At 32.8% G+C, this 72089-nt stretch overlaps 1 protein-coding gene across 1 annotated transcript; it reads right to left on the bottom strand.

Moving 5' to 3' along the window:
* Positions 1–16442: 16442 nt before the first annotated feature.
* Positions 16443–34200, bottom strand: LOC139857910 (THO complex subunit 2). The gene is made up of 30 exons (XM_071846762.1): positions 33836–34200; positions 33614–33739; positions 33218–33259; positions 31733–31792; positions 31569–31631; positions 31361–31441; positions 30221–30292; positions 30050–30097; positions 29883–29951; positions 29596–29729; positions 29443–29518; positions 29050–29243; positions 28659–28739; positions 28344–28542; positions 27631–27861; positions 26851–27051; positions 26669–26728; positions 26403–26530; positions 23517–23613; positions 23290–23415; positions 22798–22901; positions 22003–22183; positions 21692–21867; positions 20672–21278; positions 20129–20233; positions 19879–20034; positions 19710–19790; positions 18180–19409; positions 17118–17419; positions 16443–16859 (listed from the first exon to the last, which is right to left on the bottom strand). Exons 1-30 carry the CDS (start codon positions 33968–33970, stop codon positions 16790–16792), a joined length of 5235 nt encoding a protein of 1744 aa, XP_071702863.1. The 5' UTR covers positions 33971–34200; the 3' UTR covers positions 16443–16789.
* Positions 34201–72089: the final 37889 nt, after the last annotated feature.

The following is a 72089-nucleotide window of genomic DNA, read 5'->3' on the forward strand; positions in this document are numbered from 1 at the left end:
AACAAAACAGGAGCTCCCCACGGTGATATGCTTGGTCGAATGAAACCATGCTCTAAAAGTTCTTGTAATTGGCTTTGCAGTTCTTTCATCTCGCTGGGTGCGAGTCTGTAAGGAGCACGAGCTATTGGTGCAGCTCCTGGTACAAGATCTATTTGAAATTCAACGGATCGCTGTGGGGGTAATCCCGGTAATTCTTTCGGAAATACGTCGGGAAATTCTTTTGCAATGGGAACATCATTGATGCTCTTTTCTTCAGTTTGTACTTTCTCGACGTGTGCTAGAACAGCATAGCAACCTTTTCTTATTAGTTTTTGTGCCTTTAAATTACTAATAATATATAGCTTCGTGTTGCCCTTTTTTCCGTACACCATTAAGGGTTTTTCTTTTTCTCGTATAATGCGAATTACATTTTTGTAACAAACGATCTCTGCTTTCACTTCTTTCAACCAGTCCATACCGATTATCACATCAAAACTCCCTAACTCTACTGGTATCAAATCAATCTTAAATGTTTCGCTAACCAGTTTAATTTCTTGATTCCGACATATATTATCTGCTGAAATTAATTTACCATTTGCTAATTCGAGTAAAAATTTACTATCCAAAGGCGTCAATGGACAACTTAATTTAGCACAAAAATCTCTACTCATATAGCTTCTATCCGCACCCGAATCAAATAAAACGTAAGCAGATTTATTGTCAATAAGAAACGTACCCGTAACAAGCTCCGGGTCTTCCTGTGCCTCTGCTGCATTAATATTGAAAACTCTTCCGCTGCCTTGTCCATTCGTGTTCTCCTGGTTCGGGAAATTTCTAATAATGTGGCCAGGTTTTCCACATTTATAACAAACTACATTGGCATAACTTGCTCCGACACTACTTGCTCCGCCATTACTCATTCCGACACCATTTGTTCCTTTTGTTCTATTAACCCCTGGTCCGTAGACCTCACACTTCGCCACGCTATGACCATTTCTTTTACACTTTTTGAAAAATTTGGTGCAGAACCCCGAGTGATACTTTTCACACCTTTGGCATAGCTGCTTCTGATTGTTGTTGTTGTTGCGGTTATTATTGTTGTTGGGATGATTGTTGTAGTTGCTGTTGTTGTTGTTGTTGTTGTTGTTGTTGTTGTTGTTGGGCTGTTTGTTGTAGTTGCGATTGATGTTGCGATTGTTGGGATAATTGTTGCGATTATTGTTGTAATTGCTGTTGTTGTTGTATTGGTGATTCTTATCACCGTTTTCCTCCCACTTTCTTTTGACTTGCTTCACATTGGCCTCTTCAGCAGTATGTTCTTTAATTCTTTCTTCAATCTGGTTTACTAGTTTGTGAGCCATTCTACATGCCTGTTGTATGGAGGCGGGCTCGTGTGAACTTATATCTTCTTGGATTCTTTCCGGTAATCCTTTCACAAACGCGTCGATCTTCTCTTCCTCGTCTTCGAATGCTCCCGGACACAATAGGCACAATTCTGTGAATCGTCTTTCGTACGTAGTAATATCAAATCCTTGGGTTCGTAACCCTCTAAGTTCTGTCTTGAGCTTATTGACCTCGATTCTGGGACGGTACTTCTCGTTCATCAAGTGCTTGAATGCTGACCACGGTAGTGCGTACGCATCATCTTGTCCCACTTGCTCTAGATAGGTATTCCACCATGTTAATGCAGAACCTGTGAAGGTATGCGTAGCGTACTTTACTTTGTCCTCTTCAGTACACTTACTTATGGCAAACACCGATTCGACCTTCTCGGTCCACCGTTTCAATCCGATCGGTCCTTCGGTTCCATCAAATTCCAAAGGTTTGCAGGCAGTGAATTCTTTGTAGGTGCATCCAACACGATTTCCTGTACTGCCATATCCAAGGTTATTGTTGGTATGTAGCGCAGCCTGTACTGCGGCTATGTTTGAAGCTAGAAAAGTACGGAATTCCTCTTCATTCATATTCACAGTGTGTCAAGTAGTTGGTGCCATTTCCTTCAAAATAGTCAAATGGAACAAGTTAATCATACAGAATATTAAGAGTAGTTAATAGTATTTCGTAGCATAATATGAACTCATTTTTAAAAGCTTTTTCTTCATATTAGCATTTTATAAGTTTAAATTCGGGTAGTACCTACCCGTTAAGTTCATACTTAGTAGCTAATATACAATTCAACTACTACAATTCTATATGAAAAACTGATTGTAATAATATTTCGCGTTCAAACTTTTATACAATATTTTACAAACTTACAATATCGCTTATTTTACATAAAGCATGAAATATAGCACACAATAACTTTGATACAAGATAGTTGTGAAGATAATTCTAGCTAGTACACAAGTCGTTCAGCAAAGGCAATAAAGACACGTAATTCATACGTCCAGAAACAAGTCATGCATTCTGGTTTTACTAGGACTACTTCCCATCCTTGGTCTTGTATAACATAACCGTTATGGCCGTTGATAAGACAGCGTGTTGTAACGTCATCAAAGGGACGAGGGTTACGTAATGACCAACAGTCTCGTAATAACCTAAAAACCTCATTTCTTACCCCAATTACCGACTCCGTCACTTGTGGGAACGTTTTGTTTAATAGTTGTAGCCCGATGTTCTTGTTCTCACTTTGGTGAGAAGCAAACATTACTAACCAGTAAGCATAACATGCTTCTTTATGTTGCATGTTAACCGCTTTTTCTAAATCACGAAGTCCTATATTCGGATATACTGAGTCAAAATAATTTCTTAACCCGTTGCGTAAAATAGCATTTGGGTTCCCCGCAATATATGCATCAAAGTAAACACATCGTAACTTATGGATTTCCCAATGTGATATCCCCCATCTTTCGAACGAAAGCCTTTTATAAACCAAGGCATTCTTGGAACGTTCTTCGAATGTCTTACAAACTGATCTCGCCTTAAATAGTTGTGTCGAGGAATTCTGACCGACTCTAGACAAGATTTCATCAATCATGTCTCCGGGTAGGTCTCTTAAAATATTGGGTTGTCTATCCATTTTGTGTTTTTATACTGTAAAAAGACAAGAGTTAGATTCATAAAAAAAATACTTATTAATACAAGCAATTTTTACATATATCATAAAGCATAAGCACACTATATTACATATATTACACCACACGAATACAACTATCTTATTCCGACTCGCTCGTTTCTTCTTGTTCAGTTTTGGTTCGTTTTGCCAAGTTTCTAGGGATATATGATGTTCCCCTAATACGAGCCGTCGTTGTCCACATTGGTTTAGAAAAACCTGGTGGTTTAGAGGTTCCCGGGTCATTGTTACAACTTAAGGACTTCGGGGGTTGACGATACATATAAAGTTCATCGGGGTTGGAATTAGATTTCTCTATTTTTATGCCCTTTCCCTTATTATTTTCTTTTGCCTTTTTAAATTCAGTTGGGGTAATTTCTATAACATCATCGGAATTCTCGTCGGAATCCGATTCATCGGAGAATTGGTAATCCTCCCAATATTTTGCTTCCTTGGCGGAAACACCATTGACCATAATTAACCTTGGTCGGTTGGTTGAGGATTCTCTTTTACTTAACCATTTTATTATTTCCCCCACCGGTTCTATTTCTTCTTCCGGTTCCGATTCTTCTTCCGGTTCCGACTCTTCTTCCGGTTCCGACTCTTCTTCCGGTTCCTCTTCGGGAACTTGTGAATCAGTCCATGAATCATTCCAATTTACATTTGACTCTTCATTATTATTAGGTGAGTCAATGGGACTTGTTCTAGAGGTAGACATCTATCACATAATATCAAACACGTTAAGAGATTAATATATCACATAATATTCATATGTTAAAAATATATAGTTTCCAACAAAAATGTTAAGCAATCATTTTTAAAGAAAACACGGTCAAAGTCCAGACTCACTAATGCATCCTAACAAACTCGATAAGACACACTAATGCAAATTTTCTGGTTCTCTAAGACCAACGCTCGGATACCAACTGAAATGTCCCGTTCTTATTGATTAAAAACGTTCTATATTAATTGATTTCGTTGCGAGGTTTTGACCTCTATATGAGACGTTTTTCAAAGACTGCATTCATTTTTAAAACAAACCATAACCTTTATTTCATAAATAAAGGTTTAAAAAGCTTTACGTAGATTATCAAATAATGATAATCTAAAATATCCTGTTTACACACGACCATTACATAATGGTTTACAATACAAATATGTTACATCGAAATCAGTTTCTTGAATGCAGGTTTTACACAATATCATACAAACATGGACTTCAAATCTTGTCCTTATTTTAGTATGCAACAGCGGAAGCTCTTAGTATTCACCTGAGAATAAACATGCTTTAAACGTCAACAAAAATGTTAGTGAGTTATAGGTTTAACCTATATATATCAAATCGTAACAATAGACCACAAGATTTCATATTTCAATACACATCTCATACATAGAGATAAAAATCATTCATATGGTGAACACCTGGTAACCGACATTAACAAGATGCATATATATAAGAATATCCCCATCATTCCGGGACACCCTTCGGATATGATATAAATTTTGAAGTACTAAAGCATCCGGTACTTTAGATGGGGTTTGTTAGGCCCAATAGATCTATCTTTAGGATTCGCGTCAATTAGGGTGCCTGTTCCCTAATTCGTAGATTACCAGACTTAATAAAAAGGGGCATATTCGATTTCGATAATTCAACCATAGAATGTAGTTTCACGTACTTGTGTCTATTTTGTAAATCATTTATAAAACCTGCATGTATTCTCATCCCAAAAATATTAGATTTTAAAAGTGGGACTATAACTCACTTTCACAGATTTTTACTTCGTCGGGAAGTAAGACTTGGCCACTGGTTGATTCACGAACCTATAACAATATATACATATATATCAAAGTATGTTCAAAATATATTTACAACACTTTTAATATATTTTGATGTTTTAAGTTTATTAAGTCAGCTGTCCTCGTTAGTAACCTACAACTAGTTGTCCACAGTTAGATGTACAGAAATAAATCGATAAATATTATCTTGAATCAATCCACGACCCAGTGTATACGTATCTCAGTATTGATCACAACTCAAACTATATATATTTTGGAATCAACCTCAACCCTGTATAGCTAACTCCAACATTCACATATAGAGTGTCTATGGTTGTTCCGAAATATATATAGATGTGTCGACATGATAGGTCGAAACATTGTATACGTGTCTATGGTATCTCAAGATTACATAATATACAATACAAGTTGATTAAGTTATGGTTGGAATAGATTTGTTACCAATTTTCACGTAGCTAAAATGAGAAAAATTATCCAATCTTGTTTTACCCATAACTTCTTCATTTTAAATCCGTTTTGAGTGAATCAAATTGCTATGGTTTCATATTGAACTCTATTTTATGAATCTAAATAGAAAAAGTATAGGTTTATAGTCGGAAAAATAAGTTACAAGTCATTTTTGTAAAGGTAGTCATTTCAGTCGAAAGAACGACGTCTAGATGAACATTTTAGAAAACATACTTCCACTTTGAGTTTAACCATAATTTTTGGATATAGTTTCATGTTCATAATAAAAATCATTTTCTCAGAATAACAACTTTTAAATCAAAGTTTATCATAGTTTTTAATTAACTAACCCAAAACAGCCCGCGGTGTTACTACGACGGCGTAAATCCGGTTTTACGGTGTTTTTCGTGTTTCCAGGTTTTAAATCATTAAGTTAACATATCATATAGATATAGAACATGTGTGTAGTTAATTTTAAAAGTCAAGTTAGAAGGATTAACTTTTGTTTGCGAACAAGTTTAGAATTAACTAAACTATGTTCTAGTGATTACGAGTTTAAACCTTCGAATAAGATAGTTTTATATATATGAATCGAATGATGTTATGAACATCATTAATACCTCAAGTTTAGTAGGTAAACCTACTGGAAGTGACAAGAAATGATCTAGCTTCAAAGGATCTTGGATGGCTTGAAAGTTCTTGAAGTAGGATCATGACACAAAAACAAGTTCAAGTAAGATTTTTACTCGAATTAAGATAGTTTATAGTTATAGAAATTGAATCAAAGTTTGAATATGAATATTACCTTTAATAAGAAAGATAACCTACTGTATATAACAAAGGTTTCTTGATCTTAGATGATTACTTGGAATGGATTAGAAAGCTTGGAAGTAAATTAGTAAACTTGAAGGGATTTTTGAAGTGTTCTTCCTATGATGATTATAGCTTGATTCTTGAAGTGATTTTTGATGAAGATGATGATTAACTACTGGAAAAATACGTTCATAATAGTGTGTGTGTGTGTGTGTTGAGAGAGAATTCGAAAGAGAATTGGAAGTGAAATGGAGTGAATGATGAGTGGTAATTGGTGAGTGGTGAGTGGGGTTAAAAGGAGTTCTAGTTAGTTGACTAGCTCATGGTAGAAGTTAAAATTGATTAGTCATACATGACATAATCAAGAGTGGAATCCCATGCTAGTTCCTATTGGTATATACTCATAGTAAGTACGTTTTGAAGCTGTGTATAATACGGGTAAGAATACGACTAGAATTCTTGATGAAAGAAAAGAATGGAAAAGTAACTGTAACCATTTTCGTTAAGTATGAGTGTTTTGATATATGTCTTGAAGTCTTCCAAAAGTATTTTAATACATCTAAATACACTACATGTATATACATTTTAACTGAGTCGTTAAGTCATCGTTAGTCGTTACATGTAAGTGTTGTTTTGAAACCTTTAAGTTAACGATCTCAATTAATGTTGTTAACCCATTGTTTATTATATCTAATGAGATGTTAAATTATTATATTATCATGATATTATGATATATTAATATATCTTAATATGATATATATACATTTAAATGTCGTTACAACGATAATCGTTACATATATGTCTCGTTTCGAAATCCTTAAGTTAGTAGTCTTGTTTATATGTATATAACTCATTGTTAATATACTTATGGAGATACTTACTTATCATAATCTCATGTTAACCATATGTATATCCATATATATATCGTCATGTCATTTTTACAAGTTTTAACGTTCGTGAATCGCCGGTCAACTTGGGTGGTCAATTGTCTATATGAAACATATTTCAATTAATCAAGTCTTAACAAGTTTGATTGCTTAACATGTTGGAAACATTTAATCATGTAAATATCAATCTCAATTAATATATATAAACATGGAAAAGTTCGGGTCACTACACAATGTCTCCAAAACGGCTGGTAAACTTTCGCGTCTTCGTCGGAGCTATCATCACTAGTTGAGCTTGAGTTCGCTATCGGGTAGGGAAAGTAGTTGGAAGACATCGAGCTTTGTGAGGTGGCCATCTTAAGTCATCACACAAAAACATACAAGTTAACATATAGAAGTTTCGATAAGCAAAATGACAACAAATGACCAAAATACGTGAAAGACGGAAAATGACTCCGTTATAGACCCGACTCACTAATGCATCCTAGAATCTTAGACACACTAATGCAGTCCTGGTTCCCTATAACGTGGGCTCTGATACCATGTCTGTCACGACCCCATTTCGATCCCGAAATGTGACGTGATAGGTGTCCCAGTTATAGTTAACGATTTCTAAAGACGACAGCGGAAACGTTTTTATTTCAACATACAAGTACAAGTTTTGAGTTACATGTCGGGACTTAAAAGTAAAGTACAACAATTACAACCAAAGTATAACAAAGTACAACACTTAAACATAGTGCATGATGATTTATTTTTAAAAGACATCCCGACATCTTGACGACATCCCAAAAGCCAACCTGAAAGTATGCGGACTCCTGCTTATGAACCTGAGAAAACACATGCTTAAAAAGGTCAACAATAATGTTGGTGAGATCATAGGTTTAATTATATAATTGTATGGACCATAAGATTTTCAAGTACAAACAGTTGTAAATATATTCTAAATAAACATGAGCTCCCGATATCGAACTTAACAATCAAGAACCCGAAATCATGTAGTCTTACTTAGCTAGAGCTACAAAGTCGAAGGTTATACATCCGCTAGCCTGAAGACTATGCCGGATGTGAGGAGTCACCCTCAAATAGATCTATCCACATTATTCGCGTTTACTATAAACAAGTAATTAACGATATCAGAATCGGGGTTTAAGCTAAGTCATAAACTAAACACAATAGAATATAGTTTTATGCACTTATGTCCATAATGTAAAACATAAAAGAAGCATTTTTCCCATCCCAAAATAATAAATTTGCTAAAAGCAAGTAAAATGGGACTATGATACTCGCAGGTGATGTTATGCGGTATAAAGCTTGGATTTGTGGTTTAAGTACTTTGATGTACTTCGAGCTCGGGACCTAAATACATAAGTTAAGGTCAGAGGTGTGTTATTACTATCATTAGTAATACTAATGATTTGATTTATGTTCAAATGTAACATAGTGTACTCGGCTTTTTAAAAGGCGGTTTCTCGGTTTACAAGTTAAAGTTTTTATGTGGACTGATTTTATAAGTAGTTTTAGAAGTTAATTTTCTTATTTAAAAGTAGTGATATAAGGTAATTCTTATTTTATATGTTAAGGTATATGTGTTAGGCTTCTAAGAATATAGACTTGTAATTTATATCATAAAAATTAATTTTATAGAATTATTTTACTACAAGTGGACTGTTTTGACTAGTTTAAAGTTTAATATCACTAAAAATAGTAAATCAACTTATTTGGACTTATCCTTTTGAAGTCTTACTCCAATCTAGTTATCTATTAGTTCAAAAATTCGTTTTGCTCAGAAAACATAAGTTGTATACGTTTTTTTTATACAATCTAAGTGCCAACAGTTTTCAGTAAGTCTAAACCCATTGTCTAAATGTACAAGGCCATATCTTAATCATTTCTTAAGATTTTTACATGATTCCAAAGCCTAACATATTCTATTTTTAGTCTTCTTAACAATGAATATTTCATAAGTTTTCATATCTAGTCGTTGGTACCTCATTTTTGGTGAAACATATGTCTTGGACAGATTCTGTCCAAATCAGTACCCATTAAAAGTAAAAATACAAAATAAATACTTAGACTACTTTATAAATCATAGGATTTTTACAGAAAGTCTAGAACTCATAAAAGTTTAAGAATCTCAAAAATTCCAGTAGCAAAAGTGAGTGTAAGTATTTTCTAAAAATTTCACCAAATGAAGACTGACTTTGTTCTTATGAAGGTTAAGGACTATCTAGTAAACTTAATACATTTTAGCTATATCCCTCTTCACTTTAAGTTTATTTTAGGTTGTCAAACATGTGTAAAACATATTTTTAGTTACTTATGATCAAGATTAGAGTTAGCCATGTAATCATCATTGAGTGTTTTTAACACTCTAGATTGAGCTTTTACACCCATTTCTCTTGAAAGAGACCTTGTAATACTTAAGAGAAATGTTTATGGAAGTAATACCTCAATGAATGATGGTGAAAACTATAAGAGAAAGTGGCTGTAATTTTAAGAGAATTTTTGTGAATTAACCAAGTGTTGTACATAAATGAGTTTAAGTGAAAACAAAAGATCTTATAATGATGATGATGAATTCGTGGCAAGGGGAGGAGAAAAGAGAGATGACAAGGCTAGGTTGCTAATTAGTTTAGGAAATTCCATAAACTTCCATGCTTAAATGTCTCATATTATGGAAACAAAATGATATGTTTAAGTATATTATAAAAGATTTTAAGAGACAAAAAGGTAATCTCATGTTGATGGGGAAGAATGGCGTGGCTAGAGGGAAAAAAATTAGATGGTGACTAACTTCAAGTCATGCAGGGATTAGACAAGTGTTGGTTGTAATTGCATGCAATTAAGATTTAATATTATATATGATTGATTAGTATTATCTTAGTATTATCTTAATGGTTAATCCTAAATTAGTTTTAGTAATTATAAGCTAGTGATTTAATGATGAGTTTATGAGTTAATTGTTGCTAGTTGGCTTTAATAATGCAAGTATCATTTTAATGTACATGTTTATGGATCATTTTGATATTAAAAGATGTATTTTACATGTTACTTGTTAATAAGGTATTTTATATACTATAGTAAGTACTTAGAAAACTTATTTACATATACTTATGAAATGGGCATATGTAAAATGTTATGAGACAATGTTTAGACAAGTAAGACCTAAACGCGACCTTAGAGTTATACAACTCTAAAAATAAACCAAGACATAGATCATCAAATTTACTCGTCAAGTCAGAAATTGAAATTTTAAGAAGTCAAACTAGACAACTTAAGTTGAAAAGCTAGGGTTATGACAAACCCGATTCTTGGTCCTACATGTTAAATAACGATGGTCGCTACACGGTTAAGGATGCGCGAGTGTTTATTGACCGGCTGGCTAATCATTCGTCTGATATTCAAACTATATGGTTCAAATTCATTCCATGAAAAGTTAATATTTTCCTTTGGCGCTTTCGTCTTGATTGTCTTCCAGTTCGTTGGAACCTATCCGCGAAAGGTATAGACAACAATAGTGTCGTTTGCGCATGTTGCAATAATGGGGTGGAGATGTGTGTTCATTTGTTTTTCGAGTGAGACTTGGCTCGGGAATTATGGCAAAAGATTCGCATTTGGTTGAATTGTGGAATGCCTTTCTTCAATTCATGGGAGTCGTTTATTTCTTGGTTAGAAGGAATTCTGTTACAAGCTTCTTCAAAGAATCGGATTGTAGCGGTGATGGTGACTGCCTTATGGGCTTTATGGCGATTTTGAAACGGCGTTGTTTTTAATGTTTTGTTTTGTAGTAAAAGTAATTTATTTGATGTAATTAGATTAGTTACTTTTCGTTGGATTAAAAATAGAGGTCATGTTGTTTCTAACTGGAACACATGGATTTCTATTCCTTTGTAATCATCCCTTAGCGCTTTGCTAGAGATCGTTTTTCTAATATAATCATTATTTGGCCGTTATAAAAAATGTTACAAAGTCGATTAAAGGTTAGAATTCTCATCAACATACTAGGTGAAGGTCTTTTTGATCAAAATCAATGTGAAAACTAAGACTAAACTAAAATATTCTTAAAAGGAAAAAACAAATAAAATCATAGTCCCACATCGGGTGAAAGTAAAAGTGGTGGAAAATATTTAAATGCTATTTGGATTTATTATCATGCTGGTCTAGTAACGTGGGCCTATGATCCAAGTGGAGGCATCATATCGTTTAATAAATGATGACTTTCCGGAACTACAAATTTCGGATAAAGCCCAAACTAGCTGGGCTCAGCATTTGAATCAAACAATGCGTATTCAAAAACCCGAAATACAAAGTATTCGGGCTAAAGCCCAAATCATGTGGGCTCATCATTTAAATCAAATGATTCGTGTTGAAAAACACGAACTATTCGGGATAAAGCCCAAATCATGTGGGCTTAGATTTTTTACTATAGCTTTTTAAAACACTCATGTAAGTTGGATAGGCCGAATTCATATGCCCAAAAGTAGTAAAATCACATTATATTCCATACGTGAATAAGACGAGCAAAGTTTTTTCGTATAACTCAGTTTCACATTTCTTTTAGATAGATGTAGGTAAGAAAGGCTTTATAATGTTACAAAGTAGATTAAAGGTTAGAAATTCTCATCAACGTGTACTAGAAGAAGGTCCTTATTATCTAAATCAATGAAATTTTACTTGGCCAAAAAAAATAAAAGATATCAGCACAGATGTGTCTTTTTGATCTTTTTGTAAAGTAATTTTGTTAGTTACATACATCATATTACATCCAAGTCCTTGCAGTGGAACAAATGAGTAGCTACCAACACATAAAAAGAATTTAAAGTACACAAAAAGGATTGTGTCATATTTTTTGGGCTACTTCTCGAATGCTGAAAAGGTTTGTTTTTATCTCTTTTGAAATCCGGCCTTCAACAAGTTGAACAGACAACCATATTTTCTGCACCACTTTAACCATGTATGAAAGAGTGGTGATATATTCTTGGTCAACTAAAGAACCACTCTGCTCATGTAAACCGGCAGTGGACTGCACCATTCACGCTTTTTTAACGACAATTAGTGATAAGGATGACCCCGTGAACTTTTAAGTGAGTTAGGGACTATCCATATAATGTGTAGAAACTAGGGACTAGTGATTAAAAGAAAGGCTTAACATGCACAATAGACCAATTTCCTTCAAAGAGTTCAAAATCACCTTCAATCATCTTAAACTCTATCACACGTCTTTCACCATACGGTAGAAATTCAAAATCTTTTTCATAACAATAAACAACTCCTTTAGCATTGAAATTTCAATCCAAATGCTAGTTTTTGCTGCCCAATCTGTGAACACATATAAAGGTACAAACGAATGTAAAACCAATTCGTAAAACCTTATAGATTCAAATAAAGTAAAAAAGTACTTGTAAGAGCTTAACGGATACAAATTAATCACTCATACCAATCTTATTGACATACATCCACCTATTTGTCTAGAAAACTAGACAGATTGTTGTTGGGTCAATCTAACCTGACCTGACTTACTGAACCATACAAAAAATAACCTATTTCAACCGAGCCTGTTTTGACCATTACATAACCCGTCCCCCTCAATACAGTATAATCAGAATCATCATTTTACTTGTGATCCAGGTTCATCCCCTGCTTTTCCCTCCTTTAGTGCAATTTTAGATGTATAAATATTGTACTTAGACCAAATTATCAACGAACATGAACACGTCCTACAAAACACGAAACTCTTGTTACTTCTCATATCTCAAAATCAGGAAATTAAGAAGTTACATATGAAATCTTGCAAAAGCATACAATATTACAATCTCATAGACTCGAAACCGGCGCAAAAAAAAGGTGGACTTGTTTTCTGAATTTGGAATGAATTTGTTGAAATGGCCATAAGCAAAACCAAGGGCCCCAAACTTTTGATATCACGCTATCAATCAACATATAATCTTTAGTGTTTTATCTTTAACCCAACAAATGCATTTTATCTTTACCTATTATGAAATTAGTCTCCTAGCTATCATTCAATAATATGTTTTTGGCTAATTATTCGCATATGCACATTGTCATTGAAATCTGAAATACCATAAAACATTGAACAGAGTCATGTCATTGTTATAACAAAACACACTTTTTAAAAATATTGTAAAAATACACCAGGCGTTCCCGAGTTTGAACTCGTTACCGAGGTTTTCAAAAGTGGTCAATATTTTTTTCGTAAACCTGTACTGAACTGAGGTAGTACGAGTTGAAAACATTTTGTTTGATCCTAAGCGATTCGAGAGTTTTTATTTCGTACACATGTACTGAGTTTGAGTTCAACCAAATATTGATAGAACTTGTTCAGACCCTATACATTAGTTGGCACAAAATTTCATCGAACACGTTCAAACTCATGACAAAGAAGTTAGAATCATACATTCATACACTGCCACAATGAAAGAGGGACCCTTTTCCATTGACATACATGTATAATTTTCAATAACAAAATTACAATAAACTTGGCGCTAATCAGGAACTAGATAGTGCATGTGTAGAAACTATAACTGTCTTTATTCTGTCTTAATCAAATATTCATTAACCCAACCAACAAATTTGAATCACGAATCCTACATCTAAGATCACATCTTTGGAATAAAATTCAGTTGAAAAAGGAAATCCAAAGATACGCTGATATGTTCCCAGGGTAAAAACAAGTGGAAACTAAGACTAAACTAAAATATTGTTAAGAGGAAAAACAAAAGAAATCACTAGTCCCACATGGGGTGAAAGTAAAAGTGGAGGAAAATATTTAAATGCTATTTGGACTTATTTTCTTGTCAGTCTACTAACGTGCGCCTATGATCCAAGTGGAAACATCACATCGTATAATGAACGATAACTCTTCGGAACTACAAATTCTGGAAAAAGCCCAAATTATGTGGGCTTGGCATTTAAGTCAAACGGTCTGTATTCAAAAACCCGAGCTAGGGAATAAAGCCCAAATCATATGGGCTCAGCATTTAAATCAAAGGGGGAGCAAAGTGGTTGACCGATCAGGGCCCACGATTTTCAGAATTTTTTAATATATACTGATATAATCGAAGATTTGAGAAATCGTGGAACTAGGAAAACACAACTGAAGCAGCGAAGACAAAGCACAATATGTCCAAAAACAACAATAAAAGGTCTCAGAAAAAAGAGAAATCAAAGTCCACTAGCATTTATCAAAGGGGAAGGCCCGGAGGGGGAGCAAAGTGGTTGACCGATCAGGGCCCACGATTTTCAGAATTTTTTAATATATACTGATATAATCGAAGATTTGAGAAATCGTGGAACTAGGAAAACACAACTGAAGCAGCGAAGACAAAGCACAATATGTCCAAAAACAACAATAAAAGGTCTCAGAAAAAAGAGAAATCAAAGTCCACTAGCATTTACTGAAGCATCGAAGACAAAGCACAATAGGTCCAAAAACAACAATAAAAGGTCTGAGAAAAAAGAGAAATCAAAGTCCACTAGCATTTAGCAAGGCCGAAATGACATTTTTTAAATAATTTATATTATTCGTTAGGGCTCAAGGGCCTTATTCTCCACTTTGTTCTAGGCCCATAAATTCTCGGGACCGGCGCTGGACCCATGTGCATTTTTTATCCCCCAAATCCACATTGACAAGGTCGTGAATATGCTTTACCTTGCTCGACTTAACGAAGGCGAAAAAAGACCCAATACTCTCTAAGTTCGAAGAAGATGAAGCAACTTCAATAACATCACCAAAAAGTTCGGCAATCTCTAAAATGCTATCATTAGAGGCAAACTTAACTGAGATTCTAATAATTTCAAGCCACACAAAACGGGAAAACGAGTCGGCTAGATCACCGAAAGGGATGATCAAAGCAAAGTCATTGGAACCCGAGTTAAGAATGTTGTCAAAACTCGTTTGATCACTACACAAGCACAAACAACCAAACGGTCCAAACATTCTAACATTAGAAACACGGACATGATGAGCAACTAAAAGTCCGGTAGCCGATATCATTGCTATTGCTACTTGTTAATATAACTGATCTTTAATTCTGTGTATCTATGTAACTTTTAAACAAATGCCTTTAGCCACACATCACTTAACGTCTGTTAAACGTCATACATTAGAACAAGTGTAGTAGACAGTGGGGTGAGTGGCAAGTTTAGCTTAGGACCCATGGGATTACGGGACACTACCAGGTTGCCTAGGGATTTATCAGTTCACAAAGCAGATCAAACACCACAATTAATAATAAAAAAACTGATCATAAGCATTAGGGATGAGCAAAAATCCCTAAAAATGGATTCGGTTTCGGTTCTAGATTTTGGGTAAATTCGGTTTCGGTACAATCGTGATCGTTATTGGTTCAGTACGGGAAATCGATTTTGAATACCGATTTTTTTTTTTTTTTTACAAGCAAAGCAATAGCTTTTATTATTTATTATATTCATCGTATAAAATTTTATATACAACATGTAGATGGATGTTCTACATACATATATACTTTGAATATCAAACCATATATTACAATTACAATTACAATTACAATTACAATTACAATTACAATTACAATTAAATACATATGTAATATTTAATAAAGAAAAATCGAATACGTCCTAACAGTTTTTAATTTATAAAAAATAGCATATCTTTTTTTTTTTAAGAATAATATTAGCAACGAAAGATACCTTTTTGTAATCGTATTTTCGACCAACGAGTTTCGACTTAATCCAAACTAACCCATATAAATTAACGGGTTTTGACCCAAACCCAATTGGACCACTTCTGGTTATTAAAAATTTTGGACCAGAAGAGGTACCTCCATAATATACAGCAGCCTGACCACTACTGTAATGAGTGTGCACCGAAAAGATTTGTGTTGTATGCCTTAAGCCTTAAGGCAGAAAGGCCACCATGGACCTTAGTCGTTAGATGCATTGAAAGACATGCAGAATATAAAACACCATCATGAGCTGTTTGACTTGCGAATAGATAATGAACGAAGAAATAAACGACTGGAAAAGATTTAAGAAATTTGGCTACACATTCAGACAACCATATTTGGATTACATGTACATGGATGGTCTGCATAGATACTTTGAATATGCAAACCATATATTATTATCATATATACTATTGACAGAAGTAAATTAAAACCAAATACATATGCGATATGTAATATATAGAAGAATCAAATGATATAGTTTCAGTTCCATTTGGTACTATACCGAAAATACCCGTACCGGTACCCATTTCTAAGTTCGGTTCGGTATTCGGTTCTTGATTATGAGCAACTTCGGTTTTGGTACGATTCGGTACCCGTATCAATCTCATCCCTAATAAACATTTATTTGTCAAATCCAGTGTTTATTACACATTAACCAAACATATAACAAATCAAGTACTCTAATCTAAACAAGCCAATAATAAGAGTGATAAAATTATGTTGGTGGTATATATCTCTAAGTTGATACGTCGGGGAAGATATTTACAAGTAATGAGTTCAAGCTAGAATCATATATGAGATCCATCTGGTTCTCTTGAAAGATAACAATTACTCCGTATAAAATATTTAAGATGCAACGAATATTTCTTTCATGTAGGAATTGTAATCTAATTCGAAAGATTGATGCTTGAGATCTAACCTCTTTCATCAAAAACATGTCTAAATGAAAAGGCTCACAAACAAAATATTATACAGTAAGATAAAATGCAAGTATAACATCTAATAGTTTTCACCAGAAACCATAACGATAATAGATTTGGAGGCATATTGTAAATCCTCGAAACAGCCTGCAGCGCATTCAAACTCTACTTCCGATGCCTCCTCTTTGGTTCGACCCTCGGCCGTTTTTCGTCTTCCCATTCTCTGTCGTACATTCTAAGGCATAGAAGTTAAGAATATTACAAGTGAACATAATCTTATTTGTTGTAATCATGTTTAACACTATATATAAGATACATTACTCCTATACTATTTAGGCATGATGTATACTTACCAAATTACCCCTGTGAACTGTAAAATTCACTGTAATTTTCACGGGTATTTTGGTAATTTTCCATATTTTAAAATTTTTTATGACTTTATCTGCCTCTGATTTGAACTTATAATAAGAGTAAAAACCTATATAAAGGATACGGATCAGCATCACGTCGGTTCATCTTTGTGGGTACATCTTTTCCATGCATACGGTTAGGTTCTTCCAAGTAAACAGGTCGTGGAAGAACAGCTGGTTTTCGGTCTCCTCGATCTCTAACGTCATACGATGGTGCCATATTTATATTTAGGGGCGGAGGTGGTGCAGTTACAGGTGAGTACTCACCAGACTCGAGAGGCAGATGCTCTCTTTTAAGTTTACGCCTTTTGGAGGCATTCACATCGAGCTCGTCTTTTAGAACATTACCCTTTTCCCTCTCCACATCTCGGTCCCTGTCATCCATCTAAATCCAACAAGTTTCAAAACATCAGTGAAACTTCATATAGCATATGTAAATATCTGTTACAAAAACCACAGATTGGATAGATATGAAGAAGCTTAAGGACGTGAAGAAAGACAAAAGAATGCTAAAATGATGAAAAATGCCGTTCATCATTTTAGCCTTCTTTTGACCCCAGCCCCTCGGCCAAGTCGGCCGACTGGGGCCTAGCCCGACCCGAGTCGCCCAAAAAAGACTTAAACGTCGGTCAACGCTAGAAAGTCGGTTCAAAGTCGGTCTGAGTCGATATGAGTCAATCAAAGTCAATGTTAGGTCAACAAATTTATAGAGTATTTTTTAAAATTAGATTTTGAGCTATATACCTATGTTTGAAATTACTATGTTTTATGTTTGATATACTTATGTTTAATACATATATATGTTTGATTGGATCAATTACTTAATGTCAAAGTTGGTCAACGCCCGACTCGTCCCCAACCCGAATCGACCGCCTCGTCCCTCGAAGGTGGTCAACACCCGACTCATCCATGACTTGACCGACTCGTCCCTCGAAGGTCCCGACTCGCGACTTTTACAACCTTGCCCCTGCCAGATTAATTTAGACTCTGGAAGGACCAAAAAGCATGTAAAAGGACCATTTTCAGGAAGTGCTTAAAGGTTCAGTATGTTCAGAGACGAGATGTGTCTGTATGCACAAGTGTTTAGGAGCGAGAAGTTTAATTTACTTTAAAAACAATATCAAATTAATGCATAAAGGAATTACCTTTGTGACATATCCTTCGCGTTCATCTCTTTTTCTGTCTCGAATTTCTTCTTCTCTTCTTCGTTTAACATCTTCTTGAGAAACCAACATATTCTCCTCAGAGCGTCTACGTTCTCTGTCATCGTGTTTCGGAGACAATCGTTGTGAATGTCTACCTGTTCCAACTCTTCTATCACCATCTTCATCTCTTCTATTCGCATTCAACGATTGGGGAACGACATGCGGCGGCAGAGGTGGCGGGGGTGGTAAACTTTGCCCGCGAAACCGATCATCGTTGTGAGACTTCTCCATTGGAGTCTCATTGTATCGCCCTTTATTTCTATCATCTTTACCTTTTTCAGAAGCCTTATCAACTGATCTTTCTCTGCTGTACCTTTCCATTGACCTATCTCTTGACTTTTCGATGACATCATCACTACCATGAAATCTTTCTCGGTACTCTCTATCGTACCTTTCGTTTTTCTGTTTATGTAATAACTTATCACTACTGATTTGTTCTTCCTCAACCGGGTAATGTTTCTCAATTGCTCTATCTGAAAATCGAACTTCGGTTTCAATTTCTCTTGAATCGTGTTCACCTTTACGTCTTTTAATAAAACGGTCTTGTTCTTCAGCTGGGCTTGTTCTCTTTGTTGGTTTATCATTAGATTTCGAGACAGAAGTATTATCGTGTGAGGGTCGAGACGACACACGTCTTTGCACATCCATAGCTTCTGTTGAATCCTCTTTTATATTGTTTCTAGAAGATTCAGCAATTTTTGAAACTCCAGACTCTGTGGGTCCCTTTATAGAAGGCTCATGAACGGCCCCACCCAGTTCACCAGCAGTAGACGATGATGTTCTCCCAATAGTTTTCACTTTATTTTCATTTTTAACCGAATCCTGTTTCGGTTGTTTTGAAACAGATGCAGCGGGACCCGACCTTTTCGGTACAGCACCTTTTGGATTATTCTCATCGGAAACTCGGTTTCCGGAATCATCTATCTGCTTTTGACTATCTGATGATCTGGATGGTCCAGGTTGTAATGAAGAAGAATCTGTACCGTTACTTAGTGAACCACCTTTGGCTTTATCGTGTTTAGTTTCTGAAAGTTTTGGTCTTGATGTAGGCTCTTTAATGTTTGGTTCACTAGTGTTTGGTTGAGTAACGTTGACAGATTTTGGTGGGGCCGTCTTTTGATTCTGTTCAAGATAACCCATTCCGAATTCTTCATCTGTAACCCATGAAGACTGCATAGCACGAAACTATATCAGTACGGATGCACATCAAATCAGATAATGAATCTAACCTGTATCATATAAATCACAGTGTGCTTCATCATCTCCTTTGAATATTATATATATACCGGGCATATATTACATCTATAAGCTGGGCCATTTGTGGTATTGTCAAATGGGACAGATCAAGTTTGGTTGACCCAAATAAACCGTCATGTCCATTTTTATTTTTTTTATTTATTAATAGAATATAATTGAAAATGTGTTGGTTATAATGTAACAGAGAAAGATAAATTGGTGTAATATTATCACCTTTCGGGCAGCCAAGGCTGCAGCAACACCAGTAGCTAACACCTTTAAATCTTCTCTTTCATCACTCTTAAGCTTAGCAACCTGAAAATATAAACATCAGTAAGGGCATTTGAAAACTTGACCATATGAAAATATTAATCTAAGATGAAACAAGACAACTAAATTTTACCCTTTTCTCAAGGTTGATCCCACTTTTTCTAGTAACGGGAAAAACGTTCGAAACTTTTGTAAGCAAAATAAGAGCGTTTCGAATTTCCATGTACTCCGTAGATTCCAAGCACTGGATGAGCAATCTTGTGATCCTTTGACTCCATTTCCAGTGTACCTTCCAGAAGTAAATCGATACATTAGTCTCCAAACCCTAATCATCATATTTTTTATAACCTAATTTGAAATAATATTTTTAATTTCCGGCTCACCTTAATGAATTGGCTATAGGTGACTCGTTGGCTATTTGGGAATCTGTAATAGACAGCAAATCCAGGCATGTTTCCACATTCACGTTCATATACAGATTCGTCACTCTGTACATAAGAGTAAAATCGTAAATGTAGTTAGGCAAATGTGTATATTAGAGGTGGCAGTTTTGGCCCATTCATCTATAAATGGGTCAACTTGGTTCTATATATTAGAATGAATTTGCAATATTACAATAGGCATAGCTGCCTAACTTAGTTATGCACTAATATGCATACTTCCTGATTCGGGTTTTTACAATTGTAAGTCTGTTTTAAACCATTCATCAATATATATTTCAACTAAGAAACACACTTTGAGAAAATAAATCATGTCAGACCAGATTTTCTTGCTCTTGAAATAGTTTATGAGTTCATTCTTTCACAATTGAAATTTTGAAAACTTGTGGTGTTGTCCTATTATTAACTACTCAACTCAATCCTTTTTAACTTCTTGTACCCATTTTGCCCATGTTTTAACCAACTTGCAGATATATTCACAATTACCTTCCAATAATAGGCCATCTTAAGCGTCTCAAACAGAAATCTACCGAGTCGACCCACCTCATACTCAGTACAACAGCATATCATCGGTTGTAATGTTTTACATATCAGACCATCAATATGGTTGACCGTGTTAAAAAACGGTGTGCCCAGTGAGTGAAGAGTGTGAACAAACATCGCACAATACACCGCATCGGGCATACTAAACGTGCATCTTGGAAATATACAACGCTGAAGAAACTCCATATTAATCTTCAATGTATCAGGGCAAGAACTTAACCATTTATCTTTTTCACGAGCCAATCGTCTACGTACAGATGCCACGTTTTGTTCATGTTTTTTGAGTTCACTAGTTAACCTATCTAAAGATTCCTGTATTCTTTCTTTGTCTTTTTTACGTTTAGTGATTGCTGAATTGGAATTATCAGAAAGCTCTTCTAAAGCTTTAAGAGCTGCGTGTTGTTTTGAGATTTCGGACTCGTAACGATTTCTAGGAACGTAAAGATCATAGAGTGTTAGACCCCAAAAGGTAGTGTACAGATCAGGAGAAAGGCTGTTCCAAGCTTTTGATGGCAACACTGTTCTAACAGTATCAAGAAGATCTGACCACCTGCCAAAAATTTTTGAAATGTTAATCAGATTGGACTTGTTATAGACCAAGTAAATAAATTTTTAAAATTATATTTATGCATGTAAATATAGAAGAAAACCATAAACATAAATACGAACTTTATATAATTGTCTAAAAACACAAACATAACCGTTCATGTTTTAACAAACTTTAAATTCTAGTTTAATTTCATATTACAATTACAATGTTTGACCAATTTTGACTTTGACCAACAAATCTGATTTTGACCCATTACCCACGTTGAACAAATGATCAAACGAATTTGGAAAATCAGATCGGTCTATTCTTAGAAAGGAGTAACCGGGGATTAATCGGGAGTAATTGGGGTTTATTAAAACCGCGAAGATAGATATACTAAAAATCTAAGAAAACGAAAGTATCAGGAATATTACATCAAAGGTTTGCGTTGAGGACCAAGATCAAGTATAAGTTTTCCAGATATATCTGTCTGGTCACTCTCCTTTCCTGATGTTTCATCACAATCCAACGGCCAACAAACATCAGATGTACTTGATGTAGTCTGACATCTGAATAGCCTCATCACTGGGCGATAAATCAAGAATGCAACCTACATAACAAATTATGAACATTGTATAGTTAACAAGAATTCAGACATTAAGGGGATACAAGTGATTTTGGCAACTGCGTAACAAACTAACAATTAATGCACAGTATATAACTATCGAGAAAGGAAAAGTAGGACCTCGGGTTCAAGGTGGTATAAGTGTATAAGATCATGAAGATCGGGAACCAGTTGAGCATATGAGGTTAATGATGTCATTGCACCGGATAAAAATTCAACGTATTGCAGAAGGGATCCGTGACATCTATCCAGCTGTTCACACACCATCTTAATGTGAGGAGAGTCGGCCTCGATCACAACCCTGAAAAATAGAGACTTATATGATTACCTGACTGAATATTTCTGTTCTTAAAAAAATCATATCTAGAATAGAGTAAGATATTACGTGGCTGTGAGTTATATTTGATCTCCAATGGTTAAAAAATAACTAGCTTAACCAAAAAGAGATTGGAAGTCTCTGTAAGTGTTTTTTTTATGCATAAAGCCTCAATTCATAATATTTTAATACACTAGATCATTGTGGAAAACATATATATACAAAAACAACATATGAAGAACTTTTGAATCAACTGGATTCGGTCCATACTTGAACCTCACTGTTTTGCCACCTTTAGTGTAAACGTAAGAGTATAAGACTCTAGAAAATAGCCGAATACAAATCAAACATGAACTCCATAACTTGCCCTCTTTCGTTCGCTTTTGTTGAACAAAAGATAAAGCAAGTAGACCAGGGAAACATGATAAATGAACAAATTTAAGAGAAAACGAAAATGTTTTCAGTGATGTCTTAAACTCCAGAAGAAATGGTTTGAAAAACTAACAAAGCAAGCAAAAGACATCGTTGGTCCACTTGTCATACTCTGACTGGTAATTTCCAACTCAGGTGAACAGTTGCGTATAACAATATAGACTTACACAGAACGATGTTGAGCAATAAGTAGCAGAAGTGGAATTGCCAATTTCGGTTCATCCTTTGGAAGCAATGAATCTCGTAGTCTGTTAGTGGATTTGATTAATGCCTGCAAAAAATTCTATCTTCAATTTTTCAAACCAAACAACAATGTAAAAGAATCAAATTAGACATGTGAGTGGTACAAAACTGTTCTTCACAATCTTAAATGAAAAAAAAATATATATATTAATTATCATGGTCACAAAACATATATCATGTGTTTATTTATTGGCTGACACTGATTTCAAAAGCTTCACAAACACTCGTCCATTTTCAAAGTTATATACGTATGACCAAACCAAGCAAACCAAAGTATTGCCAACTGATAAATAGGTTTCCAAAGTATAACATATCACAAACAAACAATAAAGAAAGGGGCAAGTGCAGAAAAATACATAGTATCATCATTCACATAACAGATAGTGTTAACAACTACTTGGTGATCAAGGGTGTACCTTATTGTTTCTGGCACCAAAAGAAGTAGCATGATAGCGTAAAGTCTCACTTCCTGCCATAGCATCCAACTGCTCTTCAGTCATGTTCTCTGTGTACTGAACATTAGCCATTTGCTGGATAAGTTCCTGCACCAGTTGTGATTAAAACATCATGACATCAGCATTGGTCATATATGTCAACAGAGCTCATAAACCAATAAAAAGCATCGTTTTGGATTTGATTGTACCTGCAGAAGAACAAGCTCGATCCCACTCCCTTTCTTCAACTGATTTACCAGATACTGGAATAGGCCCCTAAGTTCCATTGAAGGGTATTTCTTACACCTGCAAAGTAAAACAAAACAGCCACATCAAATTAAGTGCAAGAAGAAGTATAAGTCTGAAGTTTGTATATCTAGTCTGAATTGTACCAATATGAATACAGTAAGACAAAAAGTAAACAGACATAAACAAAGCAAAAAATCTTCATCATATTGGCCTCATTCTTATTCTCAATGAAACTTCTATGAAATGATTTCATGGGATCCGTGGAGTTAGCCAACCACTTAGCCGCCAAAATGAGAAAGACCAAACTATCTTTGGAACCAGATGAGTTTTGGTCAGTGAGATCTGTTATTATCAAAGATAGACGAGTGTAATTACATTAAAAACAGTTCTGTTTTGCCATTCGAGGAGAAACACAGTGCATGTAAATTATTGTGAGCATATTAATGGAGGATTTCACGCTACATCAACAATAAATGTCTCCTTTAATGCACACCACCAGAACTAACAGTACGAAATGTAAAGGGAACTAATAAAAAAGGTGCATGCATCAGAGACTCAGAGCTGATCATTCCGAACAACTACAAGCCACAAAAAGTTCTTGTGATAGCTTATGAGATTACATTTTCATTTAGTAGGAATTAAACTCTAAGAAAATGCTTGCAGAAATTCATAATAAAATAAATATTGTCCCAAACAGTCGAGAAAATGCAACATAAAAGATTGAATAAGCACATAGTGTAGGTTGATAGCTCACTTGATTTAAACAGGAAATGAGTAATGGTCATGTAAGATATTTCATATCCAAGGCATAATATTTGCAGGGATCAATCACAATGAAGTCTCCACACATAGATACTTTTCACTCAAAAGTCATTATAACACTAGATATATCAATACCTATTAAACCAAGCCCAAAGATAGCTTCAAGAATAACTTTCAATAATGTTGACTTGTATCTTTACACAGCAATAAAAAAGAAACATTTTGCAACAATCTACACGATAGTGCAACATCGCAATCTACTTAAGGAGAAAAAGAACATAAATATAACTACAACACCTTCTAGAAGTAAAGTAAGACTCTCATGATAGTAGAGTGAGGATCAATACCACCAAGTACCTGAGGTGTGACTACCGGATTATGACATGTAAGAATTACATGCACGTGAACAATCTACAGATACACGCCAAGATTCTCACAAGATACCCCATTTATTGTATAATTGTGCAGCATCAAATCGTCAAGAGATTCAATATATGAATATTAAAAAAATAGTTTTAACATTCAAAATCATCTAGCCTCTTCTGCAGAAGGAATGCTTTTGGAATATCAATGTCATGCGTTGCTAAGTAACATATTCACCGTAATTGAATTATTTTAAAGGCCCCCATAAACCAAACTCTGGAAAAAGCTAACCAAAAAACCACCATTCTGAATTTCTCATATTAGTACAAGTAGACTGCATATAACCACAAAAACAGCATAATGCTCATCGTTGGATTTTTTCAGAATTGGAATTTATCTTAATATTGAAACTCCAAACAAGAAGAGAACAATGAAGAATCAACTTAGACCCAGCTAGTGAACATTTGCAAACAGATTGGAGACCCATTTAACGATACTATCGGTCTTCACAATGAGCCTAAGCTTCTAGAAATTGACCAGTTAGCATGAAAGTCAAACCCCAAGTGTCTTCATACTCGGTGAAGACTACCACTCAAATGTAGCTTTTCTGACCCCTCAAACATACCATCCAAGATAATGCAAGATAGAGAAACAAGACGTTCATGTCATCAAGACAACATATACGTCTCATCTGTCCTGACTCGATAAAACATTCTTCGCCTATATCCAAAAATACAATCCCCTACACCAGTACTACCATAAGCTACAAACTTGAATTAGATTGCTTCCTACAGCTCATTCTAGTAACCTCTTCGTGTGACATGGCAAGGAAACAACTCCCAGAAGGGGCGTTGTGGGACAACATTCTTGGGGCATTGGGCGTATAACCACGGTTACAACAACAGAAATTGGTAGTTTTTGATTGGTCCTTGTTTTTTAAATTAATATTATCTTCTTTTCACTCAACTACCAATCATATTTTGTCACATCACCCGCAACCTTCCACAACTCTTTTATGTCACACTAAAATCCCACAACACCCTACACCGCTAGAAATGGTCTTAGTATTCCCAGCTATAGCCAATAGAGTAGCATACCCATAACAACGAATTTATCCAATCTTTCCAACAATAATATCCAATCTTTGCAAATATTTATGTCCATAGCATCAACCAAGACAGATTTATGGTTCCGTCTTTTGAAAAGAAGACTATGAACAGATACGCAACAAGGTTTTAGCGTTATTTAGAATCGCCAATAAAAATAAACCCCACGAAATGTTGACTTATAAGCTCATATCCCAAATGCCATCACCAAGAGACTTGAAGTGTGTAGCGTTTTAACTAGGCTCCTGAGTAAATCCACAATCCCGTCCGGTAAAGATTGCCATGAACTCTAAACACATGGACACTTTATAAAGGTAAATAATTTACACCACAACTAAAGGACTTCTAAATGTAAAAAAATGACTACTATTAAGCTAAGCAGGAAAACCTATTCAAAAGGCAGCTGTCAATCACTTAGTCACAAAGTACAAACAAAGAAACACAATATACTACAACAATCTATTTTGCAGTCTTGATGATAAAGAGTTAAGATCATGCATGCTAGACTACAAGATGGTAGCACATAAAGATCTAAGGATGTTTGTCTTATGTCAATAGGCAAAATTAGAAAAAAAGGGCAGTGAGACAAAGGATTAAAGAGAGCAGGTTACGTACAAATGGCCCCAAAATGATGCCAAGGATTGAAGCCAATCTGATAAGTTGAGCCCATCATCTTTTAGCTTCTCACGACCACTTTGAACCAGCCGTTCAATCACAACATACTCCAAAATATCATATTCGAGCTGTAGAGAAAAACACAAAAATTCAAGTCCATATCAGATAGCACAAGAAATAGAAATATCATAAAGACCTGCGTATACACAACAGATCTGCCAAAAGAAGATATTTAATGCAAAAAAAGAACAAAAAACAATACACACCTGTGTTAAATATTTAAATGCATCAACAACTGGAGCAATCATATCCCTGTATGCCTCTATCTGTAAATTTAAGTTACAAATAAAATGTTACCAACTATATGTCTACAAAATCAAATTAAGATAATATACGACCAAAAGACAATCAAAGTGAACGATGATGATACAAAGAAATTACAACGTACCTGGTGGACAATTGTACGAAGAACAGTCATTGGATTTGCATGAGCTAATTTTGCAACCATCCTTCCCAGCTGCTTTAGGTTTTCTTTAGCAAGCCGTTTTAAGATCCTTCTGGTGTCCAACTTTGCGGTCTGCTTTGCAGATAGAACCATGGGGCTGCAATCATCATCCCTTTCCCATTCACCGTATAAACGATATCTTGCCTAATTGCGTGACAATTATCAAATCAAGTATCCCATCAGATATAAGATTCACAAGTATCTATATAGAATTAGAGTAAATTTTGGCCGATCTAGTTGTGAACGAGTCGATTAGAGGTGTGTTTTATCTCATACATGCAAAACAAAAAAAAACGAGGTTAACGTTAAACTAACACAAGGAACAGAAGCTCGAAGAGGTTCAAAATTATATATATCAAAAATCTTGAATCCTTTCATTCGAAAAGACATTATACTTTTGCTAATCATAAGTATTGCACTTGTTCTATGTTATACATATATAGTGATGAATAGAAAAGTTTGAACATGTCAACGGGTTGAAAAGAATTACATATATAGCTGTTATTGTATGGCAGTAATAGCTAAAGCATAGATTGTAGATTAGAAGTAGGTTTATTACCTTCCTAACATAATGTATTATCTCGTTATAAATACGCTTCATAATGAAACAATACATGACAGAACATTTTAACACCTCTGTTAATACAAAACGCAACCCGTTTCACAACTGACCCGACCTTCTAACCTCTAATAAGAATAAGAATGCTCCAATGAAATGCTAACCTCATATGGCAGGAGACTCAGGACGGCCCATATCTCCTGTCCAACAGCTGGATTTGCAGGTATCAACTGTAGTGAAGGAAGTAAACATGCACCAAGAGCTTCCTCAAGGTTTAACCTAGCTTCCTTCAAATGGAGGCGGGGAGTTTTATTTCCAGCCTCCAAATTAGAACCAGCACCAGAATTGACATTCTTTAGGGCAGAATGGTAATAACCTCTTAACACTCTGCATACCTAAGGACAACGAAAAAAACCGTTTTATATAATCACTGTTGTAATAAAACCCGATTACTCCTTTTTAGGAACAGACTGGTCAGTTTTTCCAAAATTTCATATAATTAATCGGTCAATGTCCGTTAATGAATCGGATTTATCGGTCAAAGTTGGTCAACAATTTAATAAAAATTCAAGCTAGAATTTTAGAGTTTTTTAAACAAATGAATGATTATGTTTATGATTTTAGACAATTATGTTGAAACTTAAGTTTAAGTTTATGGTTTTCTCCTATATTTACACATATAACTTTGAAATTTGTTATTATTTAAATGTATTAAAAGTCAAATCCGATTAATGCCCAAGTTGTCGATTACTCCCTCCAAAGTCCCGACGGAGTACTCCCCGTAGCGAGTTTCGCAACCTTGATGATAATATACGACTGGGCATTTTAATATTATATATTAGATATTAGATTAAATATATAAAATGAGTTGGTTTACCTTCTGCAGTAGTAATGTATCACGGTGAAGATAGGGTCCAGCAGTAGTAAGCATTTCAAATAGCTCTTTAGGGAGATCAATGAATGATCTTTTTGTAGGGTTACTTTCGGTTTCCATAAAATCCGAACCTCCTTCTGCAGTTTGAAGTTGTGGTTGTCGGACAAGTTCATAAGCAGAAGAAATTGTTTTCTCGATTAGCCTGTAAATAAGGAACATTTTCAAAGTATAAACTTAGGACCTCTGAACAAACAAAAAATGGAAGTAAACAATGCCAGGTCATATAATGTTAATTATAATTATATACTTCAAATTTACCTAAACAGTCCATCGCAAATCCGAATATGCTCAACCGGATTGAGTGGCAAGAGACGACGGAATAGAATATTGGCATGATACCTGTGAAATACATTTAACTATAGTCACCTGGAAACCAAAATATACAAAAGAAAATGGGGTACAAGATTGATAAGGGTTGACTCGGTAAAACTTGACAAGTACTCGCCGAGTTCTAGGTTTTAAGATAGGTCGAGCACTCGGTTCAATTAATCAGTCCACCTCGGTCAAACTCGGTCAAAACTGGGATTACTCTGAAATACTCTGTCAAACTCGGTCAAGCTCGGCTAAAACTCAGGGTTACTCGGAAATACGCTAAAAATCGGTAGAAGTCGGTCAAAATTGGTCAAAGTATATCAAAAAGTAAACTTACCAGTCGTCCACATGAAGAAAACCAATTAGCAAGCCCAAAGTTTGACTACTTTCAAGCTCTGAAGAGCGTTCTGTAACTGCTTCACATTCCAAATCTACAGCAGCAAAAAGATCTATAGTCACATCTCCTTGTTTTTCATCATCCATTAGATCCTTCCCCGTTGCAGCAAGGTTTATTTTTCCAATCTTATTAGCCTGGATAAAAAAAAGAGAACAAAAGAGTTTTTATGATTATATGAAGATGGTAAGACATTAGTATCTCTTAACGAGTATATAGCTTGCCTTATTATAGATTATAGACTGCATAATAGATATATGAAGCACCTAGTTATGGATACAAGAACAAAAATGGAATACCCCATAACCAATCAAGTACAAAAGCAACTTGATTTACCTCATCAAGTCGCTTGGCTGAAAAAACATTATAATGCTCAAACGCTTCATCGTCATTCGGAAGTAGATGTGCATATCTGCAAGATCGATAAATTCAGTGAATGTGTCAATAATAAAGAATTACAAACTCAACGAATGTGTCTATAATACTCACATGCTATCAAGATCTATAAAGTCTTTCTTGACCAGTAACGCTGTTAGCTGATAAAGCCCAAAAGGTACAACATTATTTACTTCCATACGCTGATAATACTGAAACTTAAACCCGAGGATTTGTGAAGCATTGGACTGCAAGAAACACACGGAAGAAATTAGTCAATTAGTCAACCCTTTTATAAAGTATACAAATATACAAATAGCATTTCAGATAAACCCTCTGTGCACACGCATATAATCATGTAAGCATTCATAGTTATCACACTACGACCAGATGATGCACACCTTGGGGAAAATAGGGATCAGGTTCAAGAAGGCACTGTTATCAGGCTGAAGTTCGAAACACTCTAATACCTGAAGCCACAATGTAAATCAACATATACCTGTGAATTATTTATATGGTAAGAATGAATAAAGAATATTGATCATAACGAGGCATATGGATAACTCACAATGTCAAAAACACGGTTTGGATCCAAATTGAAGTGTCCAATTAATGACTGCATGAATCAATCAGTAAGATTCAAAATAAAACAAAAAACAAAAAACCAAAATATAAAAGTTATAGACAATAGACAATTAGGAAACAAAATTATATTGATGTAATAACTTCATGTTTAAACCTTGATTATGCCAACTGTTGCAGCTGATGTGCTTTGAGAACCATCTTCTGAACCTTGACAAAGAAGTGTAACCTAAAAATTGACATAAACTAATGAAAAAAAAAACAAATTTACAGCAACTAATGAAAAAAAAACACCAATAAAGAAATACATTGGAAGCATCAACAAAACATATTGCAAATGAGCAAGCCGACTAAACCATAGACTACTTCACCACACGATTCAAGCATATTCAATGCCACAGACCATAAGAACGAGCGGGTGAAGCTGATAATATATTAATATCTGTTCGCTTCATTATTATTTATTAATAATAATAAAATGCAACTTTACCATATTAATTGACTATTCTATCATATCCAATCCTTATTGTTGATTGGTTTTTCCGTTCTATTCCTTAAAAATACAGAAAAATAAGTATGAAGCTTATAAACTAAATTAAGTCTGATTGTCCATTAACTCATTTAAATCTTCACATTTTTCTTTTCCGTAAAACTGTCGCGTAACTTTTTCTTCTTTAAATAGTTGATGTTTTAAGCAACAGATTGGTATTAATCAGCATTGCAGGTCTAAATTATGTAGACCATGTTTCTCACTTCAGGTGTCTTTAATATTTCCAACTTCTCCAGTTTAGGTGTTCTTTTCACTGGTAGTATTTCTTTACAAACAAATAAGCAACCCCGATGTTCACCGCAAAGAAATGTTTACAGAAATATATGTCCAATTATCATATTGTTCTGTATTGTATCATGTTATTTGATTCTTTACAGTGGTAACATAGGTCCAAATTACAACAAAACGTAAATATAATAAGGGGTGCCTTCGACTGTTAAATGATGAAGCCAAATAGCCTCAGATGCATTCATTCTGATGTTTTATGCGTTTGAAAGATATTTATAATGAATTTTAAAGTTTTATGTGTAACATCGACATTAAGTGATATAGAACTTAGAATCCATTAATCAAATATCAGTCTTGGTATAATGTCAAAGAAGGGAACTTTATCAAAACCCTTCCGGATCCTTAACAATCACAATCAACACAAAAAGTAATAATCACATACAGAGGATAGATGACAATCACAGAATGATAACAGAGTAAGTTAAGACTAAACTTCTCATAAAAATGAAAGAATGATACCAGCTTGGCATAGCCTTCGCTTTCTTCTCGAAGAAGATTGAATTTGGTTTGTTGATAAAGAAGACGAGTGTTAACCCTGACCTGTAAACAAGAACATGTTCATCAGCAGAAATGGCTTACATTGTGCGCAATTCATCATTTCAAACTAGAATTTAATAAGATGCAATAATAGAAGAGTAATAAGATAATAGTACAGTTTCAAACCTACCTCTTTAGACTTCAAATCAGTAGCTTTTATCTTAATCATCTCTGAATCCCACAGAAATTCTTCCTGCAAGCTCCCAATCAGGTAGTTTATTTAGTGTTTCGTGAACTTTGACTGATCATGTCTCAAGTAACTTTGAACTCGTATATAAGAAAAATATACATTACCTCACACCGTTCATGAAAAAGCCTCAAGGGGACCACAGAATGCTCCACCATCCACTTCGCCTAAAAAGCACAAAACCATCTTAGTGATGACATGTCACTAACATTTAATACCAGGGAGAACAAAAGGAAGAAAACACCATCCGCGATGAACACTTACGTTAGTATCAATACTGATATCCAGGAAGACATTTTATTACATCTATTTTATTAGATGAGCCATACAGTTTGCTATTTCTCTATATCGTTATTAAGCTTCAATACCCATATTCATTAAAATTTGAAAATTTTATATTCCTATACTCATGTACAACTATTACTATTGATGTAGCAACTTTGTTTGCATTTGCATGCTTCGCATATAGGGATGGAAGCATTGCAGATGCACAAGTAAAAAGTAAGGTTGGGGTACACCTAGTTTCTTCAATAACCGATAGAGAAGAGAAAAGAAATCATGCATTAACACCACGCGGTCTCATGACATACACTCTAGATGTGAGTCATGGCCCACGTGTGTAACAACAAGCCCATCTGTCTGATCACATATAGTAGTCCTAACTTATGTTTGTGCACGCACCTAAAAAATTTGCATGTTATAAAAACAAAAGGTTCAAAACATGAACTTAAATAATAAAAAAATATTGCTATATACAGACTATAACCAACCCTTGATGGTAATCAACTCTTTGAAGGATATAAAGCTCTAAACCAAATGGAAAAGTAAAAAGGTTTATATTGCGAATGAACTATAACAACAACTATCCCAAGCTCAAAACTACAGCACCTAAAAAGTTAACGCATGATATCCTTACACAACAATAAAACAATGATAAGACATTGGAAGCAGTATTCTAATATCCTCACATGATGCTATGGATTCAAAATTGCTTAAAATTACGAATGTTAGTGTTCTCAAAGCATGCCTCAAGTAGCAATGATAATAATCTACATCTAATCATCAACCCTCATATTCACGTGTGGCTCTTTAATGGAGGTTTCCTAAGAGCTATGGTGAAAAAAACTTAAGATTTAACCTATAAGACACATATTACATTCAGGAAATGGAAGTCTCTAAACTTAGGAAGTAAATCATAAGCTGCATCAATCTAACTATATGTGAGAAACCTTACTACTTAATGTGCACATACACTGCAATATCACTCTGTTTGCATGTATAAAAACATATGTACTCGTTGTCATACACCTGTCCTTATCTTAAAGACTAAGGCTACCATGTCAAATACGTAAATCGCAATGAAGGTGAGTGAAGTTAATAGTCTCGGAGACAGAAGAATATAACACAAAGCATTATCATATCAAACTGTGAAGAAGTGTTGAGTATTGAATCTCATATATATGATGAAGGTAAATTACATCACGGAACATCACCAAAAGCATGCTTAGGTAATAAGATGATTAGCCACATGGCAACTCAAATGACAGACATGCATTTATTAAACCAAGCAATGAAGCTACACAAATACTAACCATTTTAATGAGACGAGCACGATATTCTCCCGGCATTGTAAGCTGCAAAAGAAAAGAAAGCACTATCATACCAATACTAAGAGAACCCGTTATAAGCACTTATGTGCAAAAACAATTACATATTCTTATGGCCTGGATCAGCCGAACAGATCCACCAGCAACTTCAAGCAATGAACATCTACCCATATTGAATAGACTCATAGACAAAATCTGGTTCAAAGTTAAGTTCTTAAAGAAAAATTAGTGAATTCCATCTCCTACACAATTAAAGTCTAAGTTCTTTATCAATTGTCACTTTAAAACACAAAAATGCCCCAATAATTTTAAGTACACTATTACTTCCTTCAAATAGCTTATAATCATACTAAAAAAACAAGAAAGAAAAATAGCACTTACATCTTGAGCCATTTGAGAAACAATATCAGATAAATTTGAAGCCACTTCTTCATCAGAAAACTTATCAGAGTACTCAACCAGCTCCAATGCTAATTTAAACTTCTGAATCGGTAACTCACCTCTAACCTAATATTCATAAACACATAGTATCAATATTAATAACATAATCAATCACATCAACCGAATCTATACATACATATATAAATATATAAATATACTTACGATGTTCCAACAAAGTTCATAGAGATATCGAATAAGAGGTGCAGGTGACGGTGGTTTAAAGGTGGTACTTCCATTCTTCCATTCACGAATGCAATCTTCGGTGATGTACTTGCACTCTAGCGCTGGGAGAGACATTAATTAATTTAATTAATAAATGGAAATGGAAACAGATTCGGATTGAAAAGTGAAACCCTAGTTTTGTAGTATTGATTTGATTCAGGGATATTAATGATGAAAGAAAGGAAAAAGGCTAGGTTTTCGATTGTTTGATGTAGGGAATTTGGGGGTTTCGCAGTCTTCGTATTTCAGGTTTTCTCTATTTTAGTTTTCATACGATTCCCTGAATTTTCTATTGGCTGCGTAAAAAGAATGAAAAATGGAAAAATATGAGTAGTTTAGAGCACTCATAAGTCCTAACCTCCTAACTTAAAGCTTCACTTCAACATTCGCTTACATTCACAGCATACACATTACATACACGGATGACAACGGATCGGATATGGAGCGGGTGATGCCGTATCCATATCCATATTCATTTAATTTTTGTTCATCCATATCCATATCCGTTTAGTTTCAGGTCATCCATCCACATCCATATCCATATCCAATGGATCAAGCGGGTTAATGGATATCCAATGGATATTAATAAAATGTTATAATATTTTCTAATATGCGATTAAAATAAAATGTAATACATCATAAATAAATATAACATGACATAATTAAAATCTATCCATAAGAATGTGTAATCTTTGTCGAAGATATAACAAAATTTGTTAAATTTTACTATAAAACATGGATTACGAAAAATTAAATATGAAATTTGTAAGTTTATTTTATTAGATATGCGTGTTTTATTGCAATATATTATAGTTATTTCATCCATGTCCATATCCATATCCATTTAGATTCATCCATATACGTATCCATATCCATTTAAGTTCGTCCATATCCATCACGAAGCGGGTGGATCGAGTGGATATCCACCGGATCGGATGACTATTGCCATCCCTAAACTCACATTTATGTTTTATTATTAATTAGTGTTATTATGTTATTATTAAAATAATTAAAACTAAAATACAACAAGAGATGAGTGAGTGGTTGGTGAGAAGATAAAACAATATATGAGTCGCCAACCAAAATGGCTCATATTGGCAAGCAAGAACACAAGTAAATATTGGCGAGCATTTCACGAAACCGTACCATCAACGATTTAACTTGAAGAGCTCAAAGACAGAGATTGACGAAATGCTCATATAAACCGACCATATTTTTTAATTTTATAATATATATTTACTCCATATATATATGATCTTGTGATAACTGTTAACCAAACATTTCAGAGACCTGAGAACTCAAGAGCGAACAAAATTCTTGACAGTTTGTTCGAATTGACCCAAAAATATACGGATTTAGGAAATGTAAAAATAAATATCTAAATTCATAAAAGTGTACAAAAAATTTGTTCAAACACACCCTAAAATTGTTCGAACTCACAATTAGTAAATTTTAATGTAGAACAAAAAAAGTGTTCGAACACACCCTAAATTGTTCACCCTTGTGTCATTTTTGTTCGACTTTCGAGTTCTCACTGTTCTCATTCGTAATTAAGGTCTCACTTGATCTCTTCACTATATTATATATAATACACACACACACACACACACATATATATATATATATATATATATATAGACACACACACACACACACACACACACACACACACACATATATATATATATATATATATATATATATATATATATATATATATATATGTCATAAATTCTGTTGCTTATTTGTCATCAGCTTACTAACCAGTGATTAGGTGGATTTGTTAGACTTGATCTTAATTAAGAAAAAAACACAGGGGTCAAGCACTGAGTACAACCACAAATGATATAAGATTATATAGCTCGGAAAAATATTTTTTTAAGTATAAATTAAATTAATGACAAAATTGTTGAAATGGTCCCTGTGGTTTGTACCAAAATGCTGGTTTAGTCCCTGTAGGTTTTTTGACGTATTTCGTCCTTGTGGTATGTCAATGTTGCTGATTTAGTCCCTATTTCTGACGGACGTTAAAAATTTCCGTTATCTCCATCACATGCCTCGCACATGAGGGTAAAAACCTCCTTTTATCTTTTCCTTTAAACAAAATTGCTGATATGGTCCCTGTGGTTTGTCAAAGAAACTTCATCACCTATCTTCATCTTCCCCAAATCATAAACCCTAATCAATATCAAATTCATAACAAATTACAAAACTCAACGTTTGAATTAAATCCCTTTCATTAATCGATAACAGTTAAAGAAACAAAGAAGGAACAAACTAAAACCTATTTTTTGTTATTGATGCTCATAACAGTTTCATCATTTTGATTTGTCATTATAGTAACCTAATATTCTTACATATCTTATTAGTACCACCTTCAAGGGAATTTGACTTACTTAAAGATCTTTTGTGCATATTTGATTAATGTTCTTATTTAAAAAAAAAATGAAGCTCCATCACTTATTAAATCCAACCCTTTTATTGAAGCCTTAAACAACCGCAGCTATGAGCTAAAAAAAACACATCAGCAATGGTCCCTTCATCACATAAATTCATCGAATCTATATGGATAATCAAAGCTAATGGATAATCACAAACTAATGTCACCTTCACTTCTTTATTCCACTACAGAATTAAGTGATATACATCCACTAATTATAGCGTCATACTTCGTAATTATTTATTGTAAGATTAATGCGCAAGGTACAACATATAACTATATGGCTAAATTCATTTGAGCCTTCGGGGTCACACATATATACACCTAGATGTCAAATAAAATTTATATATATGAAGTATATATATTACTCAAGTGACAAAATAAGTTAAAATACTCCGCTTCAAATTAATTGAGTAATTAATTAGTTTTGAATTAATTAATTATGACTAATTAAATGAATAATAAAATTGTTAGACTAAATTAATTAATTCTTTAATTAATTAACAAGTTTTACTTGCTTGGTACGTCCAATATCAAATTGGATTTGGAAAGTAAATATTTGTACGCGTCTTTTTACACACCGACCTTGAGTCGGGTTAAATTAAATCATACTCCGTATAAATGTAAGGTTTTTTTTCCTCTTGATTTAGTCAACGTAAGAAGAAAAAGTGCCAAGAGTTTATTATTCATATTATTTTTTTTGTCTCGCACAAAAACTGAAAACAACATTCGTTTTCATTTGCTTTTTCAATTCGTGGTTATAATACGAAGTTTTCATATTCTGAGTATTATTTATTTATTAATATAACTAGATTATATTAATAAATCACTTGAGTTTGGACTAGTATTCATTGGCGTTGTTTGAAAGTGTAGTGGACTATCCAAAGAGACGGTCATTCCCTTTGATCGTAGGTTTCTCTCCGTTCACCAGTTTCTTCAGTAAAGGCATACCGTTTAACTCCTCTTTTATTTTTATAAACATGACAATTATTATGGTATAACTGGATCTTTTTGGGATAGACTAATAATGTGCATGTTTCATTAAATAATTTATTATTTAATAATTTAAATATTTCATAAAATAATAAAAGATTATTTGTAACGACCGGAAAATTTTTAACCAAATTTAAACTTGATCTTTATATGATTTCGACACGATAAGCAAAGTCTGTAAAGTTGAGTTTTAAAATTTTGGAACTGTTTACATGAATTCAATTGAACCTCGACCAATTTCGACGATTCACGAACAACTAATTTGTAAATAGATATATATAATAATATATGATTTAATTGTTGAAAATAAATATATAAAATAATATCAGTATATTTAATATTATTAATTATAATATATAGATATGCATATAATTATATATATATATATATATATATATATATATATATATATATATATATATATATATATATATATATATATATATATATATATATATATATATATGTATGTATGTATATATATATATATATATTAAAAAAAGAAATATTATATATTGTAATTGTTATAGTCAAGGTTGGAAAATAATAATAATATATAATTATTATTATTTAAAGAGTGTATATATATATATATATATATATATATATATATATATATATATATATAGAATATATATTTTGTGATTTCGAAGTTATTTAAATAATGAAGATAAGGCTCAATTGTCATTCGATAGATAGTAAATGAGTTAAAAAGGAATTTATATGATTTTAAAATAAACGGTGATCCGAAAATGGGTTTTATAAATTATAGGCTTAGTAAAAATGTATTTAGGAGCTATTTATTAAATTTTAAAACTTTTTATATTTTACCTGGGGTTGGGAGTGAATAATTAATATAATTTTTATTTAATAGTTGATGCTCGAATTTTATACCATAATGACCAAAATAAATAAATATAGTTAATTTAAAAATATGAGATTTTCCTGAACACTTTTATCCGCCAATGAATCATCAACCGGATACGAAATGGTATTCCGTGAAAACTGTCGGTAGAATATAAACAAATTAAGTTACGTGATTCAATTATTATTGTGCTTAATTGTACCTGGCACTACTTTTCTTTTTTTGTTTCATTACACCCATTTGATGTAAACTTATACCAGTTTCCTTTCCCTGTTACAATATTACTAATTGATCACATATCATATATCCATATTATATGTGTATATATATAGACATATGTGAGTAATGATAAGAACACCAAATTGCCTTCTCTTCCTCTTCCTAATTCGACAAACTTCATCAAACATAACCATGAAACCCACTTCAACACCGAGCCACCATCGTCTTGTTTTATGTTTTCTGTTACACAATCGATGCAAACACCCATGACCACATCCTAAAAACCTTCGGTTGCTGTAATTACTGCACATGTTGCTTCTGCTCTCGGTTTATTCGAACCCCATTAACATCACCATGAATAAACACTGATATTCGATTAATTGTTGTTTCTGTGGTTCTTTAAATCGAAACCCATAAACATCACCACCACTCGCCACCCTATCTCACTCCTCTCTCTCTCATTTTCTTTTCTCTCTCTTGGACGATGACACTCAAACGCCACCATCGGTTTTTTTTTTCTTCTCCACCATTCCATCATCTTCGACCATCACCCTAATCCACCACCCTTGGCCCATCTTGATAACCATCATTGTGAACCCATTAGAATACCCTGTCACCACCACATAAAATCGTCACTCGTGTAATCGACCAACCCACCATCGATCCCTAAACCTTCCATCTTCCTCGACTTGTCTGCATCTGAAGTAACCCATGTGAGCCCACAACAATAAATCATCATCACCCTCACCGATCGACCAACAAAACCCACATATGTTTTCGCTATTGTTTACACTGCTTGAAAACCTGCAAACATGGAAATGATACGAGTAGAATGATGATGATGACAGAAGACATGATAAATGATGATTATAATAAATGATACGATGAAGATGAAGAAGAATCGAAACCTGCTATACCGTTTCTATTTTGGCTAGAAACTCAACACCACCATCTCACCATAAGATCACCAAAACCACTACCCCGAATCCTGCAAATAAAGATGATAGATGAGTGATATTAACTAGCGATAATAATTATGATGATGGTTATGTGATGATAAAATTATGATAATTATAATGATAATGATAGAAAAGTTAATGATGATGATAGGATAATGGATGATGATGATAAAGTGATGTCATGGGGATGAAGCCGAGTCATGAAGTCCACTTCGGTTCTTTTTTTTTCCAATCAAACACAAACAAAAATTAAAACTCAAATCTCTCATGGGCTTCTAATTGTTAAATGAGTTTTACATTGGGCTTCAAGATATATATTGATATGTTGTACTAGCTGATGTTAAAGCAGAGGGGTACAAAATAGTTATATTTTTGTTGCGAAATACTATTAAATACGATACAATTTTACACAAGTTATTTATTTATTTATAGGGTGGATATACTTAAACCTTGCTACAACACTTATAGGCAGTGTACCTGATCGTACAGTAGTGTAGTTTTTAGTAAGTCCGGTTCGTCCACAGGGAACTAGCCAAGTTTAACGCTATATTTTTAAAACTATATTTGTATATATATATATATATATATATATATATATATATATATATAAGTAGTATTATTATTATAAAAGGGGGTTTTTACCGTTTAATGACCGGTTTGTCGATTTTATGTCTTAAGTCGCAATTAAAACCTAATGTAAAATATTAAATATACAAATGACTTAATTTAAAGTGTAAGTAAACGACGATAATAAAATTGCGATAATTAAAAGTGCGATAAATAAAATGAAAGTAAATAAAAGTTGCGATAATTAAAAAGTACGATAATTAAAAGTGCGATAAATAAAATGACAGTAAATAAAAGTGCGATGAAATAAAGAAATTATGCTTATTTAAAATTTCGTAATCATGATGTTTGACGTATTGATTTTAGTTTATTACCATGGGTTAATTGTCCTTTGTCCTAGATTATTCGATATGTCCATCTGGTTTTTGTCCATAACAGTCCATCAGTCATAAATATAAAGTGCGGGTGTCCTCATCAAATTATCCTTATATCCGAAGTCAAATATTCCAACTAATTGAGGACTTAAACTGTAATAAGGTGTGACGACCCGGAAATTTCCGACCAAATTTAAACCTAATCTTTATATAATTCCGACTTGATAAGTAATGAATTTTAATAAATCTTGAACCTCCGAAAAGAGTTTTACACAAGCTTTTGGTCACCCTTTTATTCCGATGATTCACGAACGTCATAACTTGATTTAATTGTTTAATTGATTAATTATTGTGTATATATGGATTTATATATATTTAACTTGAAAATATGATAATTAAATATCTCATTAAGTATATTAACAAAGTATTTTATATATATATATATATATATATATATATATATATATATATATATATATATATATATTTTCATACTACTAATTTAAAGAGTTTCAAACAATATATATGTTACTATTTAAACGACGTAATTAACTTATGTTAAAATGTATTTACATATAATGTATTACGAGTGTGAATACATCCTTACAAGTATTGAATACACTTTATAATATACATATACATATAAAGGATAGCTATACTCGTATTTCCGTTCAATTTCCTCAAGAATTCTACTCGCATTCATACGGTATTTTTAGCCGTATTATACACAGCTTCTAGAAGTACTTACAATTGGTATATACCAATAAAAATTTTCAATAATGGAATAATATGTCATGCATGACCTAATGGTTTTTAACTTATACTAGATATTTTTCACAAAATGACAAATTACAACTAGTATATAAAGACACCATATTTGATCAAATTTTTACCATTTCATTTTCTAATTTTTACTTCATGTTTACTTACACACACATACTCTCTCTAGTTCTAGTATCCCTTTCTTTGTTCTTCATCTATTTCTAGCAAGTTCAAGCTTCAAAATCAAGGTATTAACCTTGCCTAAATTCTTGTTCAATTCATATGTTTATGGCTATCTATATAAGAATTTATAAACTAGAACATAGTTTAGTTGATTCTAAACTTGTTTGAAAAACTAATCTAATCTTTCTAACTTAACTATAATAACACTTATTTATATGTATTATGATTTATATTAAGTTAATATAAGAACTTATAACTTGTACATATGAAGAACACCTTGAAACTTAACATATATCCTTTAAACTCCATTCGGTAAAAAGTGGGTTGTTTTGGGTTGGGAATTAAAAACCTATCTTACACTTTGAGTTCGAGGCTAAGACTTTGGAAATATCTTAATATATGTAAATAAAACTTTCAGTATTTTTTTCATGATTTTAGACAAATTAGAAGTATTTTATCAAAAATCATATATTGGGTGGATGCCGGGATTTTTCCAAATCTATCCACCGACACAAAAGAGGGTAAAGCTCTAAAAATTACTACTTGTGATGAACTTTTAGAATTGGTTTTGTAAAATTAACTTCTTAAGGAATCCATAGCAATTTTATTCACTTTAAACGGAGTTGTAATGAATATTTGGCGAGCAAAACAAAATCTGCTAAAATTAAAGTTGTATGGACGAAATTTATATTATAAAAACTATATTAACCATATCCTTGTTAACTTTTCCTATATCCTATATATATTTGGACATGTTATCAGTAGTATAACAAAATATTATAATCTTGGTTAATTCTGTGATTGTATATATGTATAATAATATTCTTGGTACATCCTAACACAATAAGTATACAATACGTTTTGATAAATCCTAAAACAATACGTACACAATACGTCTTAGTTAATTCTAAGACAATACGTATACAATACGTCTCTGAGTTGATGCAAAGATAATACGTATACAATACGTCATGGGGTAATTCTAAGATTATATATATATACTGACTATTGGACTGTTGGAATTTTCGGACTATTTTGGACTACTAACAAAGGACTACTAACAATGGACTACTAACATAAAATGTTAAAAATTATTATATAAGTATTCTATGAACTTGCTTTATTTTATTCATATGTCGTATTATTATCTGAATAATTATTATTGTTATAGGTTCGTGAATCCAAGGACGACGGTCATATTTTTAATAAGTTGAAAACTTATTATTAATATAATTTTACTACTGTGAGTATATAGTCACATTTTTAAACTCTAAAAATATTTTGGGATAAGAATACATGCATTTTATGTTTTACGCCATGGACACAAGTACTTAAAATATATTCTAAGTTGAGTTGTACCACCTTGCATATCTTCCCTAATAGCTTGGTAACTAATATTTACATGTTGTAAGAACATATAAGCGCGAATCCTATTGATAGATCTATCGGGTTTGACAACCCCAACCGGGCTAGTCGCTCTAGTATCGTAAACGGTTGCATAGTACTTCATTTTTACTACACTTGGTACAGTGTAGGGAGATTTCATAATAAAAGGAATATGCCACATTAATGGTTAAGTATGGTTACCGAAGCGCTCAACAACTTATAGAATAATTTTATACACTTGCGAGTGTACATATATTTATAACTATGAAATCTTGTGGTCTATATTTATATCGATGCTAAACCTATATATCTCACCAACCTTTGTGTTGACTGTTTAAGCATGTTTATTCTCAGGTCCTTAAGAAAGTCTTCCGCTGTTGCATTATCTGAGCAAGCTGTGCATGGAGTCTCATGTTTTTGTTTAAATGAAGTGTTGCATTCAATAAAACCTTCGTCATGTATTATATTTAACTTTTATGTCACGTGTGTAGTATTTGGAAACCGATGTATTATGGGGATTATTTCTTAAATAATCGCCCACTTGTTTAAAACATGCATTATGTATAATAATGGTGTGCTTTTTATGAAACGAATGCAATAATTTCTAAAACGTATCATATAGAGGTCAAATACCTCGCTATGGGACCAATGAATAACGTACTGCATTTATAGTGATATGAACGAGTCGTTTCAGTTGGTATCAGAGCGGTGGTCTTAGCGAACCATGTCTTGCATTAGTGTGTCTAACGGATAGTTATTAAGATGCATTAGTGAGTATGGACTTTGACCTTAACTGCATGTCAAAAGTTTTGCTTATCATTTCTAGTCGGAAATCATCTGCTTATCAACCTTAGAAAATTACATGCTTATCATTCTTAGTCTAGACACATCTTACTGCATTGATTGCATAAATAGTGTATAGACAAAGTTCATATTTTAGCGTATATGCTAATTCATATCTTAGCGTATCTGTTACTGTAAATTTTGCCTAACATATTCTGTAAATTCCTCCGTAATCTATGAAATCTTTTGCTCTATATATATAGATATTCTATGTAATTAGAATACCTTCTGATAGCCGAAAATCATTTCATATTGAAAAATCCTTTATTCAATCGTACGAAATGGAACTCTCCACTAGTTCAAGTCCCTCGAATTCCGATATGGAGTTTCTCTCGAGCTCCGAAAGCAGTGTGACCGGAATGGGTCAACCAATTAGCCATCATCTATTTTGGATAAATTGGGGATAGATTCGTAGTCTACTTAATCATTGGAGACAAGAAGAAGGTGATCCCTTCCATCCACCACATTGCCCTCTTGGTGAAGAACATGAGACACTTACAGGTGAACCCGTTCATAACACCATTTTTTCTCTCCTTTCCAGGATATGCCGCAACGAGTATAATATTACTAATATTATTGAGGCTATCCGACCTTTACTCCGTATCTTGCATGATGAATTATTTAGTAAAAAAGTAAAAAAAAATAAAAAATTTGCTGTCATGAAAAGTAAAACTTCATTAGCAAGTGCATCCTACATCATTTCATTCCCTTTATAAAGCTCTTGACCTCTCTTTTTACTCAAGAAACTTTAAACATCTTCTTTCACAATACAAAACAAAACAAATTCTCATCATCTATACTCACATCAAACCACTACCAGCACCAGCAGCAGCAGTACCAACAACATCACAATCCTCAACATCGCAAGCCGCATTACGAGCATCAACATCATACGCACCGCAGGCACTGAGGGATACCAACAATAATGAGTGATGAAGTATTAATTCATTATTTCATTTACGTTGAAGAAATATTCCGCGGCGATTATGTAATCCCTTAATTTTTAGGGATTATTCATTTCTAGTTCCAACCGTAAACCAAATGAGATTAATATAATATTAACTCATTAAATCCATATTACATCTGAAGAAAATATACATACATATATTTTCATAAAGACTGTAATAAAAATTCTTTTGTACAAAATATTACTTGTGAAATTTTATTTTAACGGGTAGGTAATACCCGAGAAATACTTAAGTTCACATTAATATGTTACACTGTACATTTTCAATGATGTTTCGACAATCGTTAATTATACTCTCTCCTTTCATAGCAATATACATCATTTCACAAAATTCAAGACAACCATTTTCCATACCAATTCAATTACATATTCTGATTTTGACAGATCAAAATCCAAGTCAAGATTTAAGAAGTGCCATCAATCTTAAATTCCTACATCCTTCAAAATCATACTTTAAATTCAAACTATACTAGAACATTACTTTCATTCACATAACTCATAAAGATATTCGTATCATTCAAGATTCACGACGAATTCATTATACGGATATTAACGATGACAACCTGCGTCTAAACCCTTCAAAATTCTTGAAAACATCTCAACTAAGGAACAATCGAGAGAATGAACTAATCACATGATACATACGAAGAATATATGCATATAGATATGCATTCGGAGGACACTTGAACCTAAGCAAAGGTTCAACACGTATCCGTGTCAGATCCTTTAGCATTATTATTACCCAAAATAACTTTACAATCCCTTTTTAAAATAGCAAATTTTGTCACAGCTCCAAAAAGACAACTTCGACTTTTCATCCAGAGTAGCCTTATTATAACCTTGATATATACGTTGTCTTTTTGCCATCGTTACTGGGGAACCTTTTATATTTCACCACATTAGTAGTAAGCTTACCAGCAACTTTATTGCTCTTGACTTAAATCTCTCTGAAAGATCACTATAAAATCTTGTCATGTACCCATCTACATCTTGTAACAATAATTGTCATACCAAACCCCAGGAAGCATCAATAATTATTCTCGAATCTCACATCATTTCTGCATATACATATAACGTTATTTCCTGGAATTATAATTCTAAAATCCGGAATAGCACTTCAGCCTACGAATCAGTACTATGAAGTTTTGAAAAAGCTGAATGAAGCAGCAGAAACTGTAGACAACCGTAATAGTTAAAAGTTGATGATAAAGAATATTGTGTTAGCAAAGCACAGAAAAAGAGAAGGTTTAGAACTGGAAAACGGATTGAGCAAACCCTGAAGGAGGCTGTGGACAAATCACAAGGACGAAATCTACCTTCAAAGAATCCAAATGATTCGGTGTCTGCTAAAATCCTTAGCAAATACCTTGCTCCTTACTCTAAAACCCTTGCGGACAATATTTTTCATCATCCTCTTATCTTAAATATTCTAAGATATCATCGTATCTTCCATTATAAATATCCTTCATATCTCTGAAGATATTTTCATAACCATTCTTATCTGAAATCATTTATTCCTTCGCGTTATCTGTATCACATCATAAAGAAAATTGTTTTAGTTTCTAAACATTAGAAACCTCTGAGTGTAAAGTATGAATGTTTTTGAAGTAATGTTGGGAACTGAAGCATGAGTTAGTATAATATAATGACACTTGATCAACGTGATTATATTACAGTAAGTCATGCTGAGTTTCTAAATGGAACGTAATGATTCACAGACCATAACATCATCATGTACCATGTTACATGACTCTTACATTCAATCTAATCTCTAAACATATCAAGAACATATTCTATTGATAGTTCTATCTTTTCCTTTGGATTCTGGTAATTTCACAAGTCAAATTGTACTATTACAATTTCTCTCTTAGAGCATTAGCTATGTTCATTCCGAATTTCATATCTATGAATTCTAGACCATTATTCACTTGACTTGAAGACGGGAAAAGAAGACAGAAGCATGAAACTCCAAAATATAAGGAAAAATATAAGCACGAAGATAACGTAGAAATTACAAACCATGTATATCGATGCGTATAGCAATATAAAGACACGGGAAAACTTAGAACACTATAAACCCAGGAGCATAGTAGAAATTAACGGATTCCTCCGGTGAAAGATGAAAAAGAAGAATGACAGATGTGATAGTCAAGAATATATCAAAAATTAAAACTGGATGGAGCATATTGACGAATGTTTTGGAAGTACGAAGAAAGGAAGAAAGTATAAAAGATGAGAGATGTGGAAATAAGGAAACGTAGGAGGTTGATTTATAGTAAAATATCCAACAGAGAAATCGAGACAGATTATTGCATTAAATCGAAGAGGATCATAATTTCTTTAATCGTCGAAGAATCAAATCTTATATATATTACAAAGATTTTCTTTAATCCGGAGATTAACCATGATGACGTCAAAAGATAAGACGAATCCCTATTTTCTTATTTCACTCTTTTACGATAGCTTCACTCATACGTTTCGAGTAATCGAATTATTTTATCCATATTTCTCAATCATGATAAAACCCTATGAATCAACTTATATTCGTCATAATAACATTCTTATTGTTAGCCATGATGACCTCGATCAAATTTCGGGACGAAATTTCTTTAACGGGTAGGTACTGTGACGACCCGGAAATTTTCGACCAAATTTAAACTTAATCTTTATATAATTCCGACTTGATAAGTAATGAATTTTAATAAATCTTGAACCTCCAGAAAGAGTTTTACACAAGCTTTTGGTCACCCTTTTATTCCGACGATTCGCGAACGTCATAACTTGATTTAATTGTTTAATTGATTAATTATTATGTATATATATGGATTTATATATATTTAACTTGAAAATATGATAATTAAATATCTCATTAAGTATATTAACAAAGTATTATATGTATATATATATATATATATATATATATATATATATATATATATATATATATATATATATATTTTCATACTACTAATTTAAAGAGTTTCAAACAATATATATGTTACTATTTAAACGACGTAATTAACTTATGTTAAAATGTATTTACATATAATGTATTACGAGTGTAAATACATCCTTACAAGTATTGAGTACAGTTTATAATATACCAATACATATAAAGGATAGCTATACTCGTATTTCCGTTCAATTTCCTCAAGAATTCTACTCGCATTCATACGGTATTTTTACCCGTATTATACACAGCTTCTAGAAGTACTTACAATTGGCATATACCAATAGAAATTTTCAATAATGGAATAATATGTCATGCATGACCTAATAGTTTTTAACTTATACTAGATATTTTTCACAAAATGACAAATTACAACTAGTATATAAAGACACCATATTTGATCAAATTTTTACCATTTCATTTTCTAATTTTTTACTTCATGTTTACTTACACACACATACTCTCTCTAGTTCTAGTATCTCTTTCTTTGTTCTTCATCTATTTCTAGCAAGTTCAAGCTTCAAAATCAAGGTATTAACGTTGCCTAAATTCTTGTTCAATTTATATGTTTATGGTTATCTATATAAGAATTTATAAACTAGTACATAGTTTAGTTGATTCTAAACTTGTTTGAAAAACTAATATAATCTTTCTAACTTAACTCTAATAACACTTATTTATATGTATTATGATGTTATATTAAGTTAGTATAAGAACTTATAACTTGTACATATGAAGAACACCTTGAAACTTAACATATATCCTTTAAACTCCATTCGGTAAAAAGCGGGCTGTTTTGGGTTGGGAATTAAAAACCTATCTTACACTTTGAGTTCAAGGCTAAGACTTTGGAAATATCTTAATATATGTAAATAAGACTTTCAGTATTTTTTTCATGATTTTAGACAAAGTAGAAGTATTTTATCAAAAATCATATATTGGGTGGATGCCGGGATTTTTCTAAATCTGTCCACCGACACAAAAAGAGGATAAAGCTCTAAAAATTACTACTTGGGATGAACTTTTCGAATTGATTTTGTAAAATTAACTTCTTAAGGAATCCATAGCAATTTGATTCACTTTAAATGGAGTTGTAATGAATATTTGGCGAGCAAAACAAAATCTGCTAAAATTAAAGTTGTATGGACGAAATTTATATTATAAAAGCTATATTAACCATATCCTTGTTAACTTTTCCTATATCATATATATATTTGGACATGTTATCAGTAGTATAACAAAATATTATAATCTTGGTTAATTCTGCGATTGTATATGTGTATAATAATATTCTTGGTACATCCTAACACAATAAGTATACAATACGTTTTGATAAATCCTAAGACAATACGTACACAATACGTCTTAGTTAATTCTAAGACAATACGTATACAATACATCTCTGGGTTGATGCAAAGACAATACGTATACAATACGTCGTAGGGTAATTCTAAGATTATATATATATATATATACCGATTATTGGACTGTTGGACTTTTCGGACTATTTTGGACTACTAACAAAGGACTACTAACAATGGACTACTAATATAAAATGTTAAAAATTATTATATAAGTATTCTATGAACTTGCTTTATTTTATTCATATGTCATATTATTATCTGAATAATTATTATTGTTATAGATTCGTGAATCCAAGGACGACGGTCATATTTTTAATAAGTTGAAAACTTATTATTAATATAATTTTACTACTGTGAGTATATAGTCCCATTTTTAAACTCTAAAAATATTTTGGGATAAGAATACATGCATTTTATGTTTTACGCCATGGACACAAGTACTTAAAATATATTCTACGTTGAGTTGTACCACCTTGCATATCTTCCCTAATAGCTTGGTAACTAATATTTACATGTTGTAAGAACATGTAAGCGCGAATCCTATTGATAGATCTATCAGGTTTGACAACCCCAACCGGGCTAGTCGCTCTAGTATCGTAAACGGTTGCATAGTACTTCGTTTTTACTACACTTGGTACAGTGTAGGGAGATTTCATAATAAAGGGAATATGCCACATTAATGGTTAAGTATGGTTACCGAAGCGCTCAACAACTTATAGAATACTTTTATACACTTGCGAGTGTACATATATTTATAACTATGAAATCTTGTGGTCTATATTTATATCGATGCTAAACCTATATATCTCACCAACCTTTGTGTTGACTGTTTAAGCATGTTTATTCTCAGGTCCTTAAGAAAGTCTTCCGCTGTTGCATTATCTGAGCAAGCTGTGCATGGAGTCTCATGTTTTTGTTTAAATGAAGTGTTGCATTCAATAAAACCTTCATCATGTATTATATTTAACTTTTATGTCACGTGTGTAGTATTTGGAAACCGATGTATTATGGGGATTATTTCTTAAATAATCGCCCACTTGTTTAAAACATGCATTATGTATAATAATGGTGTGCTTTTTATGAAACGAATGCACTAATTTCTAAAACATATCATATAGAGGTCAAATACCTCGCTATGGGACCAATGAATAATGTACTGCGTTTATAGTGATATGAACGGGTCATTTCATAAGGTTTTAATACTTTATTATCAATTACACCAAGTGTCCTTGCATGTAATCCACCCCTGTTTTAATGAGTCCATTGACTATTAATCCATTCCCGTGTCCGGTCAAATGAACGATTATTAGTACTTATAAATATCCCGCCCATCGTGTCCTATCGAGTGTATGTGGTTATTTATAATTACGTCCAATTGTAAATCTTTATATTAAATTAACGAACTATCATTTAGTTAAACAAATATAAAGCCTATTAATAGCCCATAGTCCAATTTCTACAAGTGTCTTGTCCAAACCCCAATTATGGTCCAAAGCCCAATTACCCCGCCTTTAATTTTTAGCCCAACATCATGATTACTTCGATTTAAATAAGCATAATAATAACTTAGCTACTAGACATTAATTTAAAAAGGTTGAACATAACTTATAATGAGTATTAATCGCGTAGCGTTACACGGACAGAATTTCGACTTACAAACTTACAACATTCGCTAACATAACCTTATTATTATTTATCTTAAATTAAAATTAAAATTAAAATTATAATATATATATATATATATATATATATATATATATATATATATATATATATATATATCGTGAGAGAGAGATTGAAAAAGGAGTAAGGAATCGATCAGAATGCGCGGCCTTTTATAGGCCCACGTTTCACTGTAGAGCTCCGCGAGTGCGAAGCTTTTGTTCATCACAGCTCCGCGAGTGCGGAGGTCTGGAATCTAGCTCATAGATTAAATCCAAAACGTGGGCTGCGTATAATTATAATATATAATAATATATATAATTAATTATATATTATATTATATTCTTGTGCATAGTTGACTTGTAATCTTTGGTCCGTTGCGTCGCACGCTGAAAGTTGGTTCATGTCTCGATTCCGGATTTTCAAACGCCTTTTCGTACTATTTAATATCTTGTACTTTGTGTTTCACGGCTTGTACTCTTGTATTTTTTAGACGTTTCTCATCAATAATTTGAACCAATTGGATTGTACTTTGTACTTTTTAGCTTTTTAGTCATTTGCGTCTTCAATTCGTCGAATCTGTCTTTTGTCTTCACCTTTTATTATTTAAATGAATATCACTTGTAAATAGAACAATTGCAACTAAAAGCTTGTCTTTCTTGAGGGATAATGCTATGAAATATATGTTCGTTTTTAACATTATCAAATATTCCCACACTTGAGCGTTGCTTGTCCTCAAGCAATATAGAACTTGAATATATCTTTACTAGAATCACTTCATTATTCTTCACACTTTGTACATAAGTGATTTTAATACGGTGGTATGAACAATGGTAGTAACGTTGTGGTTTACAGTCCCACATGAGTATAAAAATTTAGATCCTTTAAGGAAATTGGATCTTTATGAAAGCATTTGATCTTTTGAAAATTCAATCTAGCTTTTACCCTAGATAAGTTTTCCGGAATAACCCTTCACCGGTGTTTGCAAATTGTTTTTGTGGGTTTTGTGGGTTTCAGATTTGAAAATTTTAGCTCAAAACTTATGGTTTTGTGTCACCCACTTGCTAACCTTGTATTGGGAAAGCAACACATCCAGTATACTTGCTCTGTATATTACCTTTCGGTAAACTACCGTTCGGTTGTAAAGGAAAGCGTTGAACAAGCAACTGTTAAGGCAATGTCCCGTGACATGCTTTTGATTATGGTCTATATCGTGTCGGATGCAATTACTATCCTTGGTAGGAGCAATAGTAAAGATCACCCTATAGTTTTTCGGTCTGGCACAAGGTCCTGTCTTTGACCATGCTATGCAACCACCGTTCTTACAGTTGACACCTAATTTGGTTCAGGTGACCTAATGAATTCCAGGTGAATTCCTAGGATTTTACGTTCAATGGTAATGAACGTATTAAAAATGGGTTTTTAGAAAACAAATCGGTTTGTAATTTGATCAAAATATTTTCTCGTTCAAGCTCGAGTTTAGATATCATTGAATTCCATGAGTTTGAATTCTCAATCTTTAAGGTCAATCTCAAAGATTGAGTAATATCAGTCTTAAAAGCTGATTTTTGATCTTTAAGGAGATTATCCTTTCTGAGGATCTGATTCATTAGTCTTATAAGCTAAGTTCCGTGGATTTCCAGCTGATTTTCGAGAAAACTTTTCAAGGTTTTTCGTAGACTCTACAACTGGTCTGGACGATAACTTCCTGACCTAAATCAAGAAGCGCGTGTCTTTTTCTCGGAAGACTTTACTTCCTTTTAAATCAAGTGGCACATTTATTTCAAATATATTATAAGAAATCGGGTAAACTGATAAAATTGTCCAAAACAAAAGTATCTTCAATTATTTGTACACAAATATGTGATATATGTTTTAAATAACTTGGTAAATTTTTCCCACACTTGGATTTTATTTTCCTTTCTTTGCCTTTTTATTTTCCTCTATTCCAATTTAAATGAATTCAAGCATTTTGGGTTGTTTCTCAATTTATGTCCTTTTCGAGGTAACAATAATTTCGGTGTTAACACCTAGTTTTATCGTTCATAAATATGTATAAACATGATTTTGAGTTCATTTGGTTGAAAATTTTGAAAAATTTTACTAGAATTTGGTAGTCAGTATATAAGACTATGGCTGTTCTTTATTATCAGAGAGCACTAGATTCTAATACAACTACTGCGTTACTAGTATTTTTAATGGTAACCAAGTGTTTAAATTAAAATTTTAAAAATTCGAAAGAATTTAACCCCTTCCCACACTTAAGATCTTGCAATGCCCTCATTTACAAGAAATCAGTAACAATTTAAATTATTGAGGGTGATTAGCGTAAAAAGATGATTAAGATTTTACCAAAGTTTCCAAACATATTGGATATTTTATATATATATATATATATATATATATATATATATATATATATATATATATATATATATATATATATATATATATATACATATATATAAAATCTTTAATAATAAAACAATTAATTAAATTTAAAATTTTGTTTTCCTTTTTATTTAGGACGAGGTTGTTTCGGTACGTTTACATAGTCCGTCCCTCGACAAAATTTTAAAATTTGTCATTTTAAAGCGTTTGTTTTAAAAGCAAAGATTTTTGGGTTTTTAAATGTTTTTGGCATACTTTAAATAAATAAGATTAAAAATAATGATAACAAAATTTCTCGTCCCGCCCTCGGGTAAAGCAATTTCGGTTCAACGACCTAGTCTTCAACTCACGACGAATTTTAAATATCAAATTTTTAACCTAATGAAATAAAGTAAGTTTTTGTTTTTAAATTCACACCAAAATTAAATTTAAAATGCATAACATTAAAATTTTATATTAATATTATTAATATTTTTATACATTAATTTTACAAACTTTATATTGAAAATATTTATTTTTAAAATATTTAAAAACTTAAATATATTGATTTAAAAAGATTTACAATATTAATTTAATATTTATATATTAATTTTAAAAACAAGGTAAAAATAAAATTAAAAATCTTTTTGGTCTTTTATCCCACTTTAATTAATCAAATATTATCAAAAATATACGCCCCTCTTTTGGGTAAAGTAATTTAAGCTATTTTACCTAGTTTTACTCCTGACGAATTTCTGAAAAATTTTGGATTGATTAATTAAAGATATTTATACCTTAAGAATAAACGGTAAATTTCGCAGTGATGTAATAAATTTTTGTATGGTATTAATAATTTCGGTTTTGCATACCTAATTTTATTGAATATCAATTTAATACTTTATAGCGAACGATTCAGCGTTTATTATCAAAAGGTTAAAAGCAATAAATAAAAATAAAAATAAAACTGTACATACTTACCTGTGAGAAAGAATTCTCAGAGACCTACTTTAGCCGACTCATAGGAGAGTCGCGTGATTAGGTTTTTCATAGCTACATAAGCGTAACCTCAATTCTTCAATAACTTTTCTTCTAAACATATGAACGGTCCTTCTATGCATAGAGAAACAAATTCGGTATTTGAATATGTTTGATTGTTCGAACATTTACCTTCGTGTGACCATTTTCTGCATTTATGACATCTTTCAAGGTGTCGTGCTCTTCTTTTTGTTGCGGATTTTGATTTTTCTTTACCAAAATGTGTCTTATGATGATCTTTCCTGAGTTCTTTTCTCACTTCGTCCATTTTTTCTCTTATGAATGATACCAGTTCACTCGGAAGTGTGTCATTATTACGTTTAGTAATCATAGAGTGTAGCATTAGACCATGGTTCAGATCAAAGGAATTCTTCATCTCGTAAAACCTAAAAAAAATAAAAATTCAGAATGGAGGGAGAAAACTAGTTCTTTAGGGTCTGCTAGGGAAAGACCATTCAGATTCCATTTTCGAGAACTACACGAAAACAGAATATCTAACTCTAACAGAAATATATATTATCCTTAAAAAAATTCGAATCTTCCCACACTTAGTTAGCTGTGGTGTCGAAATTGTGATTAACTTCATCTTCAAATTCCATTGGATTATCTATGTAATGTTTAACTCTGTGACCATTTACTTTAAATTCAATCCCATTTGAATTTATTAATTCTACTGTTCCTTATGGGAAAACTCTTTTGACAATAAATGGTCCAGACCATCTTGATTTCAATTTTCCAGGAAATAGCTTGAATCGTGAATTGAAAAGAAGGACTCTGTCTCCTTTCTTAAATTCTTTTGAACTTCTGATTCTTTTATCATGCCATTTCTTCGTTCTTTCCTTATAGATTAACGAATTTTCATATGCTTCATGTCTTAATTCTTCTAATTCGTTTAGTTGACTTAACCGTAGACGTCCGGCTTCATGTAAATCAAGATTACATGTCTTCAAAGCCCAAAATGCATTGTGCTCAATTTCTAATGGAAGGTGACATGCTTTTCCGTAAATGAGTTTAAAAGGTGTGGTTCCAATTGGAGTTTTTTAGGCTGTTCTAAAAGCCCAGAGTGCATCCTCCAATTTCATGGACCATTCCTTCGGATTTGATCCTACGGTTTTCTCTAGAATACATTTTAAAGCTCGGTTGGTATTTTCAACTTGTCTACTTGTTTGTGGATGATAAGCAGTTGAGATTTTATGAGTTACTCTATATCTTTTGAGAACTTTCTCAAGTTGATTATTACAAAATGAGTACCCCGATCACTCATTAAAGCTTTCGGTGTTCCGAACCTTGCAAAAAGACGTTTTAAGAAGTTGACTACAACTCGTGCATCGTTAGTTGGGAGAGCTTGTGCTTCCGCCCATTTAGATACATAATCAATGGCAACGAGAATGTAGAGATTATTATGAGATTTTGGAAATGGACCCATAAAGTCAATACCCCAAACGTCAAACACTTCACATACTTGAATGACATTTTGTGGCATTTCATCACATTGACTTATTTTTCCGGCCCTTTGATAAGCATCACGGGATTTACAAAGAAGGTGTGCGTCTTTGAAAATTGTAGGCCAATAGAATCCAGCGTCATAAACTTTTCTTGCTGTGAGTTGAGGCCCATAATGCCCTCCTGTTGGTCCTGTGTGACAATGGTTTAAGATTTGACTAGCTTCTTCTCCGAATACACATCGGCGTATTATTCCATCGGGACAACTTTTAAACAAATGTGGATCTTCCCAGAAATAGTGTTTTATATCACTAAAGAATTTCTTTCGTTTTTGGTACGACAACCCTTTTTCAAGGAATCCACATACTAAATAGTTTGCATAGTCTGCAAACCATGGAATTTCATTATAATCTATTTTTAATAGATATTCATCAGGAAAGTTATCTTGTGTAGCCGATTCATTTAGAACTTCTAATTCAGGATTTTCAAGACGAGAAAGATGATCAGCGGCGAGATTTTCTGCTCCCTTTTTATCTCGGATTTCAATATCGAACTCTTGTAAGAGTAAGATCCAACGAATTAATCGTGGTTTAGCATCTTATTTCGAAAATAGGTATCTAAGAGCAGAATGGTCGGTATAGACCACCGTTTTTGCTAGAACGAGATATGAACAAAATTTATCAAAAGTAAAGACAATAGCAAGGAGTTCTTTTTTAGTAGTTGTATAATTCGTTTATGCTCCTTGTAACGTCTTACTAGCATAATAAATAGGTTGAAATCGTTTTTCAATCCTTTGTCCTAAAACGGCTCCCATTGCAAAATCACTTGCATCACACATAAGTTCAAATGGTAGATTCCAATTTGGAGTTATCATGATCGGCGCATTAGTGAGTTTTTCTTTAAGAATATTAAAAGATTTGATGCATTCATCCGAAAAGATGAATGGAGCATCCTTTTCTAGGAGTTTATTCATAGGAGTGGCAATTTTAGAAAAATATTTTATGAAACGTCGGTAAAAATCGGCATGCCCTAGAAAACTCCTAACTCCTCTAACATTAGTGGGATGTGGAAGTTTAGCAATTACATCTACCTTAGCTCTATCCACTTCAATTCCTTCATTTGAAATTTTATGACCAAGAACGATGCCTTCTTTAACCATGAAATGGCATTTCTCTCAATTAAGAACTAGATTTGATTGCTCGCATCTAATAAGCATTCGTTCAAGATTAACTAGACATGTTTCAAAAGTATCACCGAAGACTGAAAAGTCATCCATGAAAACTTCCATGCATTCTTCTATCATGTCGTGAAAAATCGCCATCATGCACCTTTGAAAGGTTGCAGGGGTGTTGCAAAGTCCAAATGGCATGCGTTTGTAAGCAAAAGTACCATAAGGGCACGTGAACGTGGTTTTCTCTTGGTCCTCGGGTGCTATTGGAATTTGAAAATATCCGGAGAAACCGTCAAGAAAACAATAGTAACTGTTTCCGGCTAATCTTTCCAATATTTGATCAATGAAAGGTAAGGGAAAGTGATCTTTTCTGGTGACGTCATTTAATTTTCTATAATCAATAAAGACACGCCATCCTGTTACAGTCCTAGTAGAAATAAGCTCATTTTTTTTTCATTTGTGATGACAGTCATGCCACCCTTCTTAGGTACACATTGAACTGGGCTTACCCATGGACTATCAGAGATTGAATAAATTAAACCTGCATCTAGCAGTTTAATAATTTCTTTCTTAACAACATCTTGCATATTAGGATTTAGTCTTCGTTGGCGTTGCACATACGTTTTATGGCACTCTTCTATAAGGATTTTATGTGTGCAATATGAAGGACTTATGCCTTTAATGTCATGAATCTTCCATGCAATAGCTGGTTTATGAGCTTTTAGCACAGAAATGAGTTGAGATTTTTCATTTTCCGTAAGAGAAGACGATATTATTACAGGTAATTCAGATTCACCATGTAAATAAGCATATTTCAAATGGTTTGGAAGTGGCTTTAACTCTAATGTCGGTGGTTCTTCTATTGATGATTTATATCGATATCTGTCTTCCTCTTTTAGCATTTGAAGTTCTTCTGTTATTGGTTCGTATTCATTAGCTATGAGTGCAGCTAACATTTCAGCTTCATCAATTGGTTCAGTTCTTCTCCTAAAGAACATTCTCCTGTTCCTTGTAATTCTGGAAATTCTTCTAACAATTCTGCATGTGAATCTATAGTTTGAATATAATAACATGTATCATCTGCAGATTGTGGTTGTTGCATGGCTCTATCAACAGAATAGGTAACACTCTCGTCCTCTATACTTAGGGTCAGTTTCTTATCAAACACGTCTATTATTGCTTTAGCCGTGTTTAAGAATGGTCTTCCTAATATAAGAGGAACTCGAGAATCTTCTTCCATGTCTAGAATAACAAAATCTACTGGAAATACTAAAGTACCAACTTTAACTAGCATGTTTTCCATTATCCCTCTAGGATATTTTACTGATTGATCGGCTAGTTGTATGCTTATTCGTGTTAGTTTCAATTCTCCGAGGTCTAGTTTAGCGTATAATGAATACGACATTAAATTTATACTAGCACCTAAGTCTGCCAATGCTTCTATTGAACTAAGACTACCCAGAAAACATGAAATTGTGAAACTTCCTGGATCTGATAATTTCTCTGGTATCTTATTCAACAGCACTGCAGAACAATTAGCATTCATTGTAACAGCTGAGAGTTCTTCCATTTTCTTTCTATTTGTGATTAGATCTTTCAAGAATTTAGCATATCTTGGTATTCCTGAAATCACTTCAATGAAAGGAAGATTAACATTTATTTGTTTAAACATATCCAAGAATTTGGATTGCTCGGCTTCAAGTCTTTCTTTTCTCATTTTACTTGGGTAAGGAAGTGGTGGTTGGTATGGTTTAACATAAGGTTTAGCTTTAACTGTGTTATCTTCATTAACCTTTTCAACTACCGATTCTGTTTCCTTCTCTTGCTCAAATTGTGGTTCTTGTGGAGTAGGAATAGAGTCATCAGAAATTACAGGTATTTCAGGTGGTTTAAGTGTAATACCACTTCTCGTGGTAATGGCTTTAACTATTTCATTCCGGGGGTTAGCATTTGTATCGCTAGGTAGACTTCTCGGTTTTCTTTCACCTATCAACCTTGCTAGGTTGCTTACTTCTTGTTCCAGATTTTGGATAGAAGCTTGTTGATTTCTAAATGCTTGAGCATTTTGTTCATTGGTTTGTTTCTGAGATGTGAAAAATTGTGTTTGAGATTCAACTAGCTTCGACATCACGTCTTCTAAATTTGGCTTTTTATCATTGGTTTGTGGTGGTTTATTTTGAAAAATAGGTCTTTGCTGATTGTAATTATTATTAGATACTTGTTGATTGTTAGGACCTTGTTGGTTGTTGTATGGAACATTTCAGTTATAATTCTGATTTTGATTGTAGTTTGGTCTTGGCGGTTGATAATTATTCTGATAATTATTTCCAGGCCTTTGGTTCATGTATGAAACATTCTCTCTTTGTTTCATTGTTTGTTCAATACTGAGACAATCTTTTGTCAAATGTGGTCCTCCACACTGCTCACAACTAATTCGTATTGCGTGAATATCTTTAGTCATCTTTTCCATTCGTCTCTCGAAAGCATCTATCTTTGTGGACATGAAATCAAAGTCATGGCTAGAATCGGCTCTAGCCGCTTTAGATGATCTAACGATATCTTTTTCTTGGTGCCACTCATGTGAGTGGGAAGCAGTGTTATCAATAATTTTGTAAGCTTCAGTTGCGGTTTTCTTCATAATGGAACCACCAACTGCTATGTCGATGTCTTTTCTTGTAGTGATGTCGCATCCTTGATAGAATATTTGTACTATTTGATAAGTGTCTAAACCATGTTGAGGACATCCTCTCAACAACTTTCCAAATCTTGTCTACACCTCATATAGAGTTTCATTTGGCTTCTGTGTGAACGTAACTATTTCTCCTTGAAGTCTCACGGCGTTAGATGCCGGAAAGAATTATTTAAGAAAATTTTCAACTAAAACATCCCATGTATCAATCGCCCCTTCAGGTAACGATTCTAACGAATCTTTGGCTTCTTCCTTTAAAGTCCAGGGAAATAACATGAGATATATCTGTTCATCCTCAACTTCTCTGATTTTGAATAGAGTACAGATCCTATTAAAGGTACGAAGATGTTCATTTGAATCTTCCTTTGGCGCAATACTAAATTGACATTGATTAGTTACCATGTGTAGGATTTGTCATTTGATTTCATAATCTGGCGCATTAATGTCTGGTTGAGTAATTGCATGACCTTGGCCAGTGTGTTTATCCCTCATTCGGTCTTCCATACTTAGAGGTTCCAGATTTTCCATGATTGAATTTGTTGAATCTGAATCACTAGAGGATTCTGATTTAATGGTTTCTTCCTCGACAATCTCTGGATGAGTGATTTGTGGTTCAGGAGGAATGATTAGTGGTTCAGGATCTCTGAATTGTCCCTGAATATACTCCGGATTCTCAATTGTGAGGTCGGGTTCAAAAAATGGATTATCAGAAATTTGAATTGGAGTACTTGGTCGACTAGATGGCGATTCTAAAAAAAATCAACGACGACAATATTGGCTAGATGTCTTGATCGAGTTACAGGTGGTGAACGTATGAAAGGTGGTGAACGTTTTGCTCGACGCATTCACTGAATATCCTATTAGTTATAAAAGATAAAAATTATATAAGTTATCAAATTAATAGACTTTTCTGATTTTGCCCACGTTTCGAATAGCCAATAGATGCAGCAGGTAGCCACGACCCCTTTAAATCGGAAGCCCACAACTCGCCACTAACAAATCCAACTATTACTACGAACCAGAAAATTTTGGATGTCTATCAATTTAACCGCTTAAAATAATTTTTCATTTTGAAATTTTAGCGAAGAAATAGAAAATTCTATGTCCTAAAAACTAGAGCGTCGAGAAATAAGAAAGAAAAAGAGCGCGTCGAAAAATGTCGAAAAATAAAAGGTCGAAAAATTAAGAGTCGAAAAATAATAAAATGCAGCGTCGAAACTTAAAAGTCTAAAAACTAAAAATTAAAACTTACGTCTAAGGGTATTAAAGCTTAAAAGAAATTCTATATCCAAAATGGCAATAACTTAAAAAGTACTAAAATCTTAAAACGGTGTCGCAAAATTCTAAAGCACCTAAATCTTAGTCTAAAGAAAAAGTACTTAAGGGATTTTACGGCAAAGCCTAAAAATCTAGAGCTACTATGGCAAAATACTAAGTTTAAAACTAGTTACGGACGATAAATATATAAATTATGATTAAACGATTAAAAATATACACAATATAAAAATAGGCTTAAAGTTATAAAAATACAATTTTACAAAAATATTATTTTTATATTATTATTTTATAAAAGTATTAATTTTATATATAATAAAACTAATTGAAACTTAAAAATACAAAATAAAATAAACTAAAACTAATTAATAAAATAATTAACCCTAATTAGGTTAATAATAATAATAATTAATTAAAAACCCTAATTAGCATTAATTACGTACTAGGTTTGCTGCCAGAGCAGGCTCCGTGAGTGCAGATGTCTGCTGCCCAATATCTCCGCGAGTGCGGATGATGCAGATTCAAATGAGCTGCAATCAGGTTCAACATTTTATATTTTTTTTTTACTTTTTTTAAAATTTTAATTTTCTGTTTTGTAGTAAAAAAAATGAAATAAAACTTATATATTAAAAATTACTTATTAATTTTTATAATTCTAAGAAAAATGAACTTTTTAATTAAAGCATCTATATTATTTTTTTATATTTTTGTATTTTTATGTTTAAAACTTCTTATATTTTTACAAAAATAGATTAAAAACTAAATATATTTTTTATAGAGTTTCGCTTTCGGCGTTGTTGAGTTTCTCCGGCAGCAGCGCTAAAAAATACTTGATGTTAAAGTAGAGGGGTACAAAATAGTTATATTTTTGTTGCAAAATACTATTAAATACGATACAATTTTACACAAGTTATTTATTTATTTATAGGGTGGATATACCTAAACCTTGCTACAACACTTATAGGCAGTGTACCTAATCGTACAGTAGTGTAGTTTTTAGTAAGTCCGGTTCGTCCACAGGGAACTAGCCAAGTTTAACGCTATATTCTTAAAACTATATTTGTATATGAATATATATATATATATATATATATATATATATATATATATATATATATATATATATATATATATACAAGTAGTATTATTATTATAAAAGGGGTTTTTTACCGTTTAATGACCGGTTTGTCGATTTTATGTCTTAAGTCGCAATTAAAACCTAATGTAAAATATTAAATATACAAATGACTTAATTTAAAGCGTAAGTAAACGACGATAATAAAATTGCGATAATTAAAAGTGCGATAAATAAAATGACAGTAAATAAAAGTTGCGATAATTAAAAAGTACGATAATTAAAAGTGCGATAAATAAAATGACAGTAAATAAAAGTGCGATGAAATATGAAATAAAGAAATTATGCTTATTTAAACTTTCGTAATCATGATGTTTAACTTGTTGATTTTAGTTTATTACCATGGGTTAATTTTCCTTTGTCCTGGATTATTCGATATGTCCATCTAGTTTTTGCCCATAACAGTCCATCAGTCATAAATATAAAGTGCAAGTGTCCTCGTCAAATTATCCTTATATCCGAAGTCAAATATTCCAACTAATTGGGGACTTAAACTGTAATAAGGTTTTAATACTTTATTATCAATTACACCAAGTGTCCTTGCATGTAATCCACCCCTGTTTTAATCCATTGACTATTAATCCATTCCCATGTTCGGTCAAATGAACGATTATTAGTACTTATAAATATCCCGCCCATCGTGTCCGATCGAGTGTATGTGGTTATTTATAATTATGTCCAATTGTAAATCTTTATATTAAATTAACGAACTATCATTCAGTTAAACAAATATAAAGCCTATTAATAGCCCATAGTCCAATTTTTACAAGTATCGTTCTTTTGTCCAAACCCCAATTATGGTCCAAAGCCCAATTACCCCGCCTTTAATTTTTAGCCTAACATCATGATTACTTCGATTTAAATAAGCATAATAATAACTTAGCTACTAGACATTAATTTAAAAAGGTTGAACATAACTTACAATGAGTATTAATCGCGTAGCGTTACACGGACAGAATTTTGACTTACAAACTTACAACATTCGCTAACATAACCTTATTATTATTAATGTTAAATTAAAATTAAAATTAAAATATATATATATATATATATATATATATATATATATATATATATATATATCGTGAGAGAGAGATTGAAAAAGGAGTAAGGAATAGATCAGAATGCACGGCCTTTTATAGGCCCACATTTCACTGTAGAGCTCCGTGAGTGCGAAGTTTTTGTTCATTACAGCTCCGCGAGTGCGGAGGTCTGGAATCCAGCTCATAGATTAAATCCAAAACGTGAGCTGCGTATAATTATAATATATAATAATATATATAATTAATTATATATTATATTATATTTTTGTGCATAGTTGACTTGTAATTTTTGGTCCGTTGCGTCGCACGCTGAAAGTTGGTTCATGTCTCGGTTCCGGATTTTCGAACGCCTTTTCGTACGATTTAATATCTTGTACTTTGTGTTTCACGGCTTGTACTCTTGTAATTTTTAGACGTTTCTCATCAATAATTTGAACCACTTGGATTGTACTTTGTACTTTTTAGCTTTTTGGTCATTTGCGTCTTCAATTCGTCGAATCTGTCTTTTGTCTTCACCTTTTATTATTTAAATGAATATCACTTGTAAATAGAACAATTGCAACTAAAAGCTTGTCTTTCTTGAGGGATAATGCTATGAAATATATGTTCGTTTTTAGCATTATCACTAGCCCACTATCTTAGTATTCTTATGATAATGGGATGATTATGAAGAAAAATGATGAGATGATCATGTTGATACTCGTTCATGTTGATGACAATAACGATATGAAATGAATATGATTATGATAAGCTTACGGTATAGGGTTGAATAACTAAACATGAAAGTTATTACAAGAAAGTGATGGGTGGTTCAATGGTTAATGGTGTTTGCGCTTATTCGAGAGGTCTCGGGTTCGAGTCCAGGCTATGACTATTTTTTTTGAAAAGCTCATAAACTCTTGAAGTAGTTATATTATTATTATTATTATTATTATTATTATTATTATTATTATTATTATTATTATTATTATTATTATTATTATTATTATTATTATTATTATTATTATTATTATTATTATTACTATTATTATTATTATTATTATTATTATTATTATTATTATTACTACTACTACTATTAATATTAATTTTATCATATTATAAGTATAATTATTATTATTATTATTATTATTTTTAACATCATTATATTTATTTTTATCATTATTATTATTACTACCATTATTATTATTATCAATATTACTATTAATATTATCATAATTGCTACAACAAATATTATTTAGAAAAGAATATATTACCTAGTATTATATTTTAAAATATTAAATAATACTATGCATATTTTATGAGAACCTTACTATATTAATAAACTTATTATAATAACAAATGTAAGTACTTAAAATGTATGAAACAAATATATATAAACATATAAAGTAATAAAATTATATCACTAGTAATAATATATAAATTTGTTCGATTACGCACTTTAATATATATACTTGATATAGGTTCGTGAATCCGAGGCCAACCTTGCTTTGTTCCATTCCGTCGTATGCATATTTTTACTACAAAATATCGTATCGTGAGTTTCATTTGCTCCCTTTTTAATTGCTTTTGCAATATATATTTTTGGGCTGAGAATACATGCGCTGCTTTTATGTTTGACGAAATAGACATAAGTACTTAAAATATATTCTACGTTGAGTTGTACCACCTTGCATATCTTCCCTAATAGATTGGTAACTAATATTTACATGTTGTAAGAACATGTAAGCGCGAATCCTATTGATAGATCTATCGGGTTTGACCACCCCAACCGGGCTAGTCACTCTAGTATCGTAAACGGTTGCATAGTACTTCGTTTTTACTACACTTGGTACAATGTAGGGAGATTTCATAATAAAGGGAATATGCCACATTAATTGTTAAGTATGGTTACCGAAGCGCTCAACAACTTATAGAATACTTTTATACACTTGCGAGTGTACATATATTTATAAACGAAAATCTTGTGGTCTATTTAAATATTGAAATGATAGTTATGATAAACCTATGAACTTACCAACCTTTTGGTTGACACTTTTAAGCATGTTTATTCTCAGGTATGAAAGAAATCTTCCGCTGTGCATTTGCTCATTTTAAAGATATTACTTGGAGTCATTCATGGCATATTTAGGTCAGTACGTCGCAATGGGACCAGATGTTGATGACTTCGTCCAGGTGGATTAGGACGGGTTGTTAAATTATAATTTTAACTATCCGTTGCGTTAATCTGAATTGTTAAAAGTACACACGATTTTCCATCAGTGGTATCATGAGCCGCTTTTACACCGTCTTAATTGTCACATGATTTTCTTAGATCTAGCTTTGTGGTGAATTGGTAAAAGTCAAAACCTTTATGGTTTTGAAAGTCAACTTTGTTGATTACCTCATGACGCACAAATAAGATCTGAAGAAATTCACTATTTAAATTTTTGAATTTAGAAAGTTATGGTTTGGATAATTGTTGGTTATTTAATATTTACTTTTGTTTCATGGTTATACACATGCATTGTAACCATGGACAAGCCATATATAGGTTTAATAATGTTGTTATTAAATTATGATTGCATACATAGCCCATAATGCCCCGACCTATGTGTGATTGTTGTGATTGTTGGTTACGGCAATTTTATGCCATATTGGTTTTTGATTTATTTGGAGGCCAAAGAAGCCAAAGTTGTATTTTATTTATTTTTAATTTCATAGTATTGTATTTAGGTTTATTTCAATTTGTAAATGTACTAGATTAGTTGTATTTTTCAATTTTAAATAAATGTAATAAGATGAAGATTGAAGTTATAGATGCAACGTGGAGTTTGATTTAGAAGATGGCGAACAGGTCAAGTTAATAACAATGGCATTTTACATGTTTTCACTCGGTTCTTGAATCAAGTGGGAGCTATAAGATTGTCCTTAGTTTGACCTCTTGATCCCATGACGACTCATGAGATCAAGCATAGGATTTTTGGGCTAGGCTATGTATGTGTGTATGCATGGTTGTGTTTTATTTTACGCATAGTATTTAATTGTTGATTATAATATATGCTAAATGTTTTTGATGAAAACATCAAATTAAATCTTAACGAGTTTCAGAGATTAAAATTGATGATTTTAAAAAAAAGTTAAACTCTAAAGAGTTTAAAGTTAAATGATTTTGATACTCAAATTATATATGATCGACATCTTTTAAAATTGTTTTAAAACGATACACATTTGTGTATTTGTTAATTTTTTCGATAAAATAACAAATTAGACACACAAACACTATCGACATATATAATTGGTTAAAATGTTTTTAACAATTAGTGTAATGAATCTTTTGTGAATGCATTATTCGTTAACACAAACTTTTTTAATATACCCGTCAAATTTAAGTCTTACCATCCAATGAGCTTGCAAACACTCCTCGTTATTTTTTGATTACGGTGAGACCTAATCGAATTATAGCCACGAGGTGGATTTTCAGTTACGAGTGAGACTAGGCTGAATTTCCACTGTTTCCAAATTGGACGACTTAATCGTATTCACGGTGAGACCTGAGTTCGAGGCAAGGATGGGACAAACATGCCAGTAGATAATAGTGGTTTGTTGGACTACACATATCTCAAGGTCCCATAAAGATCTAAGAGTTGCACTTGTAATGCAATTGGTACCCGCTACCTACCAATAGACTCCATAACTGCTAGCTGATCAACAGATGTGGCTATGGAACCTCTATGTGGATCTTAAGCTTTCGTAAATTAATTGTTTTTAAATGTATAAAAACTTAGGTAGTTAATTTATAAAAGTTTTATATCGAAAATACTAAATTGAATCTTGTTCTTTTGTAGATGTCAAACAATCAAAACGTAAACCAAAACAATCTTCGTTCTTTGTTGGAGAAGGAGAAACTCAATGGTTCAAACTTCCTAGACTGGTACCGCAACTTGAGAATCGTTCTCAAATATAAAGGGAAGTTGAACAAAATTGAAGAACCCTTACCTGATTCTCCAGCTGAGACAGCTACTGCTGCTCAAAATAATGCTTATCAGCAGTGGCTGTGACAACCCGAAAATTTCCAATCAAATTTAAACTTAATCTTTATATGTTTCTGACACGATAAGCAAAGCCTACTATGTTAAGTCTCAAAACTTTGAAACTGTGTTCATGGATACATTTGACCTTCGACCATTCTAGACGATTCACGAACAACTAATTATAAATAGATATATATATACACACATGTACATTAAGTAAATAGGTATATGGATGACTCTTACATGTTTATCTAATGTGAATTAGTGAATGTATTATTCACTTTTTCCTGTATCATGAAAGATACATATAACAACATAACTTTATCTTGTCACTTCTTTGTAAAATGAAATATCCGTGATATGTGATTTATCAACCGTTTCCAATTCATTTCACCTCCACTAATACACATATATTGTAGTATATATTTCTACGATGGTTTTATATAGCGAACTCAACCCATGCCAACTCATCTCCAACTATAACGATAAATATACATGTCTAGTTTTATGGAAAAGGCTCCACATGTTTCTATTCTAATCCGAATTTCGTTTACTACTCAACCACAACTTTTCATCTTTTAAACCCAATACTATTATTAATATTTATATCTATATCTCTATTATTTATATATATTCGATGGCGATTTAAAAATGTGACTAATTATAATATCAAGATTCGTTAGGTTCAATTATGAGAAGAGTCAAAAAGGAAATCTTGGTTAGGTATCAATAATAATGCAAAAGATATGTCCACTTGTGTACCAACTTTACTTACAACCCGTGTGTTGTTCTCTTTTCCTCTTTATCTTTGTCCATGTGTGTTTTTATATGTAATCTAATATGCAAACAATATATTCCTACAATCTTCAATCGTCATGCTAGTCTCATACCAAGACTCATAGAGATCACTAACCCTCTTCCACTCGAGACAACCGCCACTCTATAACCATTATCACAGTCGTCGGTCATCATCTCCATCACAAACCAAACCAGCGAGACTATTACACTTACTTATGTGTTCCTGTCTACAATCTTCTATATTTCCTTATTCTTTTCGCTGACCAACACCACAAAATGATGCTGCTGTTGCACCATTATACTTCTGTCTTTGCAGCCATAGTGTACCCTACAAATCACCCAATTAAAACCCACACAATTGATTACCGTCATTATAAACTTGAACTGTTGTTTGATACTGTTTCTCTTCAGCTGCAACGAAACCCACCTGCACGAAACCCAATTACCACCTCCTTGTTAGCATTCGAACCATTAAGATCACTGTCATCTATCATCATCAATTATCAAACAACCTGCAACGATTATATTTTTTTTCTGTTTCTTGTTCCTTCTATCATCCATCACCACCAAACCCACGACCACCTTAATTGATCACCACAAATCATCACTATAAACTACTATCTTTAAACAAAGAACAAAACTCTAAACTTGAAACTTACTACTACTGCATATTGCTGTTTTCTGTTTCTACTTCGTTCGAACTTGGCTACTATACCATTTAACTGCAACAACCATTGTTCTTGTTTGTTATTCGCGCCTGATTAACCTGCAAATCATTTCACCATCAAACCACAACATCATAACCATTACCAACCAAATCAAGAACAACGAGTACCAAATATTCATAAATTCGAATTCAATGAAATTGAACTCCAAAACGATTTCATAATCATCTAAATGAAACGATTAACCTGTCTGTGAAGAATCATCCAACAACAGTTTTTTTTATAAAGATGAACAGAGACGGTATTCATCTTAGGAACTTCAAAAAGTTAAAACTCGATTTCTTATTCGAATTCTTCAAATAATACGTCTCAGATCACTGGAATAACCTTCGATGATCATTGATTGAACCATAAAAACATTTTTTTCAATTCAATTGAGAATGACACTTTTCGGTCATAAACCCTAGATCCAAAACAATTCATGAAATATTTGATGTTATGAGCCTATTCAAAGTTTCAAATAGCTGAAACAAGCATTTATAAACATGAATTTACATTGGAACTAACCTGCAAAGAATGGATCGAACCAGAGCGCTTTCGATTGACCTTGGAGTTGACCTCATGAAGAACATATAATCAGATGTGAAATTGTGGTTGTAAATCACGATGGAAACATGATGAAGTTTAGGATTGAGATCGTGATAGCATGTCCAGAATTCAATTCTGAATGAGATTCACAAATTGAGGATGATGATATATATATTATATGATATATACGGTTATTATAATGGGTGTAGAAGAAAAAGAAAGCTAAGATAAGGGTTAAAATAATTTAGATCCCTTTTACATCAGAAAAATGAGCATGGTCGAATGGTTAGTCTTGTTGGGGGTTTAGCGAGAGGTCTCGGGTTCGAGTTCGGGCTTTGACATTTTTTTTAGAAGCTTATTTAATCTCTTTGAAGGTTCGTGAATCCGAAGTCAACCCTACACTTGTTCAATGACGTCATATGTATTTTTACTACGAAATACAGTATGGTGAGTTCATTTGATTCCCTTTTACTCTTTACATTTTTGGGACTGAGAATACATGCGCTGTTTTTACAACTGCTTTATTAAATGCTTCTGAAATATATTTTGAACTGCGAATACATAAAATGCTTTTATAAATGTTTGACGAGATAGACACAAGCAAAACATTCCTCGAATGAATTAGTATGCAGACAGAAGTTCTGCGGATTATTATTGAATGATGTGGACATGATAATTGCCACCACTGAATTATGTGGACATGATAATTGCCACCATTGAATTATGTGGACATGATAATTGCCACCAGTTGATGCGAATGTTATATATATTGAGAGAATGATTTTATACACAGGTTATGTGTATGTTATTTTTGTGCACAAGATATGTGTACGGTTACTATGATTTATGAAAATGGTTTCGTATACGAGAAAGATGTACTGTATTTAAAGGATATAGCATGTACATTACAGGTGGGTATAGGATTCGGGCCCATTTGTACCATGCAGCATTTAAATCTTGTGGTCTATCAAAATGATGAATTTTATTGTTTTATGATAAACCTATGAACTCACCAACCTTTTGGTTGACACTTTAAAGCATGTTTATTCTCAGGTGTGAAAGAAATCTTCCGCTGTGCATTTGCTCATATTACATGGAGTCGTTCATGGCATATAGAGGTCAGAACCTCGCAATGGGATCAACTGTTGAAGATTTCATCCAGATGGATTAGGACGGGTCCTTTCAGTTGGTATCAGAGCGGTGGTCTTAGTGAACCAGGTCTTGCATTAGTGTGTCTAACTGATAGTCGTTAGGATGTATTAGTGAGTCTGGACTTCGACCGTGTCTGCATGTCAAAAGTTTTGCTTATCATTTTTGTCGGAAATCATCTGTTTATCATCCTTAGGAAATTACCTGCTTATCATTCTTAGTCTAAACACATCTCACTGCAATGATTGTATGAATAATGTATAGACAAAATTCGTATCTTAGCGTATCTGCTAATTCATATCTTAGCATATCTGTTACTGTAGACTTTGCCTGACAAATTCCGTAGATTCCTCCGTAACTTATGGGATTTTAGTATTATATATGCATATGTAAATTATGTATTGCAGGGTACTAATCTACATCCTATAATCTATTTCTTATCGAAAATCCTTCATCTGATCGTATGAGATGAATCCCTCAACCAGTTCGAGTCCCTTAGATTACGATAGCTATTCCAATAGTTATTCCGACAGCTATTTCGATATAGATTTCCACTCGAACTCCGAAAGCAGTGTAACCGGAATGGAGCAACCAATCAGCCATCCCCAATTCATCTGATTGGGTTTGTAGTCGACTTAATCAATGGAGACGCGAAGAAAGCAATATTTTCCATCAACCAAATTCACCTCTGGACGAATAACCTGAAGCACTTATCGGTGAATCAATCCAAAACACCATCTTCACCCTCATTTCCAGAGTAGCTCGACATGATTATATTCTATCCACAATTTGAAACTTTATTCATCCGCTCGTTCCAATCGACAATCATCTCGGAATAATAGAAGAAGTCAACGAGCTTCGCGCCCGAGTTGTAGCCTTGGAAAATATGGTGCAAAACTTACCAGCTTCAGCAACAGCACCCGTACCATCAACAACACACGCCTCAACATCACAATCCGTACCTCGAGCATAATCATCGTTCTACACGACGTTCTACATCAATCATCTTTGTTCTACATGACGATTATGTAAACTCTAATGTTTCAGAGATTATGTATCATAGTTCTAATCGTAAATCTGATGAGTTTAATATCACATTGACTCATAAAATCCATGATTACGTCTGAAGAAAATATATATGTATATATGTTTTCATAAAGATTGTAATTAAAATTCTTTTGTACAAATTGTTAATGGTGAAAATATTTTAACGGGTAGGTAATACCCGAGGAATATTTAGATTTCACATTAATAAGTTACACTGTACATTCTTCGAATCTGATTCAACATTCATTTACTATCCTACTTACATCTACAAATATACGAATCCGTTCACCACAAAATAACCATTTTCATTCAATTTCATATTTGGGTTTTGACCTTTCAGAATCTAACAAGTGGCATAATGAAGAAAACATGAACAAAATAAATTTTGTTAGAAACAAACGAATTAACTAATTGAAATATTGTTAAGAATCCACGCTAACTGTTCCTAGCTAACTGATTACATTTTATTTATCGCAATTTATATTCTCGCAATTTTATTTATCGTCACTTAATTTCTGTTATTTACTTTACGCACTTTATTTATCGTTATTTAATTTCTGTTATTTATTTTATGCACTTTAAATATCGGGACACGTATACAAGGTTTTGACATATCATATCGACGCATTTATATATATTATTTGGAATAACCATAGACACTCTATATGCAGTAATGATCGAGTTCTCTATACAGGGTTGAGGTTGATTCTACAATAATATATATAATTTGAGTTGTGATCGAGTCTGAGACATGTACACGGGTCACGATACGTATTAATTAATTCGAATATTATATATTAAACTATATATTAATTATTGGATTGTTAACTGTGGACTAATAACATTGGACAATTAAAATGAATTAAAATATTGTTTATAACATATTAAACTAAACATTTCTTCAAGTTTGCCACTTGATTTCATCTTAAACCTCATTTGTATCTTGACGATTACAATCTGCGTTCAAACCTTTCATGATTCTTGAAAACACCCCAATTTAGAGGATGAACCAACCGCACTTCATCTTCGGAAGAAGAGATTGATGCATATAGTTATGCACCTGAAAACACTTGGAACCTGAGTAAACGTTTAATACGTAGTTGTGCTAATTCCTTTAGCGTTATTATCACCAAAAATAACTTTGCAACTCCTGTTCGAGATAGCCAACTTTGTCACAGCTCCAGCAAGTCAACTTCGACTTTTCGTTCGAATCAACCTTATTATGACTTCGATATATACGTT

This window comes from Rutidosis leptorrhynchoides, chromosome 7 (genome assembly GCF_046630445.1).
Source record: "Rutidosis leptorrhynchoides isolate AG116_Rl617_1_P2 chromosome 7, CSIRO_AGI_Rlap_v1, whole genome shotgun sequence".
In the NCBI taxonomy this organism is placed as follows: Eukaryota; Viridiplantae; Streptophyta; class Magnoliopsida; order Asterales; family Asteraceae; genus Rutidosis; species Rutidosis leptorrhynchoides.

Excerpts from the sequence above, each read along its gene's own strand:
- LOC139857910 (XM_071846762.1), bottom strand. The coding sequence starts at position 33,970 with ATGTCTCTCCCAGCGCTAGAGTGCAAGTACATCACCGAAGATTGCATT. Across the intron at positions 26,729-26,850 it reads TTCGTACAATTGTCCACCAG|ATAGAGGCATACAGGGATAT; the intron begins GTACGTTGTAAT and ends TTAAATTTACAG. Across the intron at positions 22,184-22,797 it reads ATTGCTCAACATCGTTCTGT|GGTTGTGATCGAGGCCGACT; the intron begins GTAAGTCTATAT and ends TCTATTTTTCAG.